Source organism: Parasteatoda tepidariorum, chromosome 1 (assembly GCF_982258835.1).
Source record: "Parasteatoda tepidariorum strain Cologne lab strain chromosome 1, Ptep-v5.0, whole genome shotgun sequence".
Classification (NCBI taxonomy): domain Eukaryota; kingdom Metazoa; phylum Arthropoda; class Arachnida; order Araneae; family Theridiidae; genus Parasteatoda; species Parasteatoda tepidariorum.
The window spans coordinates 28,026,513-28,083,389 of NC_141755.1; the positions used below are offsets into that span (position 1 = coordinate 28,026,513).

Below are 56,877 nucleotides of genomic sequence, written 5' to 3' on the forward strand. Positions count from 1 at the left end.
GGCGGCCACTACATCATTCCAAGCATCGTAGGGGAGTTGACGTTTTTATATTCAAGAAAGACTTGATGTTTTCAGCCTTGCCAGCCATTTCAGCAAGTAATTTCTTTTCCCCGACTACGCTTTAAATAGAGAGATAAAAGCTTAAAATGTATCACTTTTGAGGAAAAAAAAGTCGTAAACAGTTTTTCTCGTTCTTGAACTTACCTGGCTTTCATAAATTGATTGTCATCGTTGTTTTCACTCTAAAAATTTGCGTTAGGCTTAGCGTCAATTTCTGAAGCCATTTTCTTTCGCCAGAGCATATATATTTGTTTACTGAATTTTTACGTGGTTAGAAATACGCTTTGTTAGAGTTCGTTCACCGGTTTTAATACGGTACTGGGAACTTCATTGGATGTATTCGCATACTTTGTAGCAAAAATTCTTCAAGCATAGCTAGATGGATTAAGTTTTCTCAATGTTGGTATCTCACTATGTATTAAATGAATAATCATAAAACTGCAGCATGAAGATATAATTGATAATATAAAAATTCTATTCACTTTTTTTTTTTGTTATCTAATATTTAAAAAAAATATTTTTTTGCCCATATTAGCCCACAACACGGGGTAAACGCATCTTGCAACTTACCAATTAATTTATCGTTACTTATAAAAAAGCAAGTAAAATAAAAATTCAACTAATCTTAGTCTAAAAGTACAATCTTGAGTAAATAATCTTAAAAATCTTTATAATAAAAGTCGAAGCTAAATAAATACTTAAATTCCATCTTCTCTGATTTTAGCGAGATATTTTTCTTGAATATTTAAAGAGGTAGCAATTGTCACGATTCATTATTTCATTTTTGGTAAAGTTGATTACATTAATTTGGCCACCACGATATTTAAACAATTAAAACAAATATATAAGACCGGATTGTAGTGCGTGATTTTCAAACTAAACAACCTTTTCTATACTGCTTTTACACTTGCATTATATATATCGTAAGAATTTACAGTGTATGTAATATGTAAATATTGTATCAGGGGTTCATATAGTTCCTTAATTGCTAAAGTGAATCTGTCTTACTATAAATAATCATAAATATGTCACTTTTAAATTTTTGCATATCATTGCTCTCCTGGAAAAATATCTCTGTAGAGCAAATTTATATAAGAAAGTTTTGGGTTAGTTAATGTCTCTAAAACTGCTTCACCAATTCTTAAAAAAAAACGATAAAAGTTCGCAAAGTTCATTTAAAATAGTTTATTAAAATTTTATATTTTGCCTAGTTATACCTTTTATGTATTAAATTGTTTTAAATAGTTTCTATGGTTTCAAAAATTATTAAAATTTTAAGTATTGAGGATTATAAGTGGCTTTTTGAAAATATATGTATCTTAAAAATGATTTATGTGCGGGAATTTTTGTAGTTCGATTTTAAATAGTATGACATGTAATAGGGGCCTAAAACATTTCTGTGCACTGGGGCCCTGCATGCCATTAAGACGGGCTGCTGTTAATCTTGACATGACCGCATTAACCCCAATACTGTATGTCCACATCAGCCCCGTGTATTGATTAATTCTTTTCATGTATATTGAAATTTATGTTGAAGGTATATTGATTAGTTCTTTTAAGGTATATTAAAACTGACTCCTACAGTATGTAATAAGCATATTCATTCATAACATAATAACACCTATTTTTAAAAACGATGAATAGTCTGAAGTTGCTGTTAAAACATAAATAAAGAAGTTACTTTTACACCATAAAAATCTTATTTATTTATTTGCTACAACTATTTAGTGTTTTGTATTGAAACTACATATCAAAGTGAAACACAGTTTTACCAATTTGGTTCCCAAAGTGTGCGGCAGAGAGTTGCCATTACTTAAAGACTAAACTTATGTTCAAGTCATGTTTATTTGTTTCATGTTCATCAATTAAATTCATTTGCTTCAGTTCGTTTCCTGAAGTCTAAAGGAAAATTCTCGTTTCTTTTGCTACTTCATACCTATGTGAAGCTGGGTTTTCAATATTTACTGTTCTAAAAAGCTAATGTCATTAGAAAATAAATAACGATGAAAAAGGAGTAGCTGTATCGAGCTTTTCACTAAGATTCCGAAAGTTTCGTAACGGGCATCACAAAACGAACTTACAATATATTCGAATGTTTTTAGTGATTTATCTTTATTTACAGTTATAAATGTTTTTATGCATTATTATTCATTAGAATTTAAGGGCTTGCTTTCATTTTAAGAATAAATAGTATTAACTATAGTATGTTTATATTTTAACCTGCTCATTTCTATAGTTTTTGTTTTAAAGTTAACACAAGTGCATACAGTATAAGTAAATAATAAATATCTTAAATGTGACTAATGCCATTTTCTACAGATACTCCGTATAAAATGTGCCACAAATGACAATGAGGTGATGATGGCAATGACTACAGAAGACAAACCGGGAAAGAGACAATTTTGCTCATCATTGAACCACTCCAATCAAGGATTCAGAATAATACTGCCGAAGGGCACAAGGATCAATATGAAGTTGCAAAGTTTCAACACGAAGTTGCAAAGTTGCATCACGAGTTCGTGAGGGAGGACAAACTGGTCACCAAAAGAGGCTTGTAGAGACATATTTTACTAGCTTTCTTTATATATACTTGTTATTTTACATTTTAGGGTTACTGAAATATTCTATTTTCAAAATGCCGTGTACAGTTAATCTGTTGCTTTGCGTGCGGGGAGAAGGCAAGTTCTTTACAAATATCATCTGCTTTTCAGATTTAAATAAAGGGAGTGCAAATTGAGGTAGGTATAGAACCATTCGCTAGTATTATTTTCAGATCACCCCTAATAAAAACGAGTCCCGAACCATTTTCGTCAGGCCAGTCGTATATCTCTAGTGTGATATCAACGATCAAATCAATAGTTTAATTGTTCTATATCGATTGAATAAAATTTCGTTTTCTTAAACTGAACAATTCAAGATTTCCTAAAAATTCTCAAATTTTAAATTATATATGTTTGATCACTTCAAATTAATAATTCAATAAATTTAATATTATTGAACATTTATTAAAAAAACTGTTTTTTGTTTAGAGTTTTCTTAGTTAAGTCAAAAACGATGGCGTGAATAAAGTTTTGTTTCACACATTTAGTTCAAAAATATTCGACTGCAAAAATCAAAAATACCATTGAAACGGTGAAACTTTTGACCACTCTCCTTTCTAAAAAATTGAATCTACACTCTAAAGCAGTGGTTCCCAAAGTGGTCTATATCGACACCCAGGGGTCGACGACAACCTGCAAGGGGTCCATGTCAAGTGGGGAAAAAAATTGGGGGTCCATGAAATGAAAATAGGGTTCAACGATAGTGGATCTCGTATAAGCAGGTCGGGACTTTTAATTTAAACATTTCACGAGTGGAATAATCAACATACACTGATAGTACCTACTTACTTACAGTATATTACCTTATAATATAAAGACATTTGAAGTTGATGAATTTACAAAAAATTCAAGAAAATGGCAAGGTGTCTACGAGACAAAAAAGTTTAGGAACCACTGCTCTAAAGTATGACTACTTTTTATTATAAAAGCTAAAATTTAAAATTCGAAGAAAATGAGTATGTTTTTGTGGGATCGAATTTTAATAGAAGATAACGTAGTTTTGAATTCATTAATTGTTATTTTAATTTAGCGTACACTAATAATCTAAACTAGTGGGCTGCGCCCCCTGCTCGCCAACCCCCGAAAATTGCTACGCAATCTTATATGGTTTGCTTCGCAAACCAATTTCGCTTCGCTCTCTACTAACTTAGGTACATTGAAAATGCACAAAATTCTAAGAATTCAAAACAATCATTCAAATCCATATAAAAACTTTTTTTTTTTAAATTACATCTTTTTAGTAAATACTAAGTCATTAAAATAAATTTGAATTCAAATAAAGACTCATTGACTGAGACTCATTTTTCAATGAATAACTAATAGCAATAATAAAACAAATAAATTCGTGATATAAATCAAAAGTCGTCAAATAAATTCGTAATATATAAATTCGTGAAAAAAAAGCGCTTTCGACAAAATACTAAAATAGAGATCTATCGACAAAGACTACTCACTTCTGCCTAGCTTAACAGTATGAGATTGCCGCAGCTGAATTGTTATTTCAGTTTCCGTTTCTGAAAGCGCTATATGTTGAGCCACGTCAGCTAGATTTGCCATGTGACATTTTTAGCGGCAATCATTGATCGATTTTCTAGCGTTGCCTTTCGGGGAGTTGCAATGATACTTTTTTTTTGTCGCCGTGTAAGAGAAATATATATATAGATAGACTTCTTAAACCCTTTATTTTGAAAATTCAATTATGAGATTAAATGTCTGGATATTTTGCTTCCTTATTTTTTTTTATTGTTGTGCTGTATATGGATTATCATTTAAAAACGCTTCACTTTGACGTCAAATAAACTGTTTACCAAAGTTTTTTTTTTGTCCTGGTTACAGTAGGGCTCCTTAATAAACTGAAATAGAAAAAACTTAGTTTAGGTAGCAGATTTAAAGAATTCTACAACTTAGTGTTTTGTCATGTCTTTAGTTACTTCAATTCATAAATTTTTTATATTTGTTCCATTTTATGATAAATTTTACTATAAGTAAATAAAATTCTATAACTATAAATTTAACGAAAGTCATGTATGTAGTAAATATCCGCAATGCTTATCCTTGCTTATTCTTCGATTAATTTAAAAGGAGATTAATAGTACATGCCAAACATATAGATATGAATTCTATTAAATACATAAATAAATTTAAAAACAAGAAAAATAGTGATAAGTTCAAATATTTAAATCAAATCGTTATTTAGTTCAGATGGTAAAAAAAACTTCGCTTTCATTAACACCCTTAACGGGAAAAGCGAAGCATTTTATCAAATTTGAATACAATAAAAATAAAAGTAAAAAAAAAAAAACTCAAACGATTAAAAATATTTTCACAAAGTCAATTAATAATAATTAAAAAAAAAACGATAAATTCATCGTCTTCATCTATCTAGAAGTAAGGTTTATTACCACAGAGGGGCGCTATTTATGTTAGGGTATAAAGCGTTGCCACTTTCCAGCGCCTTGAAAAAAAATGCTTCATATGCTCTAGCATTAGAGTGGAAACTATAATTTTTCTGATCTGAACTTTCCACATACTTACGAAAAGTTACTTGCAATCTTCCAGTCTATCCAAAGATTATGAGAGTTTCGAAAAAACGGTGTTTTATAAGCAGCTCGATTTTCCCTTTTCCTTTCCGAAAATTTTACGACAAGAATTCTGCTTTTTTTAAACATTTTGTTAGAACATTTTGCTTAAACATTTTTATTCCTTTTTAAACATTTTCGCGGAAGTGAGGAGAATAAAATCAGTTTGATTTTTACCGAAAAATAGCTGAAGTTGTGTCTGCAAAATCGGCGAAAAACTCTGTTGTAGAGCCAAGCTACCCGTCAGCAGAAAAGTGATAAGGCAGATGAAGTGAATTGGAAGAAGAAGAAAAAAAATTCGGCTTTGGAACAGATGCCAGAAACTAATGATTGCAGAACCCGGGTGTTCGATGCTGTGTATGAAAACTGATGTATTTTCAACGGCAAGGACGATCTTCAGCTTAAAATTCTGAAAATAAACCATATACCTCTTCACTTTATAATTGAAAAGTTTCCTCAAGGATGAATTGGATAGGAAAAACATTAAAAGAATAAACAATACACTTTAACCACAGACATGATTGGTATTTTGGAGGTTATGTGTTTTTTTTCCTCTTCTTCCACAAATTACTTCTAAATATAAGAAATTTTTTACTTATTGTATCAATACATCGTTTCTCCTTCTGCTTTAAGACACCCACTTTTGCGTTAAGATATTTTTTTTTTGTCTTACTTTTAAATGAAAAAAAAATTAACTTTTTTGTCACAAATGAACTCACAAAATGAAATTTATAACAGTAACATTATAACAAATATGGAAAAAACACGAAAAAGGTAAGTGATTGACTAAATGTAGGTTTTGATAATACAAAGGTTGGAATTTTCTCTCAAAATAAGTGTCAAATGCTGTTATAAACGTATTCAAAGAGAAAGAAGAGAAAAACAAACAAACAAGAGGTTAGATCAGAGTCGTGGCCCTTGAAAGACCTAAAAAGAAAGTAACTAACCATTTCTTACATACTTTTATTAGTATTCAAATAGAAAAGATAACAAATTTTGGCCATTACAGTTTTTTTTTATTTTTCTGAGATATTAAAACACCGTAACTGTGGCTTATATTATTGACCCGCTAAACCTTTCATTCCAAAAATTTAAATAAAAATAACTGTTTAAAAAAAACACAAGCAGTGCTATATTCTTCATTGGAAAAAATAAGAAACAGTTATCCTAATATGACGAATAATTGTAGAAATAAATCTCGTAGAAGGTGGAATTAAAAACACTATATCATCAATCCGTTGGATTCTAGAATGAGACAGAAAAGATTAACTTTTCAGATGAAGTTATCGATTCTCTGTGATTGATTTCAAATTGCGATGAGGATTTTAATTTTCAAAGATTTCTTGTCAATAGTCACGTCTCCTAATCTGATTTATTTTATTTCATTTAATTAATTAATAAATTTATTTTGCATAAAATTTTTTACCATTTTATGCATAAAATCCTTCCGAAAATTCAGAGATGGACTTTGATATTACTGGTAATGAAATATTTTCAAAAATCTTAAATTCTTAATTCTCTAAATTATGCGATTTTGACTATGGTTAATCCTTAAAATTTGAAGTATTTAATCTGAGCAGCTTTAAAATTCTGGTTTCTGTTTTAAAAACTGAACTTAAGTATTCCTCAACCTTTTTTGTGCATGCTTCACCCAAGGCTTTTTAAAATTATTATCCCCCCTAACCTATACATAATTTTTAACATTCAAAAATTGAAAAGTTCACTAATTAGCATTAGTTGCTTTAATTATTAGTGTTTCGTTTCACGAACGAGGCCTAAATTATCAGCAATGAAGGCGAAATTAATAATTAAATCAACGCAAAGAAACGCTTAGTTCTCAATAAAAACAAAACAACCTTTCTTTATTACTTCTTACATCAGTCATAATACCCAGATTCAGGTTATTATTTTTATAAAACAAATACATAACGATTACGATTAAAACTACTAAATCGATTCTCAACACTCCTACCTTTTGTATTGATTTTAATCAAGGCAAAACTTAATAAACATATAAAGTTAACCAAAAAGGGGGAAACGTTAGTGAGAAATATAAACAAACTACTGAGAGAAACAACTGTTACTGAAGTAAAGTACTTTAACTGAAATCTATAAATTAGTTTAAAATTTACTTTATGACATAAACTCTCTAAAGAAAAGAATAAAAAAAAAGAAAAAGTGTCTTTTCAGTCAAAGATCTAGTCTCTTGGGCATCTTTACTTGACGACCACTTCGTGTATTTTTTATTTCAGGAGGCTCTTCAGAGATATCAAAGATACCTTCATTACTTATTTTCGTTTCATAATTTGGGGGAACTGATAAGTCCTCGAAACGTATTTCCAAGGGATAAAGTCGTTGTATTGGCCGAATAATGGTAGTATGAGCCAGTTTTAACCGAGCGACTCTGTGTTTTCCATCTTTGCCTGAGATTAACTCCTCAACTCGCGCTAAGGGCCAGTCAATTCTTTTGGAATTACTAGAACCCACTAGTACAATATCACCCTCCTTTAGTTTGTAGCGTTGTTTTTCCTCAGGATTTTTCACTAAAGCGGCTAAGTATTCTTTTTGGAATCTCTTGCGAAAACCATCGCGTACCTTTTGCAGGTAGCGCAGCCTTTTTCGCAAATGGTTGCCATCAATCAGATCTAGATCGACTGTGTCACAATGTAATGGTGTGGTAACTTCGCGCAAGAAATGGGAAGGAGTCAAAGACTTTGGCTCTTCAGGGTCCTCAGATGTATAGGTTAGAGGTCTTTGGTTGATGGTACTCTCGCACTCAGCTAACATAGTAAGCATCTCTTCATAGTTAAGACTTGCTTTGCCAAGGTTTCTCTTTAGAAGATCCTTGAGAACTCTAATGAGACGTTCCCACCATCCACCGTACCACGGTGCACTTGGGGGATTGAAATTCCACTTTATTTGAGATGCTGTAGAATCTGCTTGAATAACTTCCCAGTCCAAGTTTTGAAGTGCTCTTGCCGTGCCAATAAAATTCGTTCCTTGATCCGTATATATTACACTGCATCTCCCTCTACGAGCGATGAATCTTCTTAATGCTTGAATAAAGGTATCGGTTGACAAAGATGTTACTAACTCAAGGTGCACGGCACGGTACACCGCGCAAGTAAATAAAATAATCCAAGCCTTAATACGTCCTCGCAGAAAGACAGGGCCAGCTAAATCTGCCCCGACGACTTGAAACGCAGCAATTCTTTGGATACGATCGACTGGTAATGGCGCACTCTCCGTAGTTGAATGTTTCGAGGAATGTCTTTTACAGGGAATACACTTTGAAATAATTTCCCTGATAATCCTTCGTCCTCTGGGGATCCAAAACCTGCTTCTTAAATATCCTAAAAGGGTCTGAACTCCAGCATGTTTTGGAATCTTATGTGTATATTCAATCAAACGCCGAGTTATTTCATGATCAGGAAGAACAATAGGGTATTGAAAGTTCTCATCGTCTTCTCCAAGTATAAGACGGGTCTTGACCCTCAATATACCTTGTTCTTCATAAAATTTCATAGAAGTTTCATACTTCTTCCTATTCACATCCGTCCACTCGTTTTGAATCATCTTTATCAGGCATAATTCAGCAATTTGAAATTCTTCACTGGTAATTGCTCCTTTAATATTTTCTCGAACTTTACTACAGTTGACACAAAAACGGAGCATCCATGCAACCATCCGCACTATCATAGAATATTTCGAAAAATATAGAAATCTGTCACTGACCACTTCCCTTTGAACATTTGCTGCACTCGTTACTATCTTTCGACATTCTTTCAGCGCTTCCTCCGGACAAGACAAATTTGTAACCGGCCATGACTCTTCATCTTGTCGTAGCCACGAAGGACCCTCCCACCATTTCTGGTGTAAAAGATCATACCAATTACAAGAACGTGATGGTAAATCGGCAGGGTTTAACTCTCCTGGTATGTGTCTCCATGCGTTGATATCCGTCAGCTTTCTTATTTCTTTTACTCTATTTCCGATAAATGTATTCCAAGGTTCTTGCTTCCTTATCCACGCTAACACAACCATAGAGTCACTCCAAAAAAATGTCTTAAGAGGCAACTTCAGGGATTCTGTAATAGATTTATGCAACCGAGCAGCGATGACAGCTCCCAATAATTCTGCTCTTGGAATCGTTGGACGGTTCATTGGCATCACTCTAGATTTTGCAGTTACCAAATTTACAAAAACTTCTCCTTACTCTTTACATCTCAAGAATGCACAGCATGCATAAGCTTTCTCTGATGCATCTGAAAAAATGTGTAAAGTTGCATCATCGACATTACCTCTAAACATTCTTCTTGGAAGAGTGCATTGTTCAATCAGACCAAGATGTTTTGCCCACCTAAGAAACCTCACTTTAAGATCTTCGGGAAGCTCTTCGTCCCAATGTAATTTCATTCTCCAGGCCTCTTGTAGTATCAATTTCGGTACGAGCATTGCAGGACATGAAAATCCTATTGGGTCGTATATGCTGTTTACTACTGAAAGTAACATTCTTTTACTCGGTAAAGGACTCAGGTCGGCAATTGTTTTAGGGAAAATACATGATATTTTATCTGTTTCACAATTCCACTTAAGTCCTAATACTGACTGAATCGGATTTACGGAAGAGCCTGTAGAAAACCAACATCGTAAATCAAAGCACCCAGCGGCCATTATCTCGATTGCTTGAGTTTTTAAAATTTGAAACTGATCTTCCTCATCCACACTGGTAACCAAGTTATCCACGTAAAAGCCGTCTTCTAATTTACTTCTTGTAAAATCCATGTCTTTACCTTTAAATTTTTCCTGACCAAGGTGATGTAGTATCGTTGCATTCAGTAGGAAAGGAGAAGTAGTAATTCCAAAAACGACACGGCAGTGTCTGTATTCGACGATAGTTGAACAATCAGAATCCTTATACCACAAGAATCGCAATACATCTCTGTCTACTTGATTTACACTTATCTGCAAAAATGCCTGTTTAATATCGGCAGTAACTCCCTTTGCACCCCATCTGAACCTGTTTAGTAAGGGAGGAATTTGCTGTGTCAAACTTGGTCCAGTACTAAGACAATCATTTAATGAAGCACCACCTTTAGTTTTGCATGAACCGTCAAAGACAGGCCGTATTTTCGGTGTTGCGCTTGATAACTTAATTACTGGTCTGTGTGGTAGGTAGTAGACTGAATTCTTTACTTCCGATAACTTAGTTTCCTCAATAATTCCTTCTTTTTTCCAATTCAAGAAAACTTCGCTATATGATTTTAATGTGTTTTCTTTTACCATATTCTTCGTAACAGAACGGAGTCTAGATACGGCTACTTCACGATTGTTGTATAAGGGAGGATGTCCTACCAACCAAGGAAGTGTAACTTCATAACGATTTTCATTATTAACCTTCAGAGTTTCTTGAAAATGGATCAGTGTGTCTTCTTCTAGCATTCTTTTCTCGTGCACTTCTGTTGGATCTGTTATTCCTAAAACTTCCAAATCCCAAATGTTATGCAACTCAAAGTTATTCAATTCTAACGATACCATATTGAAAACTTCCTTTTTCTTTCCAAGACCCATGATGGTCCAACCAACTGTAGTTTCTATGGCTGTTATCCCTGTTTTGAAAACTTCTACTCTACCTGTTAAAATACTGCCAAGGACATCTGCTCCCAGTAGGATTCTTATAGGCAACGCATTTCTACCTACATCAGATAAAATTATCCCACGGGAAGATAATTCGGAAATAAGCTTTTCATCTTGAATTCTAGGTAATGCCGTACAAATTTTTGACTGATCAAGGAATGTAACTGGCATAGAACATTTTCCGTCTAAACCTTCTATAGTCAATTTATATTTTTTATGCTTAGCAGCAGGTGTTGTTCCTCCACCAAACAAACCTTGCGAAAGTATTTCGGTACCTGAAGATTGAAGATGTAATTCTTTAACTAAACTAGTTTCGATGTATGAACGGTGTGATCCATCATCTAATAAAGATCGAACACAAACCTCTTTACCATCATTACGAAGTCTTAACATAACAGTCTTAAGATAAATTTCTCTTGGCGACGATTGAGATGAAAGCAGTGCTGTGGCATTTTCTTCTTCATGCCCTTGTTCCTTGTCAGGGGAATTCATGGATCCTTTGCTAAAATTAGGGCACAATATCACATAATGTCGTTGATTGCACAATAAACACCTTACTTTACTTCTACAATCTCGGAAAAAATGTCCCTTTTTTAAACATAATAAGCAACATTTTGCTTGCTTAACTGCTTTTTTCCTTTCTTCCAAACTCAAATCAGAAGCTTTTCGACAATCTTTGGTATTGTGAGGTTTATGACAAAATATGCAATCAGTTTTTCCGAACGATTTATCAGGAAGTGATGATATTAAAGCAGCGGCTGTTGGATCGTCCTGTTGAAATGGTTTATTTACTTCTTGTTTGTATTTTTGTCTCCCAAAACCATTTTCCGCTAAAACCCTATGTTCTTCACCTTCTACTTCATGAGAGAGAAAGGACATTAACGCTTCCAACAAATTTTCTTTAGTTAGATTTATCATCTCTTCTTCGCCAATTTTGGCATTTAATCTGTATCTATCCCACGCCTTTAAAACTTCAACGGGTAAACATGATTCTACAACCGGGTACAACATTGCTGCGTAATTTTTTGTGGTCACCGCCAATGTTTCCAGCGATCTCAAATTCGAACCTAATTTATCATAAAGCTCAGCAAGCCGTACATTTTGGCGATTTAGCACTAAAGCTAAAAGATCTCTAATGTAAACTTCTATCAATAAATCTGTCCTTCCAAAACGAGACTTTAAGTGTTCTATTACTTTCAAATAATTTTCTTTGGATGGTGGATAGCTGTCAACGATATCTCTTGCTTTCGTATTTGACTTAATAGACGCCAATAGATATTGGAATTTATCTTCTTCTTTTAAATTATTATCATTGTGAATGCGAGAAAACTGTCCCCAAAATGCTACCCAAGTTTTCGGACCAACTTCATATTCTTTCAAAACTATTTTTGGCAGCTTTAAATTTGCGCCAACTATTGACTGCACATCGCATGACTTGGCATCAAAATTTTTCTGAACATAAGAATCGTAAAATACTTTCACTTCAATAAATTTCTCTCTATAAGATTCAGCTAAATCAAATTCTTCGTCAGAAATATTACTTAACAAACTTATTTGAGAATCCAAATCAAACAACCTAGTCGATTTATCAACTATCTTATTATAAATAGTAAATATTTCCTTACTTTCAATATTTTCGGATTCTTCTAACTTAGCAAATTGATTGCAAGCAGTAGTAAAAGCACGGCGTAACTGTGTTCTTGCTTTTTTCAAATCTTCTACGTTACTTGCAATGTCATTTTCTTTTTCTTCGGCCATTTTCAGTTTTAAATTCCAGAGTAGGCTTAACACAAATCGTTATATTAACAATGCAATATTTCCAATCTTAATCGCAGAAATTCTTTTTAAATCACGAACGCCATGTTTCGTTTCACGAACGAGGCCTAAATTATCAGCAATGAAGGCGAAATTAATAATTAAATCAACGCAAAGAAACGCTGAGTTCTCAATAAAAACAAAACAACCTTTCTTTATTACTTCTTACATCAGTCATAATACCCAGATTCAGGTTATTATTTTTATAAAACAAATACATAACGATTACGATTAAAACTACTAAATCGATTCTCAACAATTAGAGATTATTTATTATTTAAATTTAATGAGATCTTTAATTTGCTGCATGCTTCAAGGAGATTTTACGTCAGGTTAGTTAACTTTAGAAGATTCAAGTTCCCTCGTTTCGTAAGCGATTTTAATATTTTCTTTTCTTTTTAAGAAGCAAATCATTTACGGATTTAAATCCGTATTCAGCTAATTATGAAGAAGGAAGCAATAATAATAGTTCTCTTGCACGTTTGTTTACATTTCGATATCTGATTTCGGTCTTCTTAGAAAGCTATACCATCACATTAAATACAGTTATAATTAATTCGTTATTTTGCATTTTTGCAAGTTCTTGATGCTGCATATTTTAGATATCACGCAAATCCACTGCAATTGATACTGCATATTTTAGATATCACACAAATCCACTGCAATTGGTACTGCATATTTTAGATATCACACAAATCCACTAACATTGGTTACATCATCCAAATGGGGAAACCAATTTTTTCAAATCAAAAAATATATTCTTATTTTAAAATCAACTGATTACTTTTTCAGATGATCGACAGTAACATTAGCATGAGCCGCAGTGGCTTAGAAGATAGAGCGTTCGCTTTCCAGGTTCGAATTCCAACGGTGGCTTGTTGCTACGAATTCTGCACTCGGCTCACACCGACCACAGTGCTGACGTAATATATCCGTTAGTGGTCGCTTTGCCGTCGGGGTAACCGCGAGAAGCTTTCGTAGTTTTCTTAACCATGTAAAGCAAATGCTGATTTGTTCTGGTTTTTCATGAAGGCTAGTTTGTCACAAAACTTGATCCAGAAGTTCCCTTTTCTTCTGGGTTGAGTTAACATAGGAACATTAGGCTACATAGGAGGCTACGGCACATAGGAGGCTGCGGATAGGATCATTGATAGACGTAAACTCAGAACTAAATTGGTAGTTCAACGCCGGTTGGATAAAGTAAAATAATATTGGGGGAACAAATTAGTTTTCAATTACCGTTTTCAAAAGATAGCTCAGGCTGTTATGAATGTATGAATGACAGCTGGTTTCGGTGGTTTCAGAGAGGTTAGACATCTGCCAATAATATTCAGTTTATATCGCTTTGAGTTTCATACAAAAACCCAGTTTTTTTACTTAGTTGAACTTGTTAAATTTTGTAGTAACTAAGTACCATTTGCTGGTGGTTTTATTTTTCTGCCTTAATTGCCAGAAAAGTGCAGCTGAAGCGCATCGAATGCTTGTAGAAGTTCACGGTGACAATGCTCCAACTGATAAATCATGTAGGGAATGGTTTCGACGTTTTAAGAATGGTTAATGGTGAATAAAGAATGGTAAATGGTGCTGTATACTATGAGCTGCTACAACCTGGTGATTCCATTACGGGCGATCGGTATAGGCTACAATCGTTTGAGTCGTGCATTACGAGAAAAACGGCCGGAATACGAGCAAAGACATAAAAACCAATAAGTTATTCTTCTGCATGATAACGGTGGGCCTCACGTCGCAAAAGTCATAAAAAATTATTTGGAAATGCTCAAGTGGGATATTTTACCACACCCGCAGCATTCACCGGACATTGCCCCTTCTGATTACTGGTTGTTCCGACAGATGCAGTGCGATTTGGCAGATCACTGGTTCACTTCTTTCGCAGATATCGAAAATTGGCCCCTAACTTTGATCGCCTTAAAAGACGAGACATTTTTTCGAGATGGAATTCAAAAATTGCCTGAGAGGTGGGAAAAAGTTGTAAACAACGATGGACAATACTTTGATTGTACTCTCAATATTACAATAGGGTTCTCCATGAATTTCCGGGTTAGATTACGAGCTGCGGCAGCTCAGAGGATAGAGAGCGATTTAGACGTTATTATGCCATAATTATTATGATTACGCTCTTTTTCATTTAACGGAAAAAAGCAATATATGTATACATTTTTATAGATATTAATTTTTTACAAGTAAATATTTCCATGCTTATATTTATGGTTAAAAAAATTATAAATCTGTTTTAACATCATTATATGGATCATTCTCACAAAAAGGTGATTTAAGTCCCTTAGTAATAAATATTAGGAAATACAGCAGATTTCTTAATATTTTTCTTCATCATTTTTTGTAAAGTTCTAACTAACAAATCATATGCATTTCTGCTAAATGTATTTAATATTTCATTCTTATTTTTTAATAAACATAACTGCAAAATCCCCTCCGTGGACGTCCCTACGTCTGTGACACAAAATAATTTTTAATGACTGTTAAACAATTTAAATGTTATTTTAATGATTTTTGTAGTTTTACCTAGTTAAATACTTATAGTAACTTTTTATTTAATATTTTTTTAAGAAAAATTTATTTTTATAAAATGAATGACTAGTAAACTTTGTCCATCAAAAATGAAATCTCCCTCCATGGACAACTAATATAGTTCGGTATATATGCAATAAAGGGCAGCAAATGCGAAATCCCTATAAGACAGCTGCTGGGAAACCATTCCATTTTCTAATGTTAACTATCAGTTGTTTTTGTTCTCTTTGGTGTCAGTTTTGGATTGTTGCGTTGAACTGGGGTTTGGCAAAGTTCTCACTGTATACTCCGTGGACATCATAAAGAAGGTAAGAGAAAGTTATTTTATTTTTGATAGATGAATTTCAGATTGCAAAAATAGTATAATTAATAAAAAGAACTGTCCCATTTTTGTAACTTTAAAATTAAAAATCAGTAAAATTCAAGAACTAGTTTTTGTCTCCTCCGTGGACATAACAAGTCCACTGAGGAGAAGACACAGTCAATGGAAGAGACAATGTGTTAGATAACCATAATACAATTTTAATAATTGAAAAAACTATTTTCTTTTAATTGATTTTTTAGTCTATTTATACCTTTTTAGTGAGAATGACCCATATTCTTATCTAAAGAACACAGAATATGAAAATAGCGTTTTTTGTGTTTTGATTATATCTTTAATAAACAGGACATTTGTTCCTTCTAAAATATAATTGATTCGAACAGAAAAAGCGCATAAAAAGTCATGGAACTGTTTACTTGAAGAAAAAAATACTGTTGGTAAGGAAATTTCTTTTTTTCTTCTTTTATTTTAAAGAGCTAATTATCCTTTATCGCCACTTTCTTTCTCTATTTTAACATGAATATTATTTAACATAACTCGCGAAGATTCTTATAATCAAATCAATATTATAACTGTTAATAAGTTGTGGTAGTTAAGCATGGTTTATTTCTACTGGAAACAGGGAAGAAATTAAATGTTTTTACTACAGTTAATTTATATTTTCCGGCTAAGTATCATACCTTCTATTGTTAAAAAATACCAATTTTTTTCCTCATTTTCTACATAAAAGCAATTTTTACTTTACTAAACTTTACTTTCCCTCTCACTTTCCTCGGCAGAAAATAGACAAAAATAACTATGTAACTTTTACTTGAACCATAGACTCAGTATCAGTATCAACCTGAGAAAAAAAGATATAGGTTATGAATACTGAAAGCAAAAAAAGGTTATAACCTTTTTGAAGTATAAGTAATATTCTTTAAAAAATATCATTTATTACTCTTTGAAGCTTAAAGTTAACTTTGGAAAAAAAGAACAGATTTTTTAAAAATATTTAAAAGAACAGTAAAATAAATAAAAGATTTAAAAAGATACTAAATGAAATAAAACTGTTAGGAAAATAAGTGTTTTAAAACCATTCAGATTTGAAATTAATAAAATAAAAAAAATTTAAACTAACAAGAGAACACTCTGCGTCATTAAGAGAAAATTTTGTCAAATAATTTTATCAACTTTTGTCGTTGTTTACTAAGCAAATAATAAAAATTTGATAAAATATATAAATTTTCATTATTGATAATTCCTTCTGAAGACAGAGTACACTTGTAAAGCTTCTCCGTAACTTTTAATAATAATACTTTATTTAAATCATCTATTTTTTTGCTTAAAATTTAAAAAAAATTAAAATAGCACGTTCATTTTCCCTGGTACGAAGTACCTGTTCATGCGATCAACATTTCACTTCTTCATATGATGTGTGAGGCCCTTAAGCAACTGGAGTTAATGTCGTACCAAAATTTATCCTATAAGTAAATTTATCCGAAAGTAAGGCATTAAATGCCGAAGTGACCAAAAGAAATTTGGTTTAAAGTTAATGCTTGACCACGTATCGGGGAAGTGACCAAATAAAATTTATTTTCAACTTAATACTTGACCACTTATCGGAAAATAGCTGTCCATTAGTCAGGCCTTTCTTGTTTGAGCAAAATAGAGAATTATTTTTGTTTGTACAAAACAAACAACATTAACACGGTTTCCCGTAGATCACCGAAGTCAAGCATTACTGGCTGGACTAAAGAGCGGGTACGTGACCACTCTGCGTAGGGACTGAGCGAGCTCAAATTTTCTGAGATACCAGAGCGGGGAAGGATCAAAAGAAAATTTTGTGGAGAATCAAAATTATATAATGGCATGTTTTCGGCACAAATGGCCCTTTGTATAGCTCTAATGTGACATAAATAAAGTACTATTACTATAATTCATAAATACAAAGTTCAAGTGTTATTTTGCATTAAAATATTTTTAATCATTTATTTATTTACTTTTAGTCGAGGGACTTCCTTGACTTATACATTTATTAGGAGCCGCTTTAAGCCATTCGCGATCGCAACACTCAAATATACTAACTGGTTGGAAGACCGGTTCCTTGTTTTGAGCCCAGTGTCCGATTGATCATATGACCTGAAAGGCTCAGGCCAAATGATAAATCAAGCCCCTCCCCCCATATTTCTGGGGACCCCCTAAATATTACAAATGCCTTTTTGTGTTTTTCGTTAAAAATTGTTTTTTAAACTTGTGAGTTTACTAAAATTGTTATAAATATAAGCTCAAATTTATTAATTTATCATATTTTACTAATTCTATAAATAATTTAAAGGCACTTCATTATAAACAGCAAGTAAATTTCGTTTAAAGTTACCACCCATATGCCCCTGATAGTTTTGTGCTTAGGGCCCGGACATTTCTAGATCAGACCTTGCTGGAGCTTCCCCCTTTTCTCTACTCCTGTGCTCATATATGGGAATGTATTACGATGTTTCCCCTTTCCATAATATTTCTTCACATTTAAATTGCTAAAAATATATTTAAAAATTTCTACGATTTTTTCCTTAAATAATGTGGGTCAGTGGTAGTCCAGTGGTTTGAGAATCGGATTCCGTCTTAGGAGAGAGGAGAACCTCCAGACAGGACCAGTGGTTTAGGACCTCCAGACCAGAGTTTACCCCATTGTGACCCCCTAACACCCACCGAGTACATGGATATAAGTACTCATAAAATTTAATCATTCTGAAACCCTGAGGATGGTCACTAAGCAGTATCATGGGTACAGGGATCTGGTGAAAAATTCCTTCCCCCTTAGATATATGTCTAAATTGAGGAAGTGGCCTCACGAATGAGATTCCCTCTGCTGAGGATGAAAATTGCAATGTCTTCTTAATGTATGTTGTGTCTTCGAATCATACCCGAGGAAGTTTCACAGATCGTCATCTCACCAATAGCCCACTATATAGCTCTAATAGTGCAACGTAAATAAAGCACTTAATTATCTTGAAGCACTAGGTTTAATGCAGTTTTGAGTTCTGTAAAATTTTCCAAACTTGAAAATTTTTTACCGGTTTGAAAATCAAGATAGAAAAATAACGTACTTCTTATTCCAACACCTGTCTCGACGCTCATGGTGAAAGCAATCCACATGTAGCTGATTATAGTAGCCAATTACTCATTACGTTTGGCACTAGGCTAAGATTTTGTCCCCTGAAGTAATTTAAATAGTGACATATTTTTAGGCCTTCATTCTGATACATTATATACAATTCTATAGAAACATGTTATTCATAATGGTAAAAATAAAACAAATTACAATAAGTAAATTCTAAATTTATAACGCGTTTTTTCAATATTTTTTTAATTTTTAATTAGTATGTGATCTCAGAGCCCACTTTCCAAGGCCTTAGGGGTGTTTGCAATTTCAGGTATATGGCCAGTCTGATCCTGAGAAATTCTCTTTATTGATTACCCTTTCCAGACCTTTATGATCGCTATGAGGCTATGAGACAAATGGCGATCGAAATGAGCTGCAGGTGGCGTAGAGCAGAACTCATTACCTACACCAAAACTTCGTATGCTTTCACTTTTAGCGTGTCTAGTTATAGGAAAAGAAAGTAAGTTAGTTTCTCTTTTGATTTTAAATTGAATAAAAACTTTTGAAGGGAAAACTAATTGGAGCTGAAAACAATATTGAACATTGTTCTAAAAGAAAACGTCGGGGAAAATTAAAAAACGAAATATTTTTGACAGTTAAATACGAAAAATATTAAGAAAGAGGAGAATATCATAGTACATTCCTACAGGCGATAGCTACGCTCGAATACGCCATCTTATGAGAAGACCGGTTCCATGCCTTTGGCTCTTCCCTCTCCCTTTCTTTTCAGTTGTTTAGAAATGTGCTACGATATTTTCCACTTTCTTAATATTTTTCATACCTAATTGTTAAAAATATTTTCTAAAATTTCCATGACGCTTTCTTTTGGAACCAATTCCATATAGTTTTCTAACTTAAAAGATTTTAATCTACTTAAAAATAAGGACAGAAAACTAACGTACTTCCTTCTTCTATGACTCTCCAGCTTCCACGCGCTAATGGTGAAAGCATGTGAAGTGATGCCATTAATAAAAAGTTCGCTCAAAGCCACTTGTAGAAGGGTCAAGACATGGAATATGTGTTCTCTCCAGATGGCGTTTTCGAGCGTTGAAATCGCGAATAGAAAATTTGAAAGCGGCAACAACACAACTGCAGGAATGATCTCTAGTAAGAATGGAAATAATTTTAACTCGGCTACGGCGAGTATTTTACAGACTAGCTTTCTGCAAGTTGGCAACGAAGAGAAAAATGAAATAGACAACTCAGATACTTTCTAATTATTTCTGAATAATCTTGTTTGATTCTTGATTCCTAATCATACATATTTCTCTTTTAAATGAGAAATCAATTTCATACCCTTTAATAAGGTATAATCATAATTAAATAAAGTATTGATTCTAAAAACAAGAATCAAAGTAAAACAGAAACCAAAAGCGAAACCATAATTCTGCAGTGTCGCCATCTATAGAGTAAAATACTAATTATTTTAAATAATAAATAAATAAATAAACAACAAATAACTTTATGATGTTAAAGATAAATATTTTCATTCCGTGACGTCCAATAAATTGCCCAAGATTGTGATAATTTCTTTCAGCGGTAAAACTGATTTTTGTATTGAATTTTTTATGCTTTTTCTTTTCTTTTTTACTAGAATGGATGTTATTTCAAAAATACTTTTTCGATTTAAAATATTAGGGTTAAAGTTTGTTGACATTTAATTCTCTTTCAAAAAATTATCTATTTCATTCATTTCTAAAGAAAACTAGTTACTAACTTCAATCAATATGCACACTTATAAATTTTTTAATAGAATTTAATTTTGACCAATATTTTTTCCTCAATGGAAACAAAAAACTAATTTTAAATGTTTTAAAATATAATGTTTAAAAATAATGCTGATAATGTTAATGTTGTAAGTAAATAATTTCCTTTAGTTATAAAAAATAACTATTTTTAAATATGTGTTGAAAACAAAAGGAACTCAATTAAATTATTAGCTTACAAATAAATATAAATTTGAAGTTATATAACACATTTCTGACGAATTTCATTAAGGCATGCATCTGATATATTCTAAAGTTTCTCTTTTTATATTTCAATTTAATTATTTTCATTTTACATTTTGAAGCTTATTTGTATGTTTCTAAGCTTTTACAGAGATTTATTCCTCAATTAGTATATTTAATACAGTATTTCATATTTCACTTATTTTTATAAATTTATAAAGTGCACTCAAGTTATCGAAAAACAAGTAGGTAACTTTTACAAATTTTTAGTTTTCCCATTTCATCGTAATCCTCTTTAAAGCTAAGTTACCAAATCGCCAAAAAGTTACAATTTGTAAACTTTTAGGTGATTTAATTTGAAGACAATGTAAAGTTTAAAATTTTTTTTGCTATTATTATTTATTATTATTTTCTATTATTATACAATTAAATACAATAAATAATATAAACAACTATATAAAATTTTTAGATAACCTTCATTTCTTAATCCTTCAAAGAAAAATAAATATTACATGAATTGTTTCTTTTCAAGTTGTAGGAATTCAATTACTTTATTTTAGAAACAATAATTTTCAAGAAATAATACAAACTTTGTTCTGTAAAAAGGGTCATCCATAAATGATGGCACATATTTTTCAATATTTTTTACCTCATCCACTCTTTGTCACTAAGAGTCATATTTCACCTTATCCTCAGCTTCTCTTGTCACACATGTCAGTCTATAAACATATACTAACAGTTCAGAAACAAATATTATGAAAAATGTTTCTAAATTTATCCTTAAACTCTAATTATGTGTTTTAACATTAGAAAAACTAAACATTTTCATATACCTAGAAAGACTGAAGGATCCAGTTTGGCCCTTCCCAGATTTTTCGTGTGTATATTAATTAGGCATCCAATATTCTACTATATAATCATCACTATTCTATTAAAAACATATTACAGACTTGATCTTCAAAACTCTACAGTATTTTATTCAATTTGGTCAACGAAAATATTTGATTAAGTTGGGCATTTACTTTTCAATTATAAGTATACATTTTTTCTTAGATAATTGAGTTTCCTTTTTGAGTTCTTTATAAATAATAATTATAGATGTGTCAAAATACTCTTGCTGTTTTTAATGAAACTTTGAGTAGGTACCTTATCTAGATATATCAAAAGGTACATTATACCCAAAACTACGTGGGGTTCTGGGATACATACAAAAATATTTAAAGGGCCCCTCTTGTCATTGTAGATATAAAATTCTATCTATACATTTTGATGAAGCTTACACAGAAATAATTAAATATGCCTTTAAATTAGATCAAATTAGGAAAAATCGGAGATGCACCACACTTTCAATAAGTTGTTTTTTTAATTACAGCGCAACAAAAGGCGAGAGAGGAACTACAGTAATAATGGTTTGATGTTTGTTTGTTTTGATGAATAATATGGAAAAATTTAAAAACTAATTTTATGAAAGTGGTTGTTTTGCTGATTTTAATGGTTTTAATTTTAACCGAAATGCATGATGTCCCGCTTCTTAGTGCACCCGACCATCCCCTTTGTCACAAACTGTCTCAATTTTAAAAATCCCCTTCCTCCTCTCTAAGTGTGACATCAATTATGAACTGCCTCAAAGCGTAATTTTCTTTTAACGTTATCTTTTCTCTGACATTCTTATATAACCTTAATTGTATCTCATTTAGATTTCAGTGCATCGTATAGTGTATGGTAGTCCATACTAAATTATCTATTTTTAAAAACGAATTGGTGTTGGTTATGTTTTCAATTTTGTCTCATTTATACCTGAATTTTGAGAATCCTCTCCAAGTGTGACATCTATTATGAACTGCCCCAAAGTGTAATTTTCTTCTAGCCTCATCTTTTCTCTAACATTCTTATGTAACCTTAATTAAATCAGTTAGATTTCAATGTAACATCTAGTATATGATGGTTCATACTAAATTATCTATTTTGAAAAAGAATTGATGTTGGTTATGTTTTCAGTGTAATTTTCTTTATTTTTTCATCAGCTTAGGATTTAAATATGGCTGAAGACTCAGGAGGCAGCACGGTTGGTTCTTGTTCGGATGAAACTTCAGACATTACCAGCCCGTTTGTTGAAATAGATTTTCAAGATATTGAATTCTATGAAAGATGTGGTGGTGGTGCATTTGGTTGTGTTTACAGAGCTCTTTGGAAATCGCAGAATAAAATTGTAGCCGTAAAAAAACTCTTGGTTTTAGAAAAAGAAGTATGTAATCAGTTTTATTAATTTTTAATTTTTTTTATTATTATGTTTTACGACTATGTAGTAAATGGAAATATTTTCTTTTAGGCACAAGTTTTGAGTCTCCTCAGTCACAAAAATATTATTAAGTTTTTTGGAGCCGTGACAATATCTCCTAACTATTGTATAATAACAGGTAAATCTAATTAACTATTAAAACTATTACTTCTATAGCTTTCCACAGACCTGCCAACTACTACGCTTTTTGCAAGATATTTTACAGAACAGAAACATTTAAAGGCAAAAGCTTTCTGAATTTTTGGTAATTTTGCCAACATTTTAAAAGCCTTATCATGAAGGAGCTAGAGCAAAGTGGCGTTGCATGTAAACATTTAAATTATTAATGAGTAGTGGTGTGGAAAAGAAGTTTTATGGATAAAAAATAATACATTAAGATTTATACTTAGCTACCACTAGAATAAATTTTCACAAAAAGCATAGAAAGTTTCAAGCCAGAAAGTTACAAACCATTTCATCATATACTTCATAGAGCTCAGGGGATAGAGTATTCATCTTGTGATGAGGTGGCTTAGGTTTGAATCCCAGAGGTGGCAAAATCTGCTCCCGGCTCGCACTGACTGCAATGCTGATATAAAATATCCCCAGTGGTAGATGGATCATGTGTTAGAATCCCCTTGTTATTGAGCTGTCATATTTGGGGGAAATTTTCGTGGTTTTCTTCTCTATCTTATACAAATGCAGGTTAGTTCCATCTAAGAGCTCTCCAGGAAGGCTAGTTTATCCCAATGCTTTATACAGCAGTTTCCTTGTCTTCTGGGTTGAGTTAAAAATTGCAAAACTATGAAATTGAACATTGATAGTCGTAAACTCAGAGTTGTCTGTTCAATGCCAGTTATAAAAGAAAATATATACTTCATAACAATTGTACCTCAATGATTATTTAGATATATACAATTTTGTTCTTGTTTATTTATTTCAAATTTATAATTGTTTTATGTACTTCATAACAATTGTACTTCAATGTATATTTAGATATATAGTATTTTCTTCTTGTTTATTTATTTCAAATCTATTAACTGTTTTATTTTGTGATATTTCAGAATATTCAGAAAATGGATCATTGTTTGCTTTTCTTGGTGAACAAGAAAACAATTCAATGTTAAATTTTGAGCAGATTCTATGTTGGAGCTGTGAAATAGCTGCTGGTATGACTGGATACACTATTATTCATTTTTGAAATCTTACTCATTATCTGTTTAATACATTTTTATAAAATAGTTTTTATAAGACAAAAGTGTATTTAACTCTTAAACTGATTTACTACTTGGAAAAATTTGTATCCAAATTTCCATTGGTTAACATGTGGGTAAAGCAGTTTTTTGCGGCTAAAGCAAAATTATTGAACACTGACCTGATAGTTAAAGGATAAATATAATACTTGAAAAAAAAAGGGATATTTTACCCTACAAATTTTAAATCAAAGCTAACTTATTTTATTTTCATAAGACTGTTGAATTTATATTATGTGATTCAGATATTTACTTACTTTTAGGCATGCATTATTTACATGAAGAAGCACCTGTAAAAGTTATTCATCGTGATTTGAAATCAAAAAATGGTAAATGGTAATTATGCTTGTTTCATTAGCTATTTTGAAAAGTAACTTTTAAAAATTTAAATAATTTATCATTTAAACATTGTTTTAAAAGAAGAAAAAAATACCATTATTATTATTTTGCTTTCTTTGTACTTATTCACTAATTCAAAAAATCTTTAAAATAAATTGTCTAATGTCTTAAGATGTTCTTAAACTTTTTTTATTTTATGACAAATACCAAAATTGTTTATCATCATTTAAATTTTCTCACTCCATTACATTTTGTATCAAAAAGTTAATAAATATCATAAAAACTTTTTTTTTTTAAATTTAAATAACTGACTTATTTTTCAAATGTATATCAAGCATGTACTAAATAAATAATATATTCTGTATGTATATATTTGTTATACTGTGTTAATATTACTAAAATATAATTTTAATTTTTATTATAGTTGTGATAAGTGCTGATTATGTATGTAAGGTATGTCAAACACTTTTCTTTTAGTTAGTGTTTTATGGTTTTCTTTAAAACTTATATATTTTATATAAATATTTGATTTTGAATTTTTTTTTTTAGCTTATTGATTTGTAATAGCCACTGGCAAAGTTTATGTTCAAACTCTCCTAATAATACAGTGCTCAAAATAAAAAATGGACCACCCTGTATAACTTTTGATCTAATGATCGGATCTTCACATTCTAGGACTCAATCTTGGGATCACTCAAATACGCTAATTAATTTGTGCAGAGGTTATTTTAAGTTTCGAAATCAGACACAAAAACATACTTTCTCTGAATAAGCACACCTTTTTTGAAAAATATAATTCCAAGCAAAAAATAACTTTTAAAATATATTTATAATTTTTTTATTTAATATTAGTTAAGAAAATTTTGAATTGTCAGGTATATAATTTTTTACATCATTTTAAAGAATATAATTTTACATGACATAATACAAAATTTGAGGGAAATTGGTTGAATAGCTCTTGAGAAATTTATTTTCAAACAAGTCGAATTTTAAAAATTCGATTTGTCTGATACGACATAACGTTATTAAAGACAATCCGTTTTTTTAATTTTATTTTGGGCACTGTATTTTACAATTTTTGTTGTATCAGTACTTCTGAATAATGATTTGAATTACAATATCAGTTGCTTTTCATGGATGCAAGTACAGTAATAATTGTAAATGAAAGTGGATGAAAGAGTTATATTATAGAAAAATAATTCAAAATTTCCTTTTAACTGATGGAATTCAAAGTCTTTCATATCCTCTGTTAAGCTTTTAAATTTAGAGTATAACGGCCTCCAAAACCCACATTTTAATAGTCTAGAGATAAACAGATTTATATTTTTATAAAATATATTTACTATTTTTTAAATAAGAAAACTTATTGTTAAACATTTATTGTTTAAGAAATGCAAAACAATAATTAGAACTGAAGGAATGCTACCTTTGAAAATCTACTATTATAAGGTTTCCAAAGTCTTCATATATGTTCCTATCAATACAGCTTCATTAAAATTAATCTCTTTTTTAAAAAAATGATTTATTTATTGAACACAAAATTTTTCTTTTTTGTGGAACTTTTTTTTAAACAAAATAATTTTAAAATACAGTTGTTTATACATGAGCTTAAAAGTGAGCAAAGCCTTGCATACTCCACTTAGTATTAAATACAAATAGTAACTAATTTAATGTTACTTTATCAATCAAAACATTACTTAATATTAAAGGAAAAAATATTATTATTGTATGTTTAAACTTTTTTATTTCTATGAAAAATAGTGCTATTGTAAGAAGGCTATTAAATGTAGATTTTATTTTTCATTAATTTAGATTTGTGATTTTGGTGCTTCCCGCTTTATTGATAGCACAACTAAGATGTCTGTTGCAGGCACATTGCCATGGATGGCACCAGAGGTACTCCTGATTGATTTCTATTTTATTTAAAATATATTAAAACAATTTAATTGTTATTACTTCTCTCTTTAATGGGGCTTACTGTTATTAGGGTTTGTTGATTTTTTTTTTTAAGAAAAGAAAGCTTTGAGTAAAAAATTCTTTTTTAGCAAGCTTTTAATATGAGTTTGTTTAAATTTTTTATCGGTTTTCATAGTTTTAAATTTTATTGTAAATATATTATTGTGTTAATAAATTTCAATTGAATAAATTAGAGCCATGATGGCTCAGGGGATAGAGCGTTCGTCTTCCAATGAGGTGAATCAGGTTCGAATCACGGCGATGGCTGGTTGATACGAATTCTGCATCCGGCTTGCACTGACCACAGTGCTGACGTAAAATATCCTCAGTGATAGGTTAAAGTCCCCTTGCCTTCAGGCTAACTGTGGGAGGCTTTTGTGGTTTTCCTCTCCATGTAATGCAAATGCGGGTTAGTTTCATCAAAAAAATCCTCCCAAAAGGTAAATTTCTACCCTTGTCTTCTGTATTTGGGTTTAAAATTACAAGGCTATGGAGTTGAACAGTAGTAGTCGTAAACCTGAAAATTGGGTTAGCTGTTCAACAACGGTTATATAAAATAAAATTAAATAAATTACATTAAATACTTGGTTCACAATAAATTACAGTATTTTTTATGTAACCTTTTTCTATAACATTTAAATTTAGAAATTACATTTAGAAAATCTTAGTTCTAATGGATTATGCAGAATTTAAATAAGGAACAAAATGAAAATTCAATGCAGTTTTTTTTCTTCATACTTTTAAATCTGTAAAATGTAGTTATTCCATTAGATTTTTTTCTTCTTCAAAAGACATAATGGTAGTGAAAATCCTACAGATTCTTTGTCTTAAAACACAATTCCAAAAAATTCATTTTGTTTTATTTAATGCAAATGAATTCTTTGATCATGGAGTAGTATATCCAACATTTAAAGGAAATTTGGGTAAATTAAGTTTTTCTACATTGAAATTTTTATGAACCTGCAGTTAATGTAAGTACCTACTTATGTGAGGTATCACAATTTTAATTGTCATTAAAATAGTTACTAGTTAAAATCAAAAATTTCTATTGGATATTTTTTAATAATTTCGAATGATAAATTTGCATACATCACTGTAAATTTATTTTAACACAGTTACATAATTTCATGCGCAATGTTATTCCAATTACAATTGTATTTTTAAAATTAAACAATTTTGAACTTGGTTTTGCGGTATTTTATTTTTATCTGTTTTAAATAAAAAAATTCTGATTTAAATTGATAGAATAATTTGGCGATGTAGTCTGCCTTTGCTACCACATTCATTTAGATTATTGAATTTATCTGACACAATGGGGGGAAAATTTAAATATTAAAATTTAAATATAAATATTAAAAAATGTATAATAAACTCTTTTTTTTATATTAATGAGAGCTATAAGCTAACAAACATCATTGATGTTATCTTTATAATGTTTGATAAAATCTGTATCTGCCGTTTAATTTATACCAATAGCCAATGAGATACTTCTAAGCTAATGAGAAAATTCCATTTTTTCAAAAGTCTCTCAAAACCAATTTAATTGAAATTTTCGAACAATCGTTAGGAACGGGGACTAAAGTTACTTCTTTCATTCACTGTTTATGTTACAGGATGCTAGCACAAATGGTTCTGGAGTTATAAAAACAGACTCCCAAAATGTTCATTTATTATTATAGATAAGTTCCAGTTCTATCCATGTAACAACTGAGGCAATTCATTATTACAAATACATAAATTTTTTGTTCTTCTCTAGGTCATTCAGTGCCTTCCTGTTTCTGAAAGTTGTGATGTTTGGTCATATGGTGTTGTTTTATGGGAACTCCTCACACATGAAGTGCCTTTTAAAGGAATCGAAGGTTTTCAAGTTGCTTGGGCAGTCGTTGAAAAAGAAGAGGTTTTGTTCACTTCAGTATTCTAGTTAGTTTTTAGTCATCACACATTCAGAATTAGTCCCATTTTAAAATTTTGATACTCTTTCCATTTTAAAATATCATCATACTTATCTCAATCAAGGAAACATTTCTCTCATTTGTTTTGCCCTTTCAAATAATCTTAAATCAATGTATTCTTAAATCACCTTTCAGGTATATATCTATGTAATATATATATATATATTAAAAAAGTTAATTTAAAATTACACTAGGAAAAGTTTACAAGGAATGGCAGACAGTCAATTTAATTATACTTTTACATGAAATGTCATCTTAAAAAATTTAATTGATTTATATTATTTATTCTAAGACAATGCAAACTAATTATTCTATAGATGTTCATGCAACAAATTACAAACAAGCATACTCTTGTATTATACTGGTATATACTCTTACAAATTATACTCTTCAATACTTTTAAATGTGTGTTGGTCAACTAGCAAAATTTTGCTTTGAATAAGGAAAAAAAATTTTTGTTAGAGACGATAGAAATTTCATGACAAAATAATTTTTCTACTTAATAGATAGAACTTAATGGATTTTTAATTAGTCATAAAATTGATGCATATGAAAATTTAACGCTCACATAAATAAAAGTTCTAGAAAAACACTATGAATAGTCCAAATCTTTGATATTTTTTCAAAAATTAAAGGTATATTATTATTAAATATATTTTATAAATTATAGAATTAAATATAAACATAAAAATAAGCAAATTTGAATGGGAAATATTTATCTAAACTTTTCATGACTAATTGAAAAAAATTTCATGTTATAAATAATTTTGACATTCTATAGAGATTAACTATTCCGAAATGCTGTCCTCCAAGATTTGCAGAATTAATGACAGCTTGCTGGAGAACTGATCCAAAGGTGATAATTTTTTTGCATTATTTTGATTGATTGTTTATATCACCATATTCAATGGACTACACATTTAAATTTTTAGTTTTTTTTTCTTTTATTAGACTACTACCATCTTTTCAATTTTATGATCATTTTTCAACATAAAATTTCAAGTAATAAATGAGAACAAAATGAATTTCTCTATATTTATTTTAAAAATTAGATTTAAAATTATTTTATACTTGCTTACAATCTTTAATTTACATTTGCTAAATAATTAAATGGATGCATGCTGAAAAGTCTTTCTCTTTCCTTTGGAATATATGATTTATCAGTTGATATCAAATAAAAGATTTTTTGCTATTTCTGAGTACAATAAATAACCTTGAAATATTTATTTTCAAATATTGTTTTATAGATTAAAAGTAAAAAAAAAATCATAATTTGCTTCATCATTGCAAAAGTAGTTCTTTATACTAAAGATATTTTATTAAATCTTTGTCTAAAAACACCTCAATTTTTTTTAATATGGAAAAATTATAACAAAAAATAAATGATTTTGGCATAATTAACCCGGTATTAAATTGAATAATTACACTTTGAAGTGCTGGGTAAAAACTATTTCAAGAGCAAATTTTTAAATTTATTTTGTGTAAAAAATATATGCATTATTTTTTGCACTTATTTAGTGCTGTAAAATTTGGAATCTAATTAATTGACATAAAAAAAAATGTATAATTGCATTTCATCATTTCTTTAACTAACACTTTGTTTTGAAGTAGTATTTTAAATTTTACGAAGTGTCTTTTTTAAAACTGTAAGGAAATCTTCTATCTATGTGCTTTTTATATAGTAAATAACACAAAACTAGTTACTGAAATGCAAGAAAAAAGCATTCAGATCCTAACTCAAATAAAATTCCAGTTCCGAGTCAGCAAAATTTTTTACTGTAATTCATAAATTATTACTTTGGTTTGAATTGAACGTTTGCTTATTAAATATAGCTTCATTTGTCTTTATCTCTGTGTCAAACATTAACTTGTTGAATTCACTTTTATCTATTTATCAAATTATTTTTTTAACTGTCATTTGTTATTTTTTTAAATTAAATTTATGGAATTAACATAATTGATCATATTTTTAGGAAAGGCCTTCTTTTTCTGAAATATTGAAAGTTTTATTCTGTATGCAAAATGATGGCAAGTATAACTTTGTATATGCTACCAATAATTTTGAACTAATTTAGCAGAAATAAATCTACCGCTATGCTATGTGTATTTTAATGTCTAACAGTGACCATGATACGTAAAATATTCATTTCAATTTTTGAACTTTTGGTGATGAATATAGTTTCAACTTTAATATTTAAGATTGTGCTACAAAATACAGGGTAATTCAAAATGAATATCGCGATTTCAAGCAGCTGTAACTATTTGATGAAAAATAATTTATCGATAAGACATGGTGCATAGCATTTTTAAAAAGTGCTTACAGGTGCTTATTTTTGATTTTTGTTATTTGAAAGCCCTTAAAGGTGCTTTTTTTATTGGGAGTTTTTAAAAAGTGCTTAATTTTCCCTTTTTAAAAAATATGATTTTTTTTGTTACCATATCGATTTTTGCCACGTAATATGCAAAAGCGTGCTTTTCACATTGTTCTATTCAACGTTTTCACAATTCATTTCGGCGTACCGTCGGTCCATAGCGTATGAAAGAGCCAATCATTCTACATGTTTGAAGAAATACTTGTGAGTCGGTACGTGCATCTACTGAGCTGGGTTGGGTGAGATTATTGCCTTCTCATGTGCAACTCTGCTGCATTTTGCAAGATATTCTCAATTTCAGACTTCATTTTCCACCCTCTGATATCGAACCAAAAAATCTCTCGATCATTTTATAACGGTTCATATAATCAAGAAAAGAGTTATACTAGTTATTTTCTCATGATCATGTAAAGTCTTTGAAAATTATTTTGCATTTTGTTAAAGTATATAGTGCTTAAAAATATATTTTGAGTGCTTAAAAAGTACTTAAAAGGTGCTTATTTTTTGTTGAAAGATTTGGCTATGCACCCTGTAAGATAAGCATAGAATGTAGATTGAACTTTAAAATTTCTTTACTTAAGACTCAGGCGCAGTAAAGCGGAACCCCATGCATGCGGATGTTCATTAGTGAAAATTGAGAGTCCCATGCAGAAAGCATTCTGTGAGTTAGAATTTAATAATTGTTATTTTGTTATCACAATGCAGAGAAGATTTTGTGAGTGTTATAATAAAGAACCTCCAAATGGAAACACCATAATGCAGATACTCATACAGAACTCAAAGAACACATTTGTAATGCACTTGCGTCGGTGACTGCACAAATGCTTCAGAATGTATGGCGTGAAATGGACTATCGCCTACATGTTGTCCGTGTGACAAAGGGAAGTCGCATAGAAACTCCGTGGCGCATTTATGCAAAATTTGAAGTTCCTTTTACATTCTGTGTGAATTTTATTGATAAATTATTTTTCATTAAATAGTTATAGCTGTTTGTAATCGCTGTATTAATTTTGAATTAACTTGTACTTTGGTATGAGTATTGACTTATTTGTACTAGTATTTTGAAACTGCCTTAAAAATGTATTTATATTTTTAGGGCATTATTTAAAAAAAATATATATATTTATTTGAAAAATCTTTTTTGATGTACTTAAAATAGAAAGCTTTTAGAATTTAATTTTACATAGGTATCTGTATTATAATGTAGAAAGCTATTTGTATTCTATGTTAATTATATAATCCATGTTTTAGATGCTTTCTGTGATGAACTGTCTGTATATCTCAGCCAAAAGAGTGTCTGGAGGTAAAATGATAGCTTCTTTTAAAAATTATGTGGACTTCATTATTTTTTTAAAAAGTATTTTGTTATTTAATTAATTCACTGAAAACTTTAACGATCAATAACATGTGCTGATCATTTACTTGTAAAAAAAATAATAATCTTTAAAAAAAACTAATATTCAGTTAGTAGATTTCTGTTGTCACTTGATAATGGATTATATTTTGTACAAATGTTAACAAACACAATATAAAACAGTGCAAACGTAAAAAAAATTTTTTTTTGACCTCCTTACCTTCACGACTTCCTGTTAGACAGTTTCTACAGCTTTTTGCACGCTTATTACTACAGCTTATTGATATTTTCATACAGATAATTTTGTTTTCAATAAAATAAATAATTAATATCATTTTTTAACTCATATCTTCTCCATTTCATAGTATATTAATAATATTAAGTGATTGTGGTGAGTTTGAAGTGAAAATGTGTTTTCGTTATTTATAGATATACAGTAAAGAACCGATTATCCGGAACGATCGGGACCATTGATATTCCGGATAACTGATTTTTCCGGTTTTCTGAATCGCTACAAAAAGCCGTTTCTTTTATAGTTAAACCCAACTAAAAAAAAAAATTTGAAATAATCTTAAAAAGAAGAAAAAACAATGAAGTAATACACTAATGATTATTTCCAAAATGATGGTAAGGTAAACATCTTTCAAAAAAGAGCAAAAAATCCTAAAATCTTATGAGGAAAAAAAAAATTTGTTTTTAAAAATGGCGGGAAAACTAATCGAATTTCGTTCCGGTTTTTTGCTTTTCCGGTTTTCTGATTTCCGGATAACGGGTTTTGTACTGTATTGTTAAAAAAGGCGACATTGTTATATTTGAAAAAAATTTCTGTTTGACAGTCCTGATTTGGCTTATTTTGATATGTTTGATTATTTTGATATATTATTAGTATATTGCTGACAACGTACTAAGTGTTTTATAAAAATTTCTGTCTCATAATAATATTAAGTTTTTATTACCTCTCAAACCACATGTTTACTATCTTATTCACCATTTAGGATTATTATTATATAACTACATTTATGTTTATTTTTATATAACATGTATTATCTTTTCATTATTTACTGTGCTCACTGTTAACACATTGAACCAAATGGCCTCAAAATACACCTGATATATGGGTAGATATGGATATACCTGATATATGGATATGGAGACCCAGAAATATGGCTGGTAAAGAGCCTGCAGGGCTTCCTAGTGTATAAAACACAATCTATTAAAAGATTCTTTAAGTATAAGATAAACTCTTTAAAATCCTGAGTTTTTCCAAATCATTATTCTCCATAATGAACTAATGCTATTTTGAATTGTACTTTCAATTTCCTGTATTTCTTGAATCTAAAATTATAAATTCAATTTACTCTGTCCAATGCTCACTAGATTACTTCACACTTTTGATTGTTAGCTTAATGAATAATTTTTTAATAATTTAGATTTTATAAATCTATTATGATCCAACCCAATGCCCTCAAGATTCATAGTTTATAGATATTATAGAATGACCTGCCATGTTTATAAAACAAGAATAATAATTGAACATGAATTTTCGGAATATTCCTGATTTTTTTTGTTAATAAAAATGGTCATAAATTAAAAGATTTACATATGTTTTTTTTTAAATTTAAAATCAGGAAATAAGGGCAAATTTTTTGCAATGCATGTGATGAGTCAATTTTTGATTAACTAAATATTTAATTTTGTTCAATGAAATAAAAATAAAAATTTTATGTTTTACCATCATGTTTGTTAAATGTATGATTTTTATATTTCCTCTGAAACAACTACATGAAATGTCTGTTTTTTTTATATATATATAGAAAAGAAATTGAAGCAACTTTGGAGCTTATGAAAAAAGCAGAACATGATTTAAATCAAAAACAAAAACACCTTGAAGAATGGGAATTGAGATTACTTGAGAAAGAAAAAAAGCTAGAAAGAAAAAAGAAATATATGGTAAATTAAGCATTATTAATATTCAAATAAAAAGTAGAAGAAAAAAATAAACATTTGTTCATAAAATTGAATTTCTAAAGTTTATAAATTTTTTTTGTGCAAGTAGTTAAATTACCTTTAACTGTAATTTTATATTTTGTACATTTACTTTATTTAAAGAAAAATTATGTTAAGCAAGTAAAGAATAATTAATTTATTTTTTGATCAGAAAAAAGTACTGACAGTGTATATTGTTCTGAGAAATGTATAAATTGAGAAATGTATAAATTATATCTAAGCTGCTATCACACTAATGTAAGTTTAAGACTTAATATACAATATAAAATGATATTTTATATGTTTGTTAATAGAAAAATATCTTTTTTTCTATCTATTAGACAATTGGAGTAGAGAAAGATCACTTGTAAAATTCCCTGAATTTCACTAAAAGTAATCTACCAGAAGAAAAAAAAAATTCTGATTTTTCTTTACTGATTTTATATAATTTCCACGAATTCTGAAACCAATCGTGTAAAATGTATTATTAATTTTTCAGTTATACCTCATTCTTATGTATGAAATATGTTATAAAGCACTTATACATTGTTATCTACATTTTATGTATCAGAATTTTCTTAAATAATTATTACACTAATTTTTTTTAAAAAAATATTGGACTTTTAGATAGCTGAAAATTAAATTAATTTATTTTCGACTTTTGGGGTATTTTAATCAAATTTTCTAAAATTTCCCTGATTTTTTCAGATTGATGAAATGGCCACTCTGATCAATTCAATATGTTTCTTACTAAATATTTTAAAATCACGAGTGATGAATGTTTGGAATAGTTAAAACATTGTTTCAAGGTCACAGTCAGAATTTCTGCAGAAATTTAAATTTTTAAGTTTTACTTCTCTAGAAGTATTTGCTATCATAATTTCAAGACTATATAAAAATAAAAAATGTTTTAACATCATTTTTATTTTTATTTTGGGTAGCTACTGTAAATAAAAGTTAATTAGTTGTCATTTTATTATTTTGCTTGTTAATGCTTGTTATCATTCTTTTCCAGCAATTATATGAATTGGATATTAATACTTGGACATCAGAGGATGTGGTAAGTGCATACACATATTGAGGAATATAGATTTCATATAAGAAGTCACATTTGAAAAAAAAAATATATTCTAACACTTCTTTCATTTTTATAGTGTCTGTGGATAAAACAGTTAGGCTTAGAAAGTAAGAAACTTTTTTAAAAGTTATCAAATTCCTTTGCTTAACTCTATATTTTTATTAATTTTTTTAAATTCTTTTCAGCTGATTCTAAAGACCTTGATCAATATGCAGATTTGTTTCTAGAACAGCAAATTAATGGAAGACGTCTTATATTAATGACCTCTGAAGACTTGAAAGATATTGGTGTATCAACTGTCGGCCATAGAATACATTTAATGGTATGCTTTTTGGGATTTTTTTCCATTAATTTCTAAACTCTTATTCATTCATTATGTTTACAGACTGAAGTATTTCCACTTTTTATTGCTCTGAGGTTAAGTATTCAAATACTAAAGTATTTATTTATTTATAGAAATTGTTAGTGCATTTTATATACTGACCATGCATTGAATCTGGCTTATATAAAAAAGGCACATTAATGATTAAGTCTCAAAGAATAGCTATACTTGTTGCATTACTGTTTTATCATTTTTTTGGTTAATAAAATGATGTGGTACTACAGAAATTTTTCTGCAAGGAATTTTTCTGGTGAACTGGAAGTTATATAACTTAATTTAGTACAAAATTTCCTCTTTTAAAAATTGTTATTACGTAATTATATGTATTATTTATTATTGTTATTCTGTAATTATATATATTTATTATTATTATATTTAATGTTTGCCATAAAGGAGAAATATGAAGGATAAAATCCCATTTTAAAATAAATCGTTTTATAAATTTTTTCATAGAAGCTAATTGAAATATTATGCTCGTGGTATTTATGCTCTGGTTCATCATGAATTTAGTAATCATGAATTAATGTTTTGAAACTATTACTTTTTTTCTCACATTATGAAGGATACAATAGCAGGATTGAAAAGAAGTGCCCATTTTTAAAGTGTGTAGTTGTGGGAAAGAAAACAATGGCATAACTTACAAATATGGTATATTAAAGATTTTTGTGATTGAAAACAAAGAGGAAATCATAGAGGATTAAAGTTTTATAAGCAGCTTGGCGAGTCTATTATACTCTATTCAGTGAGAACTGTTTAATGAAGAAACATGAAAGTTTGTTGTTTATCGTAAATATTGCTGACTTTTGCCAGTTCGTCAATGAGTTAGCAATTCTTTTAATGTTGACTACTAATCAGATTAGTGCTGTTTGTCAAAAACCTTTATGACAGTCAGCAAAAGTTATTGTTGATTGTCAGGTTGCTTTGTTTACTTTCACAATCAGTTCTTGCTGAATAAAGTATATTGAAATCAAGCCTAATTTTTGATAATTTTTATTTCTTATAAAATATTTTTTTTATTTATGTTTAACATTAATATTTATTATTATTTCTTTCACATTATACAATTTTTTTTAACAAGTTTTGAATAATTCGAATTTTTTTACACTTCCATCTGAGTTTAAATTGAATAAAATGGACTGTGTATTAGATATTGTTAAACATTTTATTTTTAAATTTTAGGACGAAATAAGTAAATTGAAGAATCATAATAAAAGGATGCTCCACTTTCCACCTTTAGAACAGGTATGTGTCATTTAAACACAAATTATGTATTGATTTTAGATTTTATTATTCAGGCTTAAATTCTTAAAAATTGACATGAGTTTCTTTCTTTTTTTCTTTTTTTTTTAGTTACAATTACAGTCAATTTGTTCAAACTCAAATATTGCTAAAACTTTTTTTATGTGGTCCCAACTCTTTTTCCCATTAAGTTCTGCATGAAATTTGTGTTTATCATTTCCTGTTTGAATTTGTGTTAAATAAGTATTTATTACTAAATATGTCTGTGCTAGATTTCACCTGAATGATCAGGATTGAACTTTAATTTTTTCTTTTCTTTTTCCTAAAGTTTATCATATTATTTTTTTTATTAAAATGTATCAAGTTAAAAATCCAATAATCCTTTTCTATCTTAGACAACAGTTCAGCGAAGTTCGTCTTCCAATTCCATTCGACCCAATGCTGTCAGATTGACCATCTTATTCGGAAACCACGTCCGCCTTGGCTCTAAACCTCAAGACCACAAATGGAAGATGTACGTAGAAGTAGATGAAGGTGACAGCCCTTTAACTACTGTAGCTTGTATTAAAGAAGTTAGCTTTGAATGTGGTCATGCTGGTTTGCCTTTGTCCAGAATCACTCAGGTATCTTTTGTTGTATTTTCATTCATTTCTTCTGATTCTCAGGTTATTAACTTTTTTTCTTTCTCTGATATGGAAATAGTTTATTCTTTGAATTGTATATGCTTAATGCATTAAAAATATTTGTTACAGCCTCCTTTTGTTATGGATCGATGGTGTGTTGGAATACAACCTGATACTGTTGTTTCTTGCATTGTAACATATGAGGTAAATAAAAGTTACAGATCTACTAACTTATGTAATTTATATTGTTAAAGTATTTCCAAATTTTGAATTTTAGAAGATGCTTTAATATAATGTGCTGCATGTTTTTCTTTTTTGCTTCCATAGAAATTAGACAATAAGCTGTTTTATTTATGCAAGGTATTATAATTGAATCTTGAGATATCATTCAAGAAATCCTTAAGTTTCAAGTAAATTTTTTTCTTGTTATTTAAACATTTCTTTGTTTCGGTTTGAACAGTTTTGTTCACATGTTATCACTCAATAATAATTAATTATTATTTAATTTTTAAGAATAACTTATTTAACCAGTCAGTTATATTGCGTTTTATGCATAATGTTAAGAGGCTTTTCAAATAAATAATTAATAAAAACGTAATAATATTGCTGAGTGAGACCATAATATTATTGAATTTTTAAGAATAATTTATTTAACTAAATATGTGTTTTGTACATAATTTTTAGAGACATGCTACTTTTTAGAAATAATTTTTAGAGACTTTTCAATTAAATAATTATTTAAAATTAAATAATTGTTAATAATACTGCTAGATTTATAATACTGAAAGAGAGTTTTCTCATCAAACAGCCTTTGTACTTTTTTCATTAAATTATTATTCTAATTATACATTATTTTATTAAAATATAATTCGGATGTTAATAGCATGTAGAAAAAATATTTTGCTCCTATTTCTATTGCAATACAGTGTAACGTCCCATATCCGGACGTCCCTTTCCCGGAAGGGTCGATTTCCCGGACACTTTTTAACAATCAAAATAAACAAACATCTCTCCATCATCCCCTTTCCTTAAAAAAAAAAAAGTCTTTTGACACATTTTCTCTTTTCTGCATTGAACCCATAAATCACCAGAAAGGGGAAGTGAAGATCTACCAAGACCATTGAGTGACCGTTAGTGACGCTCCTCCCTTGGAATGTAGGAAAAAGAGGGAGATTTGTTTTCAAAAGATCGAAACTGAGTCCCCTCCCCCCCCTCCTTTCCCATGCAGGTGGTTAGTAAAAGAGGCATTTCCTGGAACCTTTTTATTGAAAGAAGAAATACTGTGGGAAAGGGTAAACGGGACAAGCGTTAAGGTGGAGGGGGAGTCAAAATGGAAAATTTGAATAGGTCTAAAGGGATACACGTCCTTGAGAAACAAAACATTCGTTCTTCCCCATACCATGTAGAGATGTCCAATATTTTCTGGAACAGGTATTTGGAACCTGTTATTTAATCATACCTGTTATAAAAATAACAGGTTACTTCCAAAGGCCTGTTCCAAAATACTAGGCAAAAATTTTAATTCAATTATCTTGGCAAAAATTTATTTTTCTACTTTTTTTTAAAAATGCTAAACTGTTTTTTGGCAATCTTTGCACAGTTTACAATGAGAAAAAAAATCACGTTTTATTTATTATTACAGGGCCGTAGCCAGACATTGCGAGAGTCTATACAAGTTTTGTATTTCTAGTATTATAATTTTTTTAGAGTTTTAAATCTAATAATTTAACGAGTATAGATCGCCATATCTCAAGAAATTTTAAAGCTAGTTGGAAATATTGATCACACAATTAAAAAATATATTTATCCAAAGAAAATTGAATGTAAAAATTAATTTTAAATAATTATCTATTATTGTTTGTTATTTAAAATTAGAAGAAAACTAAAATTTAAGCTATGTAAATTTTACATCATTTTTGTGCAATTTTAAAATGCAAAATTTGAACATTATTGATCAAGTCGTTTCTAAGTTAAAAAATTTCAAAAAGACATGACTTCATTCGAATTTTGCATTGTGTCATTTAAAATTACGTAGTTTAAAATGATACATGAGTTAATGTGCCTTGGTATTCAAAATTGTGTCAACCATTATTAAACAAATTAGTATAAATTAAGTAATAATTTCAAAAATACATTGTATTTCTCTTAGTTAAACAAATCTTATAACAATGAATAAAAATTTTTAATTCGTTTAAATTTTTTTATTTTATTTTTTTATTTATTATTATCATCATTATTTTTTTTTTTTTTTTTTTTGTGCATGGAATATGTAAAAAGTAAAATTAACAAGCCTAAATAGAATTAAAAGGAAAAACAAATAACCCAAATTCAACGAACAAAAGATCGGTTTAGTCAAAGAATTTGACTTATTATAGATAGCATTTAAAACGTGAAAATCCGATCAATAGAACAAAATGTTTTCAACAGTCTTTTTTTTCCCCTCCCTGTAAGTGTAAGCATGATATTTCTAAACTTAAAAGCAATTTATAGACTTTAAAAACTGTTTACTTGCAGCAGCAAGAATTAAAAACTTCTCGAGTGAATAGCATACGTTGTAGTTCACTTATGTCGAACAAGAGCTGCACAATGGGCTATTGGCGACGGTTTGTGAAGCATCCCTGAGGATGATCCGAAGACATGCCATCACAATTTTGATCCTCTGTAGAGGGGATGGCATCCCCGCTTCGGTAGCCCGACGACCTGCACACGAATTGGAGCACTTTACGGTAAAACAGTTTAACGAGGACCCGTACCGCACACCCTCGGGCCCTACGCAGACTGATCCAAGTGGTCACCCACCCGCACTCTGACGGCAGCCAGTGATGCTTGACTTCGGAGATCTGATGGGAACCGTGTAGCAGAATTTAACGATCAGTCCACTGCGGGACGTGAGTGGCATACGATAAGTTTTGTTACGTATATGTGAAATTATGGTGAATCTCAATATCTGTGTTTTCATAGTCTAAAAAATATAAGAGCTGTAATAGAAGTCATAAAATTTAGTTCCAATAAAACTAGATGTCGTTCTATAAACTTAAATATTAATTCCAATCATAAATTAATAATAGTACTTAAATTTCGTTTCGCTAAAATTATTTTGCGCCCGAAGTAAATCATTAAATGCCTTTTTTTAAAATTTCACTCCTGAGGAAATGATTATTCTGCAATTATATTGTTAAAATACGTTTAGGGTGTCTTAAATTTCTTAGTAAAAAAATAGAGTTTCTATGGTTTAAATTAAAAAAAAATTTAAATTATTGCTAGTCCACTGCTCGCTCCCCCCCCCCCCCCCCGCTTGTGGTTCTACTTCTGTGTCTTAACAACCTATTATTAATAAAACTACCACCTAATATTTTAAATATGCTATATCGGAACAGCCTGTTATTTTTATCACAGGCTAGTATTTTGGAACAGCTAGTATCTGGAACAGGGGCAAATATTGGAACAGGCGCAAATATTGGAACAGGCGCTAGTATTGGAACTGGGAATATTTTGAAACAGGCAATATTTTTTCACAGCTAGTATTGGAACAGGGAATATTTTGGAACAGCTAGTATCTGGAACAGGCGCAAATATTGGAACAGGCGCAAATATTGGAACAGGCGCTAGTATTGGAACTGGGAATATTTTGTCACAGGCTAGTATTGGAACAGGGAATATTTTGGAACAGCTAGTATTTTGTCACAGCCTTTCCTAGTATTTTGCAGTTTAAGCTAATTTGCAGCAATGCTGGGCATGGTGACCTGTCTTCCATGCTCTTTGGATTTTCGGGCATATGATAAGCAATAAATATTTTTACTTTTTATTTCAATATAAAAAGGGGTTGTTAAAATTATTAAAACTATATTTAATATGTTCTAGACATCTTAGTATGTTTAGTATGTTCTATTCAAGCCATATTTAAACACTATATTTTCTTTTTATGCAAGCTATATTAACAAAGGAAGCCTACAGTTAGCGATTAAGGACTCAAAAACTAATTACATAGCTATTATTTTTTTAGGAACCTATTTAGGAAGTTAAGTAATGAAGTTTTAGGTAATTAAATTTATAAATTTTATACATTTAATAAAAAATTCAGAATATTTTGTTTGAAATAGTGAATTGTTTTCAATAGAGTAACTGTGCCTGCATTTACTTGAAAGTGCTCCACATTTTTTTTAATGGCTATTTCTGCTGCCTACTGTGTTTACTGTATTAATTACAATCGTCTTTTGGGGGAAGGAGATCCAGACACCTCTTTACGCCGTTGGCTCCCCACCTCCCTAGCTTTCGCTGCGGGTTACTTTTTCGGCTTTCGTTTTCGTGACCTTCGAGGTCGCGAATTGACTCTCAATATCTTTAAATGAAGGCGTGTCCTTTACTTCCGTCGTAGTTATTTGTTGTGGTAATTCAATCAATGTTCTACGTGAAGAGTGATTTGTTATTTCGCTGAATTTCGTCCACTCGCATACAAATAGATGTCTCTCTGGCTTTGCCTATTATTTTGTTGCTTAAGAGATTTATTTATTTTGAATTTTTGAAGAAAGTAAATAATATATTTTTAAATGATAATATTCTGCAGGAAAGGAAAAAAATCTGTTACAGTTAATTTGGCGAATTTTTGTCCCTTAATGGTTTGAATTTTACTTGATATAAAAATTATCATTAACGGCTACATAGTATGTGATATTTTTAAATTAATGTGCTAATTGTTTTAAAATGAAAATATTATTTATATAATCCAAGAAAAGTTTAGAATTGTTATAAAAAGGCTTGTTTCTTTAAAAATTATGCTAAATTCGTATATTGGTGTTTATTTTGAATATTTAATTTTGTTTTAGAAATGTTTAAAAAAATATCGGATTACGCTCTTGCTGTATTTAATTTGTTAAATGTTTTAGCTCGTGCAAATTGGTAAAGCTGAATCAATTACATTTTAGTAAACATATATTTTTCTTAGTTTAAAACTATAAATTGATGTTATTCGAATTATATTTAAAAAGTTGCATTGAACTGGGTTGCAATGTATGCAGTAAGACTACTTTTAGGTATTTAAGTAAATGAAATTATAAATCACTATCAGTAAATTTCACTAAATTTATTATGTCAGAAAATATAAATAATTTTATGAAAGTGGCGTTAGAATGAAGTGATTAGGAAACAAAGGGATCGTAATAATAATCACAAAACAAATCTTTGAGGAATAGTAGTTAGAGGGTTAAACGAAGGTGAGAATATATTTACATTAAGCGAGTACCTTCAGATCTGGTAAAACATTTTTTTCGCAAAAAGAAACGACGATGTTTGCGAAGTAATCATGGGGGCTGGTGAGCGGCAGCAAATAGGGGCTCCTGCCAAAATTGCAGGAGTTGAAAAAAAGAGTAATTTAAACACAACTTTGTTTACTAGATATTCGATTTAACAAATGATTTAAAATTAATCAGCTTTATTTATATAGTTGAACTTACAAATTTTGTTACGCAACTGGAACCACTATATAAGCACTAACTTCCCTGCTTTCTACAAAACGTAATTTGTATCAAATAAACATCTTGTTTAAAGCAAGTTTTTGTATAATCTATTTCGTAAAAAAGTTTACACAGTAAAAGAATTTAAGCTTATATTTAATTGAATTTTTGTCAACTTTAAATTCTAGAGGACGAATATTACGAAAAAATATAGTTGTAAATGTTTAGGTTCTCCTGGATCTTTTAAAGCATTTGTGATAAATCATACACAGTGTGTCACGGATCGATTTATAATTTTTTTATTAGAATTCTTTGAGAACAAGAAACAGAGCATTTGGCTACATAATGTATAAATGGTATAGAATTTATATTTTGTAGATTAGACTTATAAAGCAAATATGTTTTATATTTCTTTTGTCACGTTTGAGCATTAAAAAGAAAATGTGTACTTTTTTGTGAGTAAATTTTTTGTGAGTCAAACGATGTTTTCTGAAAATTTGATGAAATAAATATAACGAAAACTCAAAACTAATACTTTGAATGATAAAAAAAGCCCCAGTAAACCTCAGTTTAATTCATAAAAGTAAATATTTTACTGAAGAAAAAAACGATACTGAATTGAAGAAGTACAACACACTTTTGAAATATGCTATAACACTTGTCTTTAAGAAATACAGATGTTATTTATGAATTCACAGAAAAATGCAGTCCTTTATTTTTATCTGCTACAGATTTTTTCAAAATCTGTAGCAGATAAAAATAAAGGACTTCATAATCTTCTCTAAAATTGACTGAAGTTTTAAACATTATCAGGCAAATGACATGTTAAAAGCTTGATTAATTGCTTTTTTTATTATTGAAAAACACTTAACAATAGAGAATAAAAGAGAAATTAATATATAATTGCTTTCATATAGTTTAAATAATAGTAATTAGAAAAAACCCTACCCATAGAAACAAAAAATACTTTTCCTAATAATATTGTGAAATTAATAGAAAAATATGTATCTGTTACAAAAATACTTGCCATTTTAAACTATTTTTCAAGTATAAAAAAGTTGAAGATTTTTTTCTAAGACCTGTTATTTTGGAACAGGTATTTGGAACAGGTATTATTTTGCATCGTAACAGCTGGAACCTGTTATTTGAAAATACCTGTTATTGCCCATCACTAATACCATGTAATATTTAAGAGGCAGGGGGAAAAAGGGGGTAACATTCTCTCTTTAGCAGATTCTTTCAGTCATAGAAGAAAAAATAAAGAGAACCCGATCAGAGTGCCCCGCCTTTATGCTTGATTGATAGCCAATGATTGGAGAGAAAACAATAATTTGTTACTTCCCCACCGTCAACTTAAATGATCTCCTCTTTACTTATTTACCTCTTTACTTATTTTCTTTCACAAATAAGGAGGAAATGAATTTTTCTCCTCCACCTACCCACTTTAATGAATGACGGGAATTTCCCTTTCTTGCTTGAATCATTCTAGTTTAAAATGGCGGATTATTATTTTCATATGTCAATTTTTTTTCGTTTTCTATATTTTAAGCAATAATATTTTTTTTTCTAATATTTCATATTTTATTGATTAGATATTCTAATACTAAAACATTATTCCCCTTAAAAATAATGTTTATTTATTTTTTGCTTCTTAGATTTAGATCATTTTAAGCTTTGTTCCAGAATGACATGAATTTCCCCTACCTGCTTGAATCGTTCTAGTTCAAAATGGCGGATTAATATTTTCATAACTGTTAAATTTTTTTCGTTTTCCATATTTTCCATATTCCGTTTTCCATATTTATTTTTTTCTAATATTTTATATTTGATTTAGATATTCTAATGATAAAACATTGTTCTCCTTAAAAATAACGTTTATTTATTTTTTGCTTCTTAGATTCAGATCGTTTATTAAATCATTTTAAGCTTTGTTTACCATGGGGGTCTATTATACGGAAAAATCTATTATACGGACTTCTGGAAGTCCCACCGATTCCGGATACGCGACTTTACACTGTATATGCTACTATTGCAAATTATTAATGGTTTTTGCTATTTCAAAATGTAAATTATTGTTCTATCTACATAATCCGGGTCTCATAGTTGTCCTTATTTTCCTCAAACAAAAAACTTATTCCCGATTTTTTATCTTTTTCCTCCTCATGTTCCTGAATTTTAGGCATGTTCAAAACGACTTGAAAATCTTGTTCCAGACTTTTGGTCATCTTAAGAAGAAGAAACTCAGCTTTTTTGCTTTTTTAGTTTTTCCTTCTGTCAATCTGTAGTTTTTATATAGTTATGTAGTTTTTTCTTATGTTTAATATGTCGAATTGCTAAGTGGTATTAAATTAGATATACTTATTAATATTTTTGAATCATAATTTTTTTCTTTTGTTTGTCCAATTGCTTTTAATTACTACTTTAATCTTCTTTTCATTTATAGAAAAATCGAAAGTGCTTTTAAATATCCAGTTACTTTAAAAATTGTTACCTTTTCTTAGTTTTTTTAATGATCTTTGTTTCCAGATTACAATGTATATTACATTTTCTATTCATTTGTTTATTTTTAAACGCATTTATTTCTTAGTATATAAATTATATATAATTTAGTTTAAGTAATTTATTGTTGCATGAAATTAATTAAAATTATCAGTTTTCTTTAAAATTTATTTTGATCTATTTTTATATTGAAGAATCTATTTTTGATGTCAAGAAATTTTGATATTTCTTACTATATGTACGCATGAGTGAAATCCTACCATTTTCAAATTTATTTCTGATCAACTTCTTTCTATCTTAATTTTTATTTGAAAATTTTAAGTGTAGCCCATTTTTTTTTAAAATTTGCAGACAGCTAAAGAAATATTCCAAACGAAACAAAATTTTCTAATCAATAGATTGCACTATTTTTTTAGCTCTTCATTTCCCTTTCTTTTAAATAGTCTAGTCTGTGCATTGTTCCAAAAAGTGCTCTGTTTTTATTTTGAACCACTACGAAGCATGCACACTCTTTATTTAATATATTTCTACCATTTGTAGTCAAGTATAATTTATTAGTAATTTTATTAAATTTTGATAATTAATTTTTTGCAGTCCATTGTTAAAAAGCCCAGATTTACGCAACATTTTCATCAAGTTGTGGCTGAAGGAAGTACTTCTCTTCAAAAGGAAGTTGTTTTAATGCTTCGAGGTCCCCCACAAAATAGTAAACGACATCATCGTGCACAACAATGCAGAAGTGCTCCCATTTTGCCTGATGCTTGGCAAAATCGTTTCCACCCAGATTCCTTCTCCTTGCCTACAGGGAAAAAAGGTAATATATCTTTTTTTTAAAGCAAATTTATTTAATAATTTTCTTAGAGCTGCATTTATTGTTATTTAGAAAGAGTGTTATCTTTGCATAAACTTGGTTACAGAGTAAATTCCAGATGTATTTACAATAAATCCAAAAAAAATTTCTTCTTCTTTCTCTAAAAAAAAATGCAAACTGTGTATAGGGCTATAATTGCAATTTATTTATAAAGAATACAGAATAATTCAAACATGACAAGTTGGCGGGTGGCTGAAAAGCTTTGAGAAACAGTTCGCTTTTTCTTATGCAAGAAGAGTTTAAAATGCAAAATATTATATGCATATTTCTTTTGGTGAGATTTCCAAACTGGCATACCATTTCCAATTTTTTGGTTTTCTACAATAGGAAGCTCTTTGAATAAGTTAGATTTTTTATTCATTTCCTTTCCACAAAATAGTCTATAGTCTCTTTCTCCCGATTTTCCATTTCTTTTTTTCTACCCCTAAATTGCTAAAATAAGTTGTACTGTTTTGCTTTACTGTCACTTTGCACATGCCTACTCGTGATGGGGACCAATGCAAAGCTTGAATTTCTTTTTAAGTTTCTTAGTTGGATGAACTAAGAAATCATGTATTGAATAAAAAAAAAATTCTTATTAAAGATCATGCAAATAATTAAGCATTCAAGAGTTTTTGATTATTAGACAGAATGATTTAAGCACGTACCAATTAAACATCGACATAACTGCCAACAACTACATATTGTCCGTACTATTTCATCTTTATATTTAAAGTGATATTGAATCTTATAAATGTCTTATAATTTGATTGACTTCATTTAATTTGATTTTGACTACCACTAAATGCAAATAAAGCAATATTATATAAAATAGCAAGTTATAAGAACGATAATGAGTGTAAGCCGTTGCAAATGTGAAAAGTTAAATTTATCTTCAATTACATTTCAATTAGTTTTTCACTACCACTTGGGAACTGAAAAAGCATAAGTTTGCAGATTTTCATTAAATATAAAACTAATTGTTTAAAAAATAATTATGAAAACGCAGGGTTGCCACTCAAATCTGGGGGAAAAAATTCCCTGTGTTTTCCCGGTACATATTATACACAATATATTAAGAGGAAACAATTACTGTGCTCTAATTTGAGCTATTGGGCTAACTATACTATTTTTAATTGCTAGAAAAGCTTAGAGTAGAGAAGGAACAGCTGAACATACTTAAATAAAACAGTTTAGTAAAGCTGAAATATCCTTAACTATTCCATAGATTACAGTTTGAGGGGTCATCATTTTTTAAAAGACAAAAATAAAATAAAGCAAAATTCTCTGCATTACCTAGTTTGTAAAGAAAAACTCAAAATTCCCGGCTAATTTTTAAATTTCCTGTATTTTCCAGGACCTTGTTCTCCTCGTGGCATGATAATCTGGAAACGTAACCAAAAAATTTAGAATTTGTATAAAAAAATTTTTTTTTAGAAACAATTCGTTTTTAAGCATTTTCAATCATTACTGCGATTAGAGACGAATTTTCTGGTAGTTTCAAATTCGAAGTTATCTGGAAATTTGTTGAGTTTTTTAGTTCAATATTGGATTGCATATATTACTGCAAAATATTTTGTGAATGAAACTTACAGCAAAAATTTTCCATTTTTTTTCTTGTCCCACTATTTAAATTTGTATAGTGGTCTTATTTTAATCACAGTAATTTTCCATGTGTATTATTTTTCTTTAAAAGCTTTATTATTTGTGTGATTATATTGTAATTAAAACTTAGAATAACTTGTTACATAACTCATTGTAAACATACAAATTTATATGTTGTTAAGCTTGCCACAGATGGCTGTATTCATAGGCAATTAATTTGCTAATTCTTTAAATAAACAAATTTTCAGTTGAAAAATATATTTTCTGAAAGATTTTTGATGTCACAATACATTCTAAATCGTATGTTCTCAAATTCACTAAAATCTCATTTTACATCTTCTGTGCGACAAGCTTTTCTTCTATAAATGTTAACTAAGTTTTCTTTTTAATAAATATTTCTAGAAAGAGGAACATGGGCAAGAGTTGTGGCTGGTGAAACTACCATACCGCCCATGCAAAAATCAAAGTTTGCACACTTTGGAGATTCAGGTTCGAGCAGCGAAGGTGAAAGTATATTTGAAAGCATGAAAAGTATTGGACGCCAGTTGCTGGAAGATGCTCAACCTAGGTCTAGGCTTAAAAAAGTGTCTTTCACTCTGCATGAATCAAGCTCATCAGAATCTATAGGCAGTGACTCCACTCAGTTTACAAAGAAGATTTTTCAGGAAAGGCGCTGCAGCACGCCGACATGCCGTCCCCGTTTCAAATACCGCCATTCGGCTAGCGATTCTGGATTCCCGATGGGTAATGACATAAAAACTAGACTGGACAATGATGCCCGTTTCGTCAAGTTCCGGGAATGTCGTTTTCGACTTCAAAGTGAAGTGGACCGGTTTATGTCAGGTAAAAAAGAGGATACTTCCTTTGAATCCGTTACCAGAAAGGCAAAAGAGGCTTTTGAAGAGCCTGTAGTGGAAGATTCTTTCGGGGATTTCCCCCTTCACTTCCGTAGACATCACAAAGGGATTTCTGGGCGTGGCAGGGGCCATATTTTTCATACTGATAAGGGAGAACCCCAATTAAGAGCTTGGAGTTTAGATAGAAATGCACTGTGATTATCTTATTAGTTTTTCAATTGACTGAATTTTTCATGCATACACTATGTTACGATAATAGACTGGGCAGAAAGCTTTTATAGGAAAAAGAAATTGTGGGCAAAGCTTTAAATACTTTTACCCATTCCCAAATCATGAACTTGGTAAGTTAAATTCTAGATTTTTGACACGGTTCCCTGTTTCTTATGTGACTATCTAATATAAAGCAAAAAATGTGAATAAAGTACAAAAATGTTACAATAGTTTTGTTCTATAAACAAGAACCTTCCCAGTGTTTAGTCGCTGAATGGTGTTTTTTAATTGATCAATGATCAACTTTTTTCAGTAGTGGTCTAAATTGGTCAGAATGCCATTTGGTGAAGATTCTTGTTTATAGAACTCAAACTATCATATGTTTATTTTTGTTCTTTATTTGTGCTTTATTCTAGTTGTTTCCTTCCATGTGCATAGTACAAAGTATACCCTATCCTTTTTTTTTAACTATTTAATTTTTTGCATAAATAATCAATGAGTTATATGTTAGGAGTCTCGAAAGACTATGAAAAAGGATATGCATCTTTTATTTGTACCATTACTTGACGAGTGCTGAAATGTGAGATAGGTTTTTGTCACTAAGCTTCTGTTCAATCAATTATTGTAAAATATTGTATATACAACCTGTCGTTTTTAATTTAACATTGGGTTTATTGCGTCCATTATTAGTGTGAGGTTAAATATTGCATGTATGGAATTCACAGATTCTTTTGTACAGTATATTCGACCTGTCACTTTTAATTTAACACTGCGTTCATTACGTCCATTATTAGAGTGAGATTAAATATTGCATGTTTGAAATTTGCAGATTCTTTTGTTCAGTATTACTTGAGAAAATTGAGAATTTTTTTTTAATATGTTAAGTTAGGAGACAATTTTATTAACATTAGGCGGTAGAATTGTTGTATAAGCTAATGGTGGTACAAAATTCTAGTTCCAATATCGGAAAACGTTGTTGTTTTAGTATTTGAAATTGCTGATTAATATCCTGTAATATTTCTTTTTATTACAAATTATTGTTTTTTAAACTTGCAACAGGAAAACAAAATTTGTAGGCTTATACAAAAAAAAGTGCTGATCAAAATATGTAAACTAAATCTACATCACAAGTTTGCAGCTAATCAAATACAATCAACTAGCTAAAAATAAATTCATATTTTTCTGTGTACAAGAAAATACTTCCTAGACTTGGTACACATACTTGGTGGTACTTTGAGTAATAGGAATTTGTATCTTCCCATTGTTATAGCATATTAGGATTCAGCTGATATTATTTTCATGGTAGAACTGATAATTCAACAAGTATTTTTTTTATAAACCAAAATGCAATGTATTTATTTTTTGCTTGTCTATTCTCTTAAAAGTGTACACTTACAAATTAAATATATATAAATCTACAGGAAATAGTAAATTAAAACATTTCTATTAAGTGTACATTATTGTATTTTTAAAGAATAAGTGAAAATTCATTATTGCTTAAAGAGTGGTGGCTGCCTCCTCAGCAATGCCTCTGGCAATATTAAAGGTGCAAAAAATAAATAATATGTAATCGTGTTGGAGAAACAGTCATTTCTAGCAATATAAACTGTAATTTTATTGTTATTTTGTCTTTGCACTTGCTATGCCTGCTCACTTTTTTATTTAGATAATGTGTTTTTATGAATAAAAAAAGTCTTTCTGATTCTAAGTATACAATCTAATGAAATAAAGTTAAAATTAGATTTCGCCTTTTTTTTCTTCTTTCTTTCATCCGTTCTTACGTGCATAACAAAAACTTTCTTAATTATGATAACACAAAAAATATGATTTTACATACATAAGTTTTTTTTTTCAGTGTAATTTAAGATAAATGAGTCATTGAGTTAAAATACCTGCTAACTGTGTTTTTAGAGGTAAAAAGGAGTTTAATAGATCATAGAAATCATGTTTTTCTTTAACTGCAATATGAACATATTAGCTGAGTGTTTCTATTTTTTGAAAAGAAATCATAGTTTATGCACTTTATGAAATCAGAGCTTTTAAGATGAAACATCAAGATGATTTTATTTCTAAGAACTGTTTTTTAAGATGAAATGTTATTACATTTTCATCTTAAAAGCAGTTGCAGGCTTTGTATCTGGGCTACTCAACTAGTTATTGATATTATATTTTAACTCTCTGTTCTACATTATTTATTATTTTATCATAATGTGGGTTATAAATTATTAATTTATTATGCATTTTTTTTGTTGTATTTGTGTGACGAATCCATCTTCTAGTCAAAATTTATCTGAATTAAGTTTGAAATCAAATCATTGTGTCTATATTTGATTGTTATTTGTTGATTTTTCTTAATCTGTTTATAGCTTTCGAGAGTTTCATTGTATATATCTTTACGTAATAATAATCTGTTCTGAAATATAGTTATTTATTTTCAATTCAATTTTGCCTAACTGATTTGAAAATTCAAATGCTGCTTTGCGCCATGCTTCAGGGATAAAAACATAAAATTTTTCTGTTATTATTTAAAATATTTTTTTTAAATTTTAAGCAAAATAATACGGATGGATAAAATGTGTTCAAAGTTTATTTAATATAGACTAATGCTTCCACCTTAGATGAAATAGGAAAAGGTTGCAGATTAATGTCAGAACATACCGATGGATGTGTAAAATTTACTGCATTTAAAGTAAAATAATCTTTTTAAGTTAATACAGTGTGCATAGCGTTTTTAAAAAGTGCTTATATTCGCTTTTTAAAAGCCCTTAAAGGTGCTTTTTTCATTGAGTGTTTTTAAAAAAAGTGCTTAATTTTCCCTCTTTGAAAATGAAATTTTTCCTTTACTATGTTGATTTTTGCTTCGAATTATGCAAAAAGACACAGCTCACATTGTTCTATTCAACGTTTTCACAATTAGCTCATCCCAATTTATTTCGGCGCATTGTCAGTCTGTAGCGAATAAAAACACCATTTGTTATACATGATTCAAAATTTCATGATTTTTGACAATTGTCAAAAACAAGGCCAAAAGATTTTTTTTTGGACATGACAGTTAAAACAAGATAAAACAGTCAATTTTCAAAAACTTTCCAACCCTGCCTAATTATGATATTTTTTTAAAGTGCTTAAAAATATCTTTTGAGTGCTTAAAAGGTGCTTATTTTTCGTTGAATAATTTGGCTACGCACCCTGTAATACTGCTGAAAAATTTCACTTTTAATTTTTTAATGGTTGATCAAGTCTGTCTATTGTTTTAACTATTTTATTACTGATACACTTTTAGGCTATTGGCGACTGTCTTAGTTTTAATAGTACCATAAAAGTGGCCAAAATATTTTTAATAGTGATCAGAATTAAACCTATAAATACAGATAATTTTACCAGCATTTACTTATTATTTAAAAACAAGGAATAAATTTATTTAAAAATGGAATCTGAATGAAAAGGCAGTTTTTTTATAAGGGATGTTAGCTTACTTTTAGCAACAAAAAAAAAATGCAGAGAGAGCGCATTTATTGGAATCAAAAGGCGAGCAGGGTGGGTCGCCTTCAAAAAGCGCTAAGGGAGAACACTGTAGTAATTATTTCAATTTTCAAAATAAGAATTGTATTACAACTGGTATAAAAAATTTTGAGTTGAAATGTTTGGTAATGTAGTTACATTATATGTTTTATCTTGAGCAATGAAAGCAAATGGCATTTTTTTAAAAATTTGAAGTAATGTGTTTTATACCAGTTTTGTCTTTTACAAAATAAAAATTTATTTTGATTATCATTAAAAATAATTGTTTTTGTTCTGAATCACTTAAAAAGATTAAAGAATATTTAAATGTCATAAAAAAATCAATATAAGACCTAAGGTAAAAATAGCAGTTTGTAAAAAAAGTGCTTTCAACTGATTATGATACTAAGCATCTTAATTTGTGAATGATTAAAATTAATTTTAATGTGTTTTAAAGTTCAAATTTATAATTTAATTAAAAAAAACTAATTCAATTTTTAATTTGTTATAATCTAATAACATTTCATATCTAAATCACAATTAACTGCTATATGCTTACAAAAAATCAAATGCTCTTTTACATTTATTATTAAAGAACAATCTTTAAAAAAAATTCTACCACTTATACCTATGTTTCTATTTTTACTGCATTATTTGTCTTTATAATGTTGCAATGCTTGTGCCTTATGCTGATAAAATGCAATATATACTTGTAACAAACTATTTGTATTTTATAATATGTGACTTAATAGATAATAGTATTTATTATGAAAATTGTAGAATTGATTTTTTATATGCATGATATAATGAATAAAAATTATTATAATATCTGTTTTTAATTGTGTTTTTTACTTTAAAATTATTGAGCTTTATTATTTTACATTCTAGATTATAATCTTCGCCATTAGCAAAAAATTATATTCAAGCTCATAGGCCTGTCCCTTTGTGCAGCTTCTGTATTAATTGTTTTTAATGAGAAAAAAAAACTTAACATTATTATTTTCTCTAGGTGCATAGCGTTTTTAAAAAGTTGATTAAGGTGCTTATTTTTGATTCACATTTTTTTTAAAATTTGGGGTTTGTAAGAAGTGCTTAATTTCAGGGTGCGTAGCGTTTTTAAAAAGTGCTTAAAGGTGCGTATTTTCGTTTTTTAAAAGCCCTTAAAGGTGCTTTTTTCATTGGGTGTTTTTAAAAAGTGCTTAATTTTCCCTTTTTCAAATTGGGATTTTTCCTTTACTATGTTAATTTTCGCTTCGAATTATGCAAAAAGACACTGTTCACATTGTTCTATTCAACGTTTTCACAATTAATTCAACCCCGATCTATTTCGCCTTATTGTCAATCAATAGAGTATGAAAACGCCATTCGTTTTACACGATTGTAAAAAACAATGCCAAAAGGTTTTTTTTTTTTTTTTTTATTTGACATGACGGTTAAGACAAGATAAAACCGTCAATTGTCAGAAACTTTCCAACCTAATTAACGATAACCTCCTGCCTAATTAACGATATTTTTTTAAAGTGCTTAAAAATATTTTTTTGAGTGCTTAACATATATGGCAACGTTACTTTTAAAAAGTAACGAGTAAAAGTACAAGTATTTTTAAAAAAAGTAACGAGTAAAAAGTAAAAAGTTCTTATTTTAAGAAGTAACGAGTAAAAAGTACAAGTACTAAACAAAAAAAGTAACGATTTAAAAGTACATTTCTAGGAAATCGAAAATTCAAAGTAACCTAAAATTTTATTGAATAATATTCTTATGTTCTTCAATGTTTTTGCAAAATTGGTTTTATTTATTTAATTATTTTTAATTTTGAAAGTTATGGACATTAATTTACTTTCAAATTCGGAGGAATGTTATAATATAATTTTGTGATATAATCGTATAATATAATTTTAAAATCAAATATAATTTTAATATCAAACTTGTTATGGATTTGCACTAAAAAGAAATTTTACCTATTGATTTTAATTTTTAGTTTATTATTTTTATTTATTTAAATTACCATTGATTTAAAAATTTTTTACTCTATAGAAACGCGTTTTAAAAGCACAAAAATAAACAAAGCAAACATGGGGTTTCAGATAGCTTTGTGATCTTTGAGCTGGTAAAAAATAATTGAATGTGCAGTATAAGTTGAAACAGAACAGTCTACAGTTTTATTTGTAACAATGGCTAATGCTGAAGTCATGCAAGAAAATCATTTTCCGAACATTTCTGCCAAACGGAATGATTAAAATTTGTAAACGAATTTTAGTATCAGCGGCTAAATTAATACCTTCGAGTTTTCAAGAGTTAAAATAGTTTTCAGTCGCACAAATAGTTCCGAAGTTCTTAGAGATTTGACTGGGCGTTGTTTGACAAGGTCGGGCATAAACATAATTTTAGGAAAAAATGTACTAGGTAAAAATGTATTTAGTAAAAAATGTATTAAGACAAAAATGTATTATTAGTGAGATCAAAAAGAAAATTGAAAAACGTAATAACAAAATCCAACAATTTTTATTTAAAATGTATTAAACAAATGCATAAAACTCGAAAATGAATGAAAATAACTTCTTAATTAATATTTTTATTCATTTTGCAAAATAATTGCATTTTGACAGCACTTTTTTTAATTTTTTTTTAGAAAGCTTACCGAGTTTTAGAAAAAAGTAACGATTTCATTCGACATTTCCGTTACAAATACTTGTACTTTTTCCCATAAAAAGTAACGAAAGTACAAGTAAAAGTACTAAATTTAAAAAGTAACGAAGTACAAGTAAAAGTACGTACTTTTTACTTGTACCGGCGGTACAAGTAACGAAAGTAAAAGTACTGCCATATATGGTGCTTAAAAGGTGCTTATTTTTTGTTGAATAATTTAGCTACGCACCCTGAATTTTCTATCTTTTAAAATGAGATGTTTGCCGCGTCGATTGTCGTCATAAATTTAGAAAAAAATTATATAATTTTCACAATTTTCTCTGCAATATTTATCAGAAACTAGTTATTTTATCATAATTATGTATATTCTTTAAAAATGTTTTTGCATTTCGTTGATTTTATGTTTATAAATTGAGAACTTTAAACAATAGAAAGGAATAATTTTTATCACTGCACATATCCTAATTAGGATTTTTTTTTTTTTGGAAAGTGATTAAAAATATTTTTTGAGTGCTTAAAAGGTGCTTATTTTTTGTTGAAAAATTTGGCTGTGCACCCTGTTAATGTGGTAGTATCTTTTAATATTGAGTAACCAGACAATGCTTAAAAACTGATTTATAAACCAGGAGAGCCAGTTAGGATATGTATCTAGGTGAACACCTTGTCATTGGGTTGAGGAAATGAATTAATGAAAAGAGAAGCAAGTGGATCTCTCCCTTACTTGATAATCAGGATTCTTAAAGTATCCAAACAGCTGTCCAACCACCAAAACTCGCCAAATTATTAAACTATGATAAATCAGCTGATTTATGCCGACAATACTTATTATATAACGTAAAGTTAAGATAATTTAAATAAATAAATGTACCTCTTCAAAGACGAATGATATATTTTGGAAATAATAGGAAAGCATCATTAGCAGCCTCCAATGACATTTCTGGATTTTCAATTCTTAATCCTCTTATTTCTTATAATCTTATTTCTTAATCTCTATCTTAATCCCCTTTTCAATTCTTAATCCTATTATCCTCAATTCTTAATTCTCTTATTTTATGATGTGCCCTACTATATGTTTGTCTCAAATTATACGTGACATCCTGTATATTTACTTATTTCCTATGCTACTGCAGTACATATTTATTGCAATTTAAATTCAAATGTAATTTGCAACCTTCATTTTGTTTTCTTACTATTGTATATCATGAAATTATAGTCATAGTTAAATTAAGTCTTAGACCAAAATGTTTTGTGCTAATATCCTAGGATATAAATGTTTCTAAAACTTTTACAAAAACTGTTGAGTATACAGTTAAAAATCTTCAAGTATATGTTTTTAATTGTCATTATCCTATTACAATATCATAAGTACATAAAACTTATCTCATGGAAGAACTTTTACCGCATTTAATTAAACTTTCATGTTCCTTTGTGATGAAAAAAAATGTTTCAATCGAAATTTCAACTACTTGCTGACTAGCTTGAATGCTCATATTTCAACTGGAGCTCTGTGTACCGTAAAAATCCAACTTTCAATCGTTTTCTGGGGATATTAGCATGATTTTTTTTATCTTTTTGTGGCAATTGAAATTTCGTACACTTTTTCATGAACGAACATAAAACTGGAAAAAAAATTATATAAAAAAGCACGCTTTTTAAGTGAACATTTTTTTATTTATTTTTGTCGCGCCTAAAATGAAGAATATTGGCTGCACAACTTTCAAGATAAACTTCTATGAGGTGCGGTAATTTGACTATGTTCCTCAACAATATAATCTTTTTTTTATTTTTTTTTATAA

General features: G+C 29.4%; 3 protein-coding genes across 6 annotated transcripts; 1 reads left to right on the top strand and 2 right to left on the bottom strand.

The window, feature by feature from the left end:
* Window positions 1–7,429: 7,429 nt before the first annotated feature.
* LOC147816348 (uncharacterized) lies at window positions 7,430–9,409 on the bottom strand. Its single transcript, XM_087151006.1, has one exon. The coding sequence runs from the start codon at window positions 9,407–9,409 to the stop codon at window positions 7,430–7,432; it is 1,980 nt and encodes a 659-aa protein (XP_087007132.1).
* A 42-nt stretch (window positions 9,410–9,451) lies between these two features.
* On the bottom strand, window positions 9,452–12,634 carry LOC147816349 (uncharacterized). The gene has a single exon (XM_087151073.1). It carries the CDS (start codon window positions 12,632–12,634, stop codon window positions 9,452–9,454), a length of 3,183 nt encoding a protein of 1,060 aa, XP_087007199.1.
* A 7,487-nt stretch (window positions 12,635–20,121) lies between these two features.
* Window positions 20,122–50,039, top strand: LOC107436520 (mitogen-activated protein kinase kinase kinase 20). Of its 4 annotated transcripts, none has more exons than XM_016048271.4 (20): window positions 20,122–20,241; window positions 22,676–22,896; window positions 22,981–23,068; window positions 23,994–24,098; window positions 24,446–24,511; window positions 24,946–24,974; window positions 26,334–26,417; window positions 28,234–28,374; window positions 29,211–29,285; window positions 30,403–30,457; window positions 32,053–32,104; window positions 33,970–34,105; window positions 35,157–35,201; window positions 35,296–35,326; window positions 35,405–35,541; window positions 36,781–36,843; window positions 37,236–37,463; window positions 37,593–37,667; window positions 46,007–46,226; window positions 48,270–50,039. In XM_016048271.4, exons 2-20 carry the CDS (start codon window positions 22,690–22,692, stop codon window positions 48,920–48,922), a joined length of 2,490 nt encoding a protein of 829 aa, XP_015903757.1. In that variant the 5' UTR covers window positions 20,122–20,241; window positions 22,676–22,689; the 3' UTR covers window positions 48,923–50,039. The 4 variants fall into 4 exon arrangements, with proteins under 4 accessions (XP_015903757.1, XP_015903758.1, XP_015903763.1 ...); XM_016048272.4 differs by having other exon boundaries at window positions 20,135–20,241; window positions 22,681–22,896; XM_016048277.4 differs by having other exon boundaries at window positions 20,150–20,241; window positions 24,446–24,518.
* Window positions 50,040–56,877: the final 6,838 nt, after the last annotated feature.

Excerpts from the sequence above, each read along its gene's own strand:
- LOC107436520 (XM_016048271.4), top strand. The coding sequence starts at position 22,690 with ATGGCTGAAGACTCAGGAGGCAGCACGGTTGGTTCTTGTTCGGATGAA. Across the intron at positions 30,458-32,052 it reads ATTCTGTATGCAAAATGATG|ATGCTTTCTGTGATGAACTG; the intron begins GCAAGTATAACT and ends TCCATGTTTTAG. Across the intron at positions 32,105-33,969 it reads AGCCAAAAGAGTGTCTGGAG|AAAAGAAATTGAAGCAACTT; the intron begins GTAAAATGATAG and ends ATATATATATAG.
- LOC147816349 (XM_087151073.1), bottom strand. The coding sequence starts at position 12,634 with ATGGCCGAAGAAAAAGAAAATGACATTGCAAGTAACGTAGAAGATTTG.
- LOC147816348 (XM_087151006.1), bottom strand. The coding sequence starts at position 9,409 with ATGCCAATGAACCGTCCAACGATTCCAAGAGCAGAATTATTGGGAGCT.